General features: G+C 45.9%; 3 protein-coding genes and 1 pseudogene across 4 annotated transcripts; 3 read left to right on the top strand and 1 right to left on the bottom strand.

Annotated features, from left to right (window-relative positions):
• Positions 1–22,559: 22,559 nt before the first annotated feature.
• On the top strand, positions 22,560–28,121 carry LOC109765985 (transcription factor HBP-1b(c1)). The gene is made up of 12 exons (XM_020324756.4): positions 22,560–22,782; positions 22,892–23,102; positions 24,090–24,193; positions 24,381–24,454; positions 24,542–24,763; positions 25,354–25,428; positions 25,506–25,565; positions 25,886–25,963; positions 26,055–26,106; positions 26,555–26,826; positions 26,996–27,244; positions 27,728–28,121. The coding sequence occupies exons 2-12, from the start codon at positions 23,002–23,004 to the stop codon at positions 27,872–27,874; spliced, it is 1,434 nt and encodes a 477-aa protein (XP_020180345.1). The 5' UTR covers positions 22,560–22,782; positions 22,892–23,001; the 3' UTR covers positions 27,875–28,121.
• Positions 28,122–28,486: 365 nt separating this feature from the next.
• LOC109765984 (dihydropyrimidinase) lies at positions 28,487–36,701 on the bottom strand. 2 transcript variants are annotated; one of them, XM_073510820.1, is made up of 16 exons: positions 36,446–36,701; positions 32,927–33,130; positions 32,675–32,833; positions 32,025–32,591; positions 31,762–31,932; positions 31,310–31,364; positions 30,950–31,219; positions 30,665–30,876; positions 30,401–30,521; positions 30,033–30,120; positions 29,882–29,960; positions 29,566–29,653; positions 29,433–29,473; positions 29,283–29,335; positions 29,020–29,176; positions 28,487–28,936 (listed from the first exon to the last, which is right to left on the bottom strand). In XM_073510820.1, the coding sequence occupies exons 4-16, from the start codon at positions 32,103–32,105 to the stop codon at positions 28,742–28,744; spliced, it is 1,611 nt and encodes a 536-aa protein (XP_073366921.1). In that variant the 5' UTR covers positions 32,106–32,591; positions 32,675–32,833; positions 32,927–33,130; positions 36,446–36,701; the 3' UTR covers positions 28,487–28,741. The 2 variants fall into 2 exon arrangements, with proteins under 2 accessions (XP_073366921.1, XP_073366920.1); XM_073510819.1 differs by having other exon boundaries at positions 32,025–33,130.
• Positions 34,108–37,724, top strand: LOC109765982 (putative disease resistance protein RGA3; annotated as a pseudogene).
• An 830-nt stretch (positions 37,725–38,554) lies between these two features.
• Positions 38,555–43,028, top strand: LOC109765983 (uncharacterized). Its single transcript, XM_020324753.2, has 8 exons — positions 38,555–38,832; positions 38,911–39,002; positions 39,097–39,171; positions 40,392–40,498; positions 40,586–40,641; positions 40,805–40,955; positions 41,491–41,805; positions 42,013–43,028. The coding sequence occupies exons 1-8, from the start codon at positions 38,686–38,688 to the stop codon at positions 42,873–42,875; spliced, it is 1,806 nt and encodes a 601-aa protein (XP_020180342.1). The 5' UTR covers positions 38,555–38,685; the 3' UTR covers positions 42,876–43,028.
• The last annotated feature ends 28,397 nt before the right edge of the window (positions 43,029–71,425 follow it).

Below are 71,425 nucleotides of genomic sequence, written 5' to 3'. Positions count from 1 at the left end.
GCCTCAGCGTCATCAACCCGCCTACGAAGGGAACGCAGCTCGGCGCGGGCGGAGGCCAAGTCCGCCTGCGCCGTGACCAGGGCAGCGGCCGTGGCCTCCGCGTGTCTCTCAGCCTCATCCAACCTGGGCCTGAGGGCAGCAGCCCTGCCCGCATCCTCCGTACCCGCGAGCTTCAGCTTCAGGTCGTACCTACCCTCCAGGTCCGCCCGAACCGCGGCCACCCGGCGATTCACCTCCTCCTCAACTCCGGCCTCGCGAGCCCTGACGGCATCTTTCGCTTGAGCAACTTGACGTTCCCTCGTCTCCAGTCGCTCGAGCTCGAGGCTGCGCTCCACGGCTTCCAGGGCTAGCCTCTCACCGTGCTTCCGGACCTCCTCATCCTCCGCGGGTGTCCCCCTCAGCGATGCAAGAGCGGCCCTGCGCGCCAACACCTTCTGCTCAAGGGATGCGTTCCAGGCCTGGAGCTCCCACGCGCGTTCCTCCGCAGCCTCGCGAGCATCTTCCAAGGCTCGCAAGCGGGCTTCATGTGCGATCTTGAGGGACGCCTCGGCCTTCGTGTTCTCAAGGTCACGCTGATAGCGACCGAGGTTGATGGCCACCCTCAGCTTGCGCCGCTCCTCCACCAGCCGGAGACCTTCGGCCTCAAGGCGCGAGTCAACACCCGCGAGCTCTTCACCAAGTCGGCTCATCGCGCCCATCGCCTCCTGGAAGAGCTCGTGACGAACCACGCTCTGCCCGCGCTCGAGCTCGAACGCTAGACCCTCCTTGTCCTCCGCCTCGGGGGCTGCGGGCGGGGCGCCAGGCGCGCCACCCCCGGCAGGGGGCTGGGGGCTGACGCCGCACCTGACGCCAGCTCGTCCTCGCGAGAAGCCCAAGCCGGCTAAGGCTCGCTGCTTGAAGAGGAACCAAAGATCGAAGCCAGCCAGCCGCTGCCCATGAGCGAAGGACGAGCCTTGGGTACGCCCGCCAAGCTCCACGCCAGACCGTGGGAGAGGGATGGCCAAGCTGCGGGCTCAGCGTGCCGTGAAGGCAGAGATGCTCCCCGACCGACCCAGCTCCAAGGGCGGTAGGAAGACCAAGAACGCTCAAGGCGGATGGGGGAGTTGATGAAGGAGGAGGCCGCTTCTCGGGAGACGCAACAGCTTCAACGGAAGGAGCCCTGGAGAGCTGACGTCAGGATAAGGAGGCAACACGCAGAAAGCCGTGACAACAAGGTACTTACGCGTCAATGGCGATGTACTTTCGCCCCTTCAACGGCCCGAAGATGTTGCTGCCGCTAGGGGATCCTATCCTCTTGCGGAGCTCCTCGAAGTCCACACAAAGACGACCGAAACACTGGACGTGACGGCCGGTGCGCTGCGGGGCCGAAGAAGAGCCCGGAAGGATATCTTCAGGGGTGCCCGGTTGCAGCAAACAGCCGGGCACCGTTTCACCACAACCTCCCGAGGCTCCTGGAGCCTTGGCCTCGGGAGCCGCATGCTGCACCTCCTCAATAACCGGCGCCTCAGGAGGGGGGTCCCAGGCCCCCGAAGACGACGCCCCAGGATCACCATTCGGCGTGTGTTCCTCAGGACTCGAGCCACCGGCCCCCATCGGAGCTCGCTCTCCCGCACCTTCACCTGGGGCGAGCTCGGCACTGGCGGCGAAGAAGGGAACCATGACGACGGGGTTCCCGCGGGGCCCCACCAGTCTGATCGGCTGCAGCCCCCATTCGTCGAAGGAAGGCATGCTCGCTGCAAACTCGTCCTTGTTCTTGCAGCGATACAGCAGGCAATTCTTCCCAGGCATTTCGGCCGGCAAAGGGACACCCATCAAGACCTTGAGCACTGTTTGCCGCGTCCCAAGAGGGAGCCCAGACTCCTGGAACCTCATGTGATCCTGACTGTTGAGCAAGGTCCACATTGGGCGAGAGTGGCGCTGAAGCGGAGCAACCCGGTGTTTGACGAACTCCTTCAGCACCATCGGCGCGGTCACCCCGCGGTCCTTCAGCAGCCTCAGCCTGGCCCAGAAGAGGGCAAGGCGGGGGCTCAAGAGCTTCCGGTACTCCGAAGAAGACATCCGAAGACTGGCCTTCGGAGTGGTTTTATATGGAGGACGTCCCCCTTCTGGACCCTGTTCGGATGGGCCTTGTCGGCGTTCTGGGAACGGGGGTCCCCAGACTTGCCTGCCTGCAGCCCACGGCGTGGCTAAGCAAGCAGGTCGTACGACCCATCTTCATCAACAAGGCATCCAAGACCCTCGCGAGGGTCCAAGCCTCGCGAGGCGGACGACGCAAGACCTCCTCTGGAGTAGCCTAGCCAGGCAGGCTCACAAGGAGCAGAGATATCAAGGCAGGGCAAAACCTCACGAGGCCCTCGTGACGTGAGCCGTGACGAACGACACCAGGCGGGCGCCAGCGCGCACAGCGTCCTTATTTCCTCTTTGGTGCTAAGGAGGCCAGCACCGGCGAAGAGTACCGAGGCATCAGGCAAAGGTTGCTATATTGGTGCAACGAGACCAAGACCAGGAGGATGGCGAGACGGAGGTCATCGTGGAGCCCAAGACGGCGTCACCACCAGAGCTTTTCGTAGGCGAAGACTACTTTTGTCAGGATAGCTTGTACTAGCTGTCCCCCTTCAAATTTGCTCGCCGTTGTTGGCTCCCTTCCCGATCGATATTTGGGAAGAGGACCAGGGCCTATATGAGTAGAGCTAGCCACCAAAGTAGAGGCATCTCATCTTAGCTTGATCCAACCCGATCGAGAGCCTACCCTAGCCACAAGAACACCTCAACCTCAGGAGGCTGTTCTTCCCTTGTACTGTTCATCATCAGCCCTAGAGGCAATCCACCACCACCACACTAGAGTAGGGTATTACACCACAACGGTGGCCTGAACCAGTATAAACCTCGTGTCTTTCTATGTTGCGAGTTCGTCGAGTTCGTCTGCGAGATCTTAGCGAGTTAGGGCGTAGATCGGTAGGAGGGAAAGACTTCACGCGCACCCCAGTGTTCGAACCTTAAGGGTTTGTCGAAACCCCACATCCGACAGGCCTTCCTGAGTTCAATAACGCCCCTTTGAAGAAACGCCGCAGCTGGCACCCTCGGAGCCCCCAGGAGGAAGATAACAGAGAGGTCCTTTACCTGATGGGCCAGATACAAACGCTGGCCAAATCGGGATTGACAATAATCGAGGTTATGTCAATATGTATAATGTGGGGGGGTGCAGCCACTTCAATATCGGGGACAACCCATGTGGCACTTCAATGGAGAAGACGATGCCACCCGCTGCGGTCGTAAAGGTCCAGACTCCGTCACTGCTCTAGCGAAAATACTGTCTGATTTATATAAAGGAGAGGAAGAGGAGTTCCTCCGTATCAAGCCACGGGATGGATTCTCCATGTACAACCCCCCAAACTGGGTGAGATGCTACTTTTTACTTCAGACCTTCCCGCATTCTTTGTCATAAATATTTACCTTGCTATTTCATAGCAGGAACTGCGAAAAGCTGTGAGGGAGGTCCACAGCCCACCTCCACAACCAGAGGGCCCTGACCGGGCCCTCGACCCCGGACTCGAAGAAGATCCAGACACATTTCTGGAGCTTATTGACAGGACGTTCTATCAATTGAGCTGCGACGATGCCATGGTGGCCATCATAGCCGATTATCCTGGACTGCTCCCTGCATCGCATGTAAGTAAAACCGTAGTCCCAACTTCCGAGAAGGATCCCTTTTTCTGCACTTCACCTACCGCACACATATGGTGTCTTACAAGGAAGGCCGTCAGGACGCCATGCCGAACCCGCAGTGACTCACCAACAAGGGGCACCGAAGCCGGGTAGGCTTAAAAGGAAGGCGGTCAGGACTGAGACGCCGTCACAGAGGTATGAAAAATAACCCCGCTCCGTGGTTGTCGTCTTTTAAAATATAATAACGTCCATGTTTCCTAGTAGGAACTCGCCGGACTATATCCGGAGAGGTTGCCGGCCACGCCTCCACCAGCCGGGCTCCAGAGCCGGACTTAGAGGCGGATGCTAACATGGGGCCAACGTCGGATGTTCCTCCTACAGAGGATGCGGATAGGCTGTCCGCTACGAATTCCGAAGTGGAGAGTGCCATGAATCACAGGCGTCGCCGGGCCATACTCCGCGATGCTTGTTTCTCCCAAGAGGCATTCGATGCCTTTAACTCAGGAGACGCGTACATCCGAGCTGCTCAAAATGGTCTTGCCAGAGCCACAGACCGGTATGTAAAGGATATACGGGTAAGAAAATATAATAATTATGTATATCAGTAGCCCCTGAGACTTGAAACAGTTGGCACAACTGATTTAAGGATCATTGTTTGCATAGGTTCTTACGGAGAAGAATACCCGGTTGTCTCAAGAGCTAGAGGAGTGCAAAGCCCAGCTTCAGGCCGCAGTTTCCGCGGTGAAGGAGTCCGAGAAGGCCCCATCTGGTAACACTTATTTCTATTGCAAAGAATGACATGTACCAGGTAGTATGCGGCATGCATGCAAATCTAACAATAGATTCTGCAGATGACTCCGGAGTGAATCCGGAGGTCGTGCAAGGGGATGAGCAACATGCTCAACGACAGCTAAAGGCTGGCGAGCGCGTGCTTACACGGGTTAGGCGGGAGAAAAATGATCTCCAAGACGCCAATACCCGGCTGGGCGTTGAACTGAAAGATGTTCGAGCCGAGCTTGCTGACTCCATAAAGGATAATAAGAGGCTTCAACGCGGCATTTTCAGTAAGTGCTTGAACGAACTTTTAAAGAGTTCGGCGAAGAAACCGGCTAACAGAGTTATGTCTGCAGGTATGCCGACGGGTCGTCCCACGGAGGAGATGCCCGGGTCTGCGGGTGATCTTCTGCCAGAGCTCTCACAACTGCACGAACAAGTTCGGCAGGTGATGCAGGGCATTGCCCAAGCCTTGTGGCCATCCACCTCCCTGCCAGGAGGCATGGGGGAGCTTGTAGAGAAGCTCAAGGGAGCGCGATGGCGCTTCCGATTATGGAAGATATCAGCCTGCTGACAAGGTGCAAGGGAAGCCTGGGCCATGGTGAAGACGCGATATACCGAGGCTGACCCGAACCACATGGCCGAGGTCGGACCTGTGGGGTCCGATGGGAAAGCGATCCCCATCAGTTTGGTGTATGACCAAGTAGAATTAGCTGCAAAGTATTCCCAACAGGATTGTAGGCTAGACAGCCTGTTGGATGGTATAGAAGAAGAATTTAGTCAGTCTAAGTGACTGTGTACTTCAAGTGACATGTATTGTCCCTAGCCGGATTGTAAATCATTTTTCATGGCGGACCTTTTCGCTTCGACCTCTGGACCCGACAGTCCGGAGTGTATCCGAATACCTGCTCAATTATGTAAAAACCGGGGTACGCGTAGAAACCAGGTGTAGGGGTCATAAGTGATTGAACAGACAAGTACCCAACTAGCTATGTTATATTACATGGATAGTAAGAAACATCTTCCAGGGAGAATAGTTCCGTTAAGGGTTCCTTTCCCTGGGTACGCATGCATTAATGTGCATGTCTGAACTGCGAAAAGAGACGCGGGATATAAACATTTGGGGGCATGTGGTACAATAGATAAAAATCGTCTTTTGTTCACCGACCGAATATTCCCTTAAGAACGCTAGCTTTCGGATTCACCCAGTCTGAGGTACACATCCGGCTGACACGGCAGTAACAATCGCAGAGGTGCTCCCCTTATGCCCTAGCCAAATTAACGGGAGCGTAGGGCATAAACACAAGAGCCAGGCAACCCATCTTGGCCAAAACTTAAGTCATATCGATGCATATAATGGCGAAAAAGGTACATGTGCAAAGTAACACATGTGTGGGACCTAGAGCCCGGAACGTAGCTATATTAAGCTTCTGTGTAAGAAGCCCCCAGGTATCATGAGCGTCGCTAGCGCGTCAAGATTGTGTAGCCAAGACACATTTTAGCCTTTTAAGGCCTTGAAGAAAAAAGGGAAGAAAGAAAGAAAAGACAAATAATGAATATATAAAAAATTGATAGAGGTAAGGAGACGAACATAGAGTCCGGCACTAGGCGTAGAACCTTCGGAGTCTGGCTGCGTTCCATGGATTTGGCTCGAGTCGATTGTCCGATGCATCCCGCAGACGGTACGCTCCACCGGTCAGAACTTGGTCAATAACGAAGGGACCTTCCCATTTGGGCTTGAGCTTGTTCTTTTTCTTCTCCGATAGGCGTAGAACGAGTTCGCCAACGTTATAAGTTTTGGCCCGTACTTCTCTGCTTTGATACCTTCGAGCCTGTTGCTGATAAAATGCGGAACAGGCTTTTGCCACGTCACGCTCCTCCTCCAGGGCGTCCAAACTGTCCTGCCGATCAAGCTCGACTTCTTTCTCTTCATACATGCGCATTCTAGGTGAGTCATGAATTATGTCGCAGGGCAGCACCGCCTCTGCGCCGTACACCATAAAAAATGGTGTGTATCCGGTAGTGCGATTCGGCGTGGTCCGCAGCCCCCATAGTACGGAGTCGAGCTCCTCTACCCAGTGCGTATCGGATTCCTTCAAGGATCGCACTAATCTGGGTTTAATGCCGCTCATGATAAGACCATTTGCTCGCTCGACTTGACCGTTAGTTTGCGGGTGATAGACAGAAGCGTAATCGAGCTTGATGCCCATTTTGCTGCACCAAAGTTTTACCTCATCGGCTGTAAAGTTCGAGCCATTATCGGTGATGATGCTGTGGGGAATGCCATAACGGTGTACAACCTCGGATATGAAGTCTATCACTGGTCCGGATTCGGCCGTTTTAACTGGTTTAGCTTCTATCCATTTGGTGAATTTGTCCACCATGACCAATAGGTATTTTTTCTTATGGCTTCCCCCTTTAAGGGGTCCGACCATATCAAGCCCCCAGACCGCAAAGGGCCAAGTGATGGTGATTGTTTGGAGAGTGGTAGGTGGCATATGGCTTTGGTTTGTGAAAAGCTGGCAACCGACGCAACGTTGAACGAGGTCCTGTGCGTCTGCCCGGGTTGTCGGCCAATAAAAACCTGTACGGAAGGCCTTGCTTACAAGGGCCCGAGCTGCAGCGTGGTGGCCGCCAAGTCCAGCATGAATTTCTTCCAAAAGTTGTCGTCCTTCCTCTTCGGAGATGCACCTTTGAAGGACTCCGGTAGCGCTTTTCTTATAAAGCTCGCCCTCGTGGACCTTGTAGGCTTTAGACCGTCGCACAATGCAACGTGCCTCGTTTGGGTCCTCAGGTAGTTCCTGCCTAGTTAGGTAAGCCAAGAAGGGTTCTGTCCACGGGCCGATGACGGCCATAATCACGTGGGCCGAAGGTGTTATTTCGGTGGCAGAGCCTCCGATCACGTCAGAGTGTTCGGTGTTTAGCGTTGTGGCCGGGTCCGGACTATTGTTACCGGTCTCTCCTTCCCCACGTATGGCTTAAACAGCCTTTCCAAGAAGATATTAGGTGGGACAGGGTCGCACTTAGCGCCGATGCGGGCGAGGATATCCGCTGCCTAATTGGTTTCCCGGACCACATGGTGGAATTCAAGCCCCTTGAACCGAGCTGACATTTTGAGGACGGCGTTGCGATAAGCCGCCATTTTTGGATCCTTGGCATCGAAGTCTCCATTTATTTGAGATATTGCGAGGTTTGAGTCCCCACGCACCTCCAGGCGTTGAATGCCCATGGAGACTGCCATCCGGAGACCATGTAACAGGGCCTCATATTCTGCTGTGTTGTTGGAGTCTGTGTATAATATTTGGAGTACGTATTGGACTGTAACTCCGGTGGGGGATGTCAGGACAACGCCAGCCCCCAGACCAGCCAGCATTTTAGAGCCGTCAATGTGCATGATCCAATTGGAGTACGCGCCGTACTCTTTAGGGAGTTTGGCTTCTGTCCATTCGGCGACAAAATTAGCCAGTACTTGTGACTTAATGGCTCGCCGTGGTTTGTATATTATGTCGAACGGGAGGAGCTCAATAGCTCATTTAGCAATCTGGCCCGTGGCCTCTCGGTTGTTTATTATGTCGTTGAGTGGTACTTCAGAGGCCACCATAATTGAACACTCTTGAAAGTAGTGTCGTAGTTTCTGGGATTCCATGAAGACCGCGTATGCTATCTTTTGATAATGTGGGTACCGTGATTTGCATGGAGTGAGGATAGTGGATACATAGTATACCGGCTTTTGAAGCGGGAACTTATGTCTGTCCGCCTCTCGTTCGACGACGAGCACTGCGCTTACAACTTGGTGTGTTGCCGCTATTTATAACAGCATTGGTTCGCCGACATTTGGCGCGGCCAAGATTGGGTTTGTGGCCAAAACGGCTTTTATTTCTTCTAATCCGGTCATGGCTGCATCCGTCCACTCGAAGTGTTCGGTGCGTCGAAGAAGGCGATAAAGAGGCAGTGCCTTTTGTCCTAATCAGGAGATAAAGCGGCTTAAAGCAGCCACGCATCCAGTTAATTTCTGGATCTGCTTGAGGTCTGTTGGGATGGCCAACTGTGACAGAGCTCGGATTTTAGCCGGATTCACTTCGATTCCTCTGTTGGATACGATGAAGCCTAAGAGCTTTCCGGCGGGCACGCCGAAGACGCATTTTTCCGGATTGAGCTTAATGCCGTATGTTCGAAGATTGTTGAACGTGAGCCTCAAGTCGTCTATTAAGGATTCGACGTGTCTGGTTTTAATGACCACATCGTCTACGTATGCCTCCACTGTTTTGCCGATCTGTGTCTCCAAGCATGTATGAATCATGCGTTGATAGGTTGCACTGGCGTTTTTGAGCCCGAAAGGCATGGTGTTAAAACAGAAGGGGCCGTATGGAGTGATAAATGCCGTTGCGGCTTGATGGACTCCGCAATCTTAATTTGATGGTATCCGGAGTATGCATCGAGGAAACACAATGAGTCGTGTCCTGAAGTAGCGTCGATAATTTGATCGATGCGAGGGAGGGGGAAGGGATCCTTGGGGCAAGCCTTGTTAAGGTCCTTGAAGTCGACACATAGGCGCTAGGATTTGTCCTTCTTTGGTACCATCACCAGGTTTGCTAGACAGTCCGGATGTTTTATTTCTTGAATGAATCCGGCCTCCAGTAACTTGGCTAGCTCCTCTCCCATGGCTTGTCGCTTAGGCTCAGAGAAGCGCCGAAGAGTTTGCTTGACCGGCTTGAATCCCTTTAGAATGTTAAGGCTATGCTCGGCCAGCCTGCGTGGGATTCCTGGCATGTCTGAAGGATGCCAGGCGAAGATGTCCCAATTCTTGCGCAAGAACTCCCGTAGTGCAGCGTCTACTGTGGGGTTTAATTGTGCCCCGATGGATGTTGTTTTTGTAGGGTCTGTTGGGTGGACTTGGAATTTGACTATTTCATCCGCTGGTTTAAAAAAGGTGGATTTGGATCTTTTGTCAAGTATCACGTCGTCCCTGTCCACTGTGGAGCGCAGCGCCGTCAGTTCTTCGGCCGCGAGGGCTTCTGATAACGCCTCGAGGGCTAGTGCGGCGGTTTTATTTTCGGCATGGAGTGCTATGTTCGGATCACTAGCTAGAGTGATGATTCCATTGGGCCCAGGCATTTTGAGCTTCATGTACCCGTAATGGGGTATAGCTTGGAAGATCGTGAATGCCTCCCGCCCTAAAAGGGTGTGGTATCCGCTACTGAACGGGGCCACTTGGAATGTGATTTCTTCGGACCTATAATTCTCCGGCGTGCCGAATACCACATCTAGTGTGATTTTCCCAGCACATCGTGCCTCCCGACTAGGGATGATTCCTCTGAAGGTCGTGCTGCTTTGCTCAATGCAGCTTTTGTCTATTTCCATTTTTCGAAGAGTCTCCTCATAGATGAGGTTTAATCCGCTGCCGCCGTCCATGAGCACTTTAGTAAGCCGGAAGCTGTCCACAATTGGACTAAGGACCAAGGCGGCTGGTGCTCGGGCTGTTCGGAATTTAGGTTCATCACTGGCGTTGAAGGTGATTGCCGTATCGCTCCATGGATTTATTGCTGCCATGTGGCAGACTTCGGCAAGGCTGCGGAGTGCTCGCTTACGCCTATTATTTGAGGTGAAGGTCTCGAAGTCTGTCAATACTGTATTTTTGTTTTCCACGGGATGGTGCTCTGCGGTATTGTTGATGAGGAGATCCTCACCGCTCTTGGCCACCTACCGGAGTACCCAACATGCTCTAAGGCTGTGTGTTGGCATGGTATCCGCTGTGCTATGAATTTTGCATGGCCCATTAAGCCATCCCTCCAATACGGTTCCATGCCCTGTAGTGGGCTTTTGTTTCTTTGTAATTGGATCGGGTGACTTACGAGAGTACACCCTTTTAGTTCGGACGGGGGGTTTAGTGAGAGCCGGAGGATCCCAAAATTTTGTTTGGGTTTTCCAGGCGCTTTCCATCGCACAGTACTTCCGTACTATGGCCGCCAAGTCAGCGAAGTGTGCTATGTCACAGCGACTTATGGCGTTGAGGATTCCCCTGTCCGTGTAATTTTTGCAAAAGAATGAAATTGCGTCTTCCTCGCGACAGTCCTTAACCTTGCTCATTACAAGGAGGAATCTGGCCCAATAGTGGTGTACTGTCTCTTGGGGTTCTTGTCTAATGTGGGAAAGATCACTTATATCTGGGTGGGTGGGTAGATTTAGGTCCGAACCCTGACCCGATCTGAGACCCAGGGGCGGAGGAGTTTCCGAGCTTGGCAGTTCGGGCTCCGGGATGTTGCCCAATAGGTTTGGCCCGCTGCCTGATTCTAGGTTCAAGGCTTGGGCCATGTCCTCCCGTAGACGGGTATCCGGCTCGGAGAGCTCGGGAATCTGGACATAGTTTGTCCTCAAGATAGAGGAAGAATCGCTGCTTTGCTCCTCCACCACCGCTATCTGATGGGTGACCAGCGGAGAGTTAATCTCCCTTTGGTTGGGTTTAAGCCCGATCTGATTATAGTCCGTAGCGACTCCCAAGGCAGCAATGCAATCCAAGAGCTCGTTCAAGGAAGAGAGCTCCATTGGATCTAGTTGCTCGGTGAATTCTGAGCCGACGTGGAGGCTATTTTCGATGACTCGAGAAGTCATCGTCGGTGCAACGGCCGAACGGGCGGTCATGACGAAACCGCCTAGTCGGAGAGTTTGGCCTACAGCCAGGGCTCCCCCAGAGGTGATGTTGTCCTTGACAACGAGACGAGCCATCCAACCTTATGATGACGGCACAGTGGAACTCTCAATGAAAGCACCAATGTCGGTGTCAAAACCGACGGATCTCGGGTAGGGGGTCCCGAACTGTGCGTCTAAGGTGGATGGTAACAGGAAGCGGGGGACACGATGTTTACCCAGGTCCGGGCCCTCTCGATGGAGGTAATACCCTACTTCCTGCTTGATTGATCTTGATGATATGAGTATTACAAGAGTTGATCTACCACGAGATCGTAGAGGCTAAACCCTAGAAGCTAGCCTATGGTATGATTGTTGTTGTCCTACAGACTAAAACCCTCCGATTTATATAGACAACGGAGGGGGCTAGGGTTACACAGAGTCGGTTACAAAGGAGGAGATCTACATATCCGTATTGCCAAGCTTGCCTTCCATGCCAAGAAGAGTCCCATCCGGACACGGGATGGAGTCTTCAATCTTGTATCTTCATAGTCCAACAGTCCGGCCAAAGGATATAGTCCGGCTGTCCGAGGACCCCCTAATCCAGGACTCCCTCAGTACACATGAATACTTGTCAACCTCGCAATCCCATGAGTTGACAAAACGAGCTCTAGAGAGCAATGATGACTTGGGATCCCATGGATTGCCTTTCACAACGCTCTCTTCGCGCAAAGACTTCGCGCATTTCTTCTACATGGCATTCACTTGGCTATGGGTTATCGTCCATTACATATTATATGCCCATCTTGCCATGTTCACTTTGCATGATATGCTCATACCTATGCCTTTGCCATGCATTTGTGACCCATGCTTTGCATTACACATGATGATTGATTCTACTACTTGTATGTGTATTTGCAAACTTGGTGGAGATAGTTCTTTTTCATGCCATGTTTCCTTTGCGATCCATTCCTATGATGATATCTTGCTTTATAATCGTGCTTGTGATATGCCATGTGCATTGCCTATGCCTATTATTTGCTCACATGACTTGATTGCCTCACACATGATGAACAATTGCTCTTTCCATTGTGTTGAGTGCCACACTTTCTTCACCACACCATATGCACATTATGCTTGGATTGTCTTGCACTTGCCCCATGTGTTTAGACATTTCATTTCATTTGGTGTTGTGAATGACTCTTATGCCTACCATAAACCGTTCATTGAGAGTCTTATGCATGCTTGCTATGAACTTGAGGTACATGCTTATTCTCTTGTCACACATATTTGCATCTCTACCTCACATTTACATGCTTGTTTCCATGATGTCCTTGATTTTGCTCCATTTATGTGCTTACATGCCATGCCACACTCCCTTGTCACACCATACGCTATGCTTGATGACGGCACTTGTTTGGTGAATCACCTCTTGAATGATTGGTTTTGCTCTAACGCTAACCGCATTTGTTTTCCCAAGTGTTTGTTCTACTTGTTCCTTTTGAAGGAATCACTATACGGTGCGACATTGGAGAGTGCCCATTTCAAGCTTGACGATGATGAGTACTTGGTGGTTGTCCACTTCTACACGGCAACGCCTTCTCTTTCCCATGGTGATGAAGATCACGATCCGTGGACGGATCTCTCCCAAGGGGGGAGATGATGCGGAGCATCCCTCGACCATCCCCATGGACGTCACACCGCCACCGCAAGCACGGAGAGGACCTACGATGAGAGATTGCGCACGCACCATCGAAACCGAGGCGAACTCTTTCCTCTTCGAGTTTCATTCGAAATCACCCATGAATAGTGTCCTACCTCAAGCGGGAATGTTGTGCATCCTTAGGTACCGAGAAGAAGCACATGAGGAAGCAAGGATGGAGGCACTAGCACCTAAAGAGAAGAAGGAAGGACAAGGAAACGAACAAGAGGAACCCCCGGGTGCCCGGCCTCCCCTTGCCCCGGGTGCCCGGCCGGCCAGCTGGGAGCCACCCCTGAGCATCCCGGGTGCCCGGACCCTCCTGGCGCTGGCTGTGGCCGCCCGGGTGCCCGGCCAAATGGCCCCGGGTGCCCGGCCCAACCGCCCCAACCCCGCCCGGGTGCCCGGGCCACCAACCCCGGGTGCCCGGCCCAGCTCCAGCCGGCCTCGGCCTAGCCCGGGTGCCCGGCCCCGCCTGGGCGCGCGCCTCTGACTAGTCCGGGTGCCTGGGCCACTTTACCCCGGGTGCCCGGACCCCTCCGCGTGCCTGCGTGTACTTTTTGGGTTTTGACCCTTGTATCCCCCTCTCCCTCACAATTCGTCCCTAGACTATAAGTACCCCCCACCTAGCTCATTAGAGGGGATAGCAAAGTATATGATAGACATATGTGAGCTTCGCTCCATGGATCCACTCCACTAGGTGATCAAGACCTCCTCTTGGAGTGACCAACCTCAAGACCCCCTCATGGGTGGCCCCCTTCAAGACCTCATTCCTCATAGTTGGGATGAACTAGTACCTTGTATCTTTCCTTTGTTTTCTTTGAATCATTGTATCTCTCTTTGTGTGATTGGATCTAGCATATGTGTGATTGGATCTAGCCAATTTGAGTGTTTTCCCTCTCTTGTGTTCTTCGTGTTCTTCGTGTTCTTGGGGATTTCCCCTCCAATTCGTGAAAGATCTCCATCTAGGGTTCCATCCTACAACAAATGGGCTTTTGGAATCACTTGATTATGAATCATTTGATACTTGCGAACCATGCCTCATGGGCAAGATGACTAAAACTCCGTTCTCCGGAACAATGGAGCGAACTAATGACTTTTGGAAATAATACATACCAATGTATGCGGTTCGATGAGTGCTGAGGCTCGCGGCGGGTATCGTTATTTTTTGACCTTCACAGATAATTTGAGCAGATATGGGTATATCTACTTAATGAAACACAAGTCTAAAACATTTGAAAAATTCAAAGAATTTCAGAGTGAAGTGGAGAATCATCGTAACAAGAAAATAAAGTTTCTACGATCTGATCGTGGAGGCAAATATTTGAGTTACGAGTTTGGCCTTCATTTGAAACAATGTGGAATAGTTTCGCAACTCAGGCCACCTGGAACACCACAGCGTAATGGTGTGTCCGAACGTCGTAACTGTACTTTTTTTGATGTGGTGCGATCTATGATATCTCTTACCGATATACCGCTATCATTTTGGGGTTATGCATTAGAGACAACCGCATTCACGTTAAATAGGGCACCATCTAAATCCGTTGAGACGACACCGTATGAACTGTGGTTTGGCAAGAAACCTAAGCTGTCGTTTCTTAAAGTTTGGGTTTGCGATGCTTATGTGAAAAACTTCAGCCTGATAAGCTTGAACCCAAATCGGAGAAGTGCGTCTTCATAGGATACCCAAAAGAAATTGTTGGTACACCTTCTATCACAAATCTGAAGGAAAGATCTTTGTTACTAAGAATGGATCCTTTCTAGAGAAAGAATTTCTCTCAAAAGAAGTGAGTGGGAGGAAAGTAGAACTTGATGAGGTAATTGTACCTTCTCTTGAATTGGAAAGTAGCTCATCACAGAAACCATTCCCGTGATGCCTACACAACCTAGAGAGGAAGCTAATGATAATGATCATGAAACTTCAGATCAAGTTACTACCGAACCTCGTAGGTCAACCAGAGCACATTCCGCACTAGAGTGGTATGGAAATCCTGTTCTGGAAGTCATGTTACTAGACCATTACGAACCTACGAACTATGAGGAAGCGATGATGAGCCCAGATTCCACAAAATGGCTTGAGGCCATGAAATTTGAGATAGGATCCATGTATGAGAACAAAGTATGGACTTTGGTTGACTTGCCCGATGATCGGCAAGCCAAAAATGGATCTTCAAGAATAAGACTGACGCTGATGGTAATGTTACTGTCTACAAAGCTCGACTTGTCGCAAAAGGTTTTTGACAAGTTCAAGGAGTTGACTACGATGAGACTTTCTCACCCACAGCGATGCTTAAGTCTGTCCAAATCATGTTAGGAATTGCCGCATTTTATGATTACGAAATCTGGCAAATGGACGTCAAAACTGCATTCCTTAATGGATTTCTTAAAGAAGAGTTGTATATGATGCAACCAGAAGGTTTTGTCAATCCTAAAGGTGCTAACAAAGTGTGAAAGCTCCAGCAATCCATCTATGGACTGGTGCAAACATCTCGGAGTTGGAATATACACTTTGATGAGTTGATCAAAGCATATAGTTTTATACAGACTTGCGATGAAGCCTGTATTTACAAGAAAGTGAGTGGGAGCACTACAGCCTTTCTGATAAGTATATGTGAATGACATATTATTGATCGGAAATGATGTAGAATTTTCTGGAAAGCATAAAGGAGTGTTTGAAAGGAGTTTTTCAAAGAAAGACCTCGGTAAAGCTGCTTACATATTGGGCATCAAGATCTATAGAGATAGATCAACACGCTTGATAAAACTTTCAATGAGTACATACCTTGATAAGATTTTGAAGGAGTTCAAAATGGATCAGTCAAAGAAGGAGTTCTTGCCTGAGTGTAAGGTATGAAGTTGAGTAAGACCCAAAACCCGACCAAGGCAGAAGACAGAGAGAGAATGAAAGTCATTCCCTATGCCTCAGCCATAGGTTCTATAAAGTATGCCATGCTGTGTGCCAGACCTATTGTATACCTTGACACAAGTTTGGCAAGGAGGTACAATAGTGATCTAGGAGTAGATCACTAGACAGCGGTCAAAATTATCCTTAGAGGACTAGGAAATATTTCTCAGTTATGGAGGTGATAAAGAGTTCGTCGTAAAGAATTACGTCGATGCAAGCTTTTACACCAATCCTGATGACTCTAAGTCTCAGTCTGGATACATATTGAAAGTGGGAGCAATTAGCTAGAGTAGCTCCATGCAGAAGATTGTGGACATAGAAATTTGCAAAATACATACGGATCTGAATGTGACAGACCCATTGACTAAACTTCTCTCACAAGCAAAACAAGATCGCACCTTAGAACTCTTTGGGTGTTAATCACATGGCGACGTGAACTAGATTATTGAATCTAGTAAACCCTTTTGGTGTTGGTCACATGGCGATGTGAACTATGGGTGTTAATCACATGACGATGTGAACTATTGGTGTTAAATCACATGGCGATGTGAACTAGATTATTGACTCTAGTGCAAGTGGGAGACTGAAGGAAATATGCCCTAGAGGCAATAATAAAGTGGTTATTTTATATTTCCTTATATCATGATAAATGTTTATTATTCATGCTAGAATTGTATTAACCGGAAACTTGATACATGTGTGGATACATAGACAAACCACCCTGTCCCTAGTAAGCCTCTACTAGACTAGCTCATTAATCAAAGATGGTTAAGTTTCCTAACCATGGACATGTGTTGTCATTTGATGCACAAGATCACATCATTAGGGTAATGATGTGATGGAAAAGACCCATCCGTTAGCTTAGCATAATGATCGTTAAGTTTTATTGCTATTGCTTTCTTCATGTCATATACATATTCCTTTGACTATGAGATTATGCAACTCCCGGATACCGGAGGAATATCTTGTGTGCTATCAAACGTCACAACGTAACTGGGCGATTATAAAGATGCTCTACAGGTATCTCCGTAGGTGTTTGTTGGGTTGGCATAGATCGAGATTAGGATTTCTCACTCCGAGTATCGGAGAGGTATCTCTAGGCCCTCTCGGTAATGCACATCATAATAAGCCTTGCAAGCAATGTGACTAATGAGTTAGTTGCGGGATGATGTATTATGGAACGAGTAAAGAGACTTTCCGGTCACGAGATTGAACTAGGTATGAAGATACCGACGATCGAATCTCGGGCAAGTAACATACCGATGACAAAGGGAATAACATATGTTGTCATTACGGTACGACCGATAAAGATCTTCGTAGAATATGTGGGAGCCAATATGAGCATCCAGGTTCCGCTGTTGGTTATTGACCGGAGAGGTGTCTCGGTCATGTCTACATACTTCTCGAACCCGTAGGGTCCGCACGTTTAACGTTCGATGACGATTTTGTATTATATGAGTTATGTGATTTGGTGACCAAATGTTGTTTGGAGTCCCGGATGAGATCACGGACATAACGAGGAATCTTGAAATGGTCGAGAGGTAAAGATTCATATATAGGACGATGATATTCGGACATCGGAAGTTTTCCAGGGGTACCGGATACATATCGGGTCACCGGAAGGGGTTCCGGGCATCCCCCCAGCAACTACATGGGCCTAATGGGCCAAGAAGGGGACAGACCAACCCCTAAGGGGCTGGTGCGCCCCATGTAGGACGAAATAGGAGGGGAAGGAAAGAGGAGAAGAAAGAATGGAAGGGGAGGGATTCGGCCTCCCCCTTCCTTCTCTCCCCCCTCCTCCTTCCTTCCCACTCCGGAAGTTATGGTAAGGGGGGAGCCGAATAGGATTAGGGCCCCAAGTAGGATTCCTCCTACTTGGGCGCCCTCTTGATTCCTAGCCATGTGCGGTGTCCCCCCTCCACAGTTTACGCCTGCGGTCATATTCACGTAGTGCTTAGGCGAAGCCCAGCGCGGATCACTTCACCATCACCGTCACCACGCCGTCGTGCTGACGGAACTCTCCCTCGACACTTTGCCGGATCAAGAGTTCGAGGGACGTCATCGAGCTGAACGTGTGCAGAACTCGGAGGTGTCGTACGTTCGGTGCTTGATCGGTCGGAACGAGAAGAAGTTCGACTACATCAACCGCATTGTCAAATGCTTCCGCTTTCGGTCTACGAGGGTACGTGGACACACTCTCCCCCTCTCATTTCTATGCATCTCCTAGATAGATCATGCGCGAGCGTAGGATTTTTTTTTTGAAATTGCATGCTACGTTTCCCAACACCATTCTTATCTACGCAAAGCCACAACAATGATATACAATTTGCCTTCGAACCTTCTACAAGGACCGTCGTTGTCAAATCAGATTCAACTAAAGTGGGAGAGACAGACACCCACCCGTCACTTTATGCAATAGAAGTTGCATGTCAGTCGCGGAACTGGTCTCTTATGCGTGGACAAGTAAAGTTGGTCCAGACCACGTCATCCCATAGTACCGCCAAATCAAAAATAACAAATGAGGTAAGCAATCTGAACATCAACGCCCACAATCAATTTTGTGTTCTACTCGTGCATAACATCTACGCAGAGACCTAGCTCATGATGCCATTGGTGGGGAACGTTGCGTGGAAAACAAAACAAACTCCTACAGTTTCACCCAAGATCTAATCTAGGAGATATAAGCCATGAGAGGGAGAGGCTACATACCCTTGTAGACCAAAACCGTTAACACTCTAATGAAAGTGGTTGACGTAGTCATACTCTCTTCACGATCCAAACCGATCCAGCGCCGCACGAACGACACTTCCGAGATGTGCACACCTACGGCTTGATGAAGTCTCCTCCTCCTTGATCCAGCAAGCTAGGGTGGAGAGGTAGATGGGATCTAGGCCAGTATGACGGCGTGGTGGTGGTGTGGCAGTGGAACTCCGGCAGGGCTTCGCCAAGCGCAACTAGAGGAGGAGATGGGAGAGGGAGAGAGGGGGCGGCGGCCAGCAAAGGGATGGGTTGCCCCCCACACCTCCCCTCTTTATATAGGGTTGGGGGGTTACGACAGCCCTAGACCCCCCCCTCCAAGGCTAGGGGACGACGACCAAGGGGGGGATCTTGCCCCCCACCAAGGCAAGTGGAGCCCCCACTCCCTTGGGGTTCCCCCTAGCCGCATGGGCCTTAGGGGGAGTGGAGCCTGGCCCACCTGGGGCTGGTGCTCCCCCTAGGGTCCACGTGGCCCCTCCAAGGCAGGTGTGCCCACTGGTGGACCCCTGGAACCCTTCCGGAACCCCCCGTACAATGCCGGTAAATTCTTGAACTTTTTCGAAATCCCGAAAAACACTTCCCATATATAAATATTTATCTCCGGACTATTCCGAAGCTCCTCATGATGTCCCGATCCCATCCGGGACTCCGAACTACCTTCGGGCTCATCATTATGAATATCACAATACTGCCCTAGTGTTACCGAACGTTAAGTGTGTGACACTACGGGTTCAAGAACATGCAGTCCTGACCGAGACACCTCTCCGATAAATAATCAGCAGCGGGACCTAGATGCCCATGCTGACCCCCACATATTCAATCAACATATTTATCAGTTTGAACCACGATGTCGAGGATTCAAAAAATCTCGTATACAATTCCCTTTGTCTGGCGATATGTTACTTGCCCGAGATTCAATCGTTGGTATCGCCATACCTAGTTCAATCTCGTTACCAGCAAGTCTCTTTACTCGTTCCATAATACAAAATCCCCGTGGATGAACACATTATTCACATGCTTGCAAGCTACTTAGGATGTCGTATTACCGAGAGGGCCTAGAGATATCTGTCCGTCACACGGAGTGACAAATCTCAGTCTCGATCCATGCAACCCAAAAAATACTTTCTGAGATATCTATAGAGCACCTTTATGATCACCTAGTTATGATGTGACGTTTGATACCCACAAAGTATTCTTACAGTATTAGGGAGTGGCACGATCTCATGGTCTAAGGAACAAATACTTGACATGAAGAAAGTTGTAGCAGTTAAACTTAGTGATACAATCAGATGCTAAGCTTATGATTAGGTCTGTCCAACACATCATTCTCCTAATGATGTGATCTTGGTATTACATAAAAACTCATGTCCATGATTAGGAAACCTTGTACATCTTTAATCAACGAGCTAGTCTAGTAGAGGATCACTAGGGACATGGAGTCTTTTTATGTATCCACACATGTATTTGAGTTTTCGGTCAATACAATTATAGCATGGAGAATAAACATTTATCAAGAATAAGGAAATATGATAACAACAACTTTATTATTCTCTCTAGGGCATATTTCCAATAAAGGAGTGTAAAAATATCACTGCAAACGAACTCCAAGGGGCGAAAAGAAAAGAACGAAGCAAAAGCTTATTCTACTTTTGATTTTTTGGGTTTTTGAAAACTAACTTGCAAACGAAAAATCACAACGGCAAAAAGAAAAATGAAAGCAAATAAAAAGCAAAGTGTTGGAATAGACCAACACGGGTATTTTGAAGCTCAATGAGCTGAAGTACAACCTCATTACAATTTATTCAAATAATACCGCCACATCTTGATGTATACGTGGTAGTGACCTCCCGCAAGTTTAAGCTTTTGCAAGCCCAAACCGGCGGGATCATTGTGGCGGTTGGCAGGAGCTCATCCTTGGCTCCAGTTGGAGAAGCTGGTATTCATGTAGACAGATGTGTCTCGAAGGAACTCGGCGAGGCTGAGGCCGGTTTACCTGCAAACTTAGCTAGGATCAATGTTTGGCTCTCTGCAAATTTAGCCACTTGTGCTTCCATATTCTTGGACTTCCATCTAGCATATGCACATCATTTGTTAGTCCAACAATCTTACCTATCAACTGACCAAGCAAGTTATCATGGTTCTTCAAAATATTTTTGAAGTTTTCATTCTGCTCAGTTTGACTGGCAATAAAAAATTTCAGAGTATCTTCAAGAGTATTTCTATTGCTATTGGTAGCTCCATTAAAATCGTTTGATGCTCCACTATTATTACGATAAGAAAGTCTAGGAGCATACCCATTATTTTTCCAGTTGGGATTGTAGTTATTGCGAGCAACGAAATTCACATCATTAACTTCTTCGTTAGCGATTGCATTCACGTTTACCTCCTCTTTACCTTTCATGACAGAGATGAGTTCATCAAGTTTGACTTCAAATCCGCATTGTTTTCCTCAGTGGCATTCACCCTTTTGGTGGTACTTCTTTCAACATGCCATTGGGTATGGCTCTCTTGCATGTCATCAAGTAGCTTCTTGACATCATCTATGGGCTTTCCATGATTGCCTCCTGCAGCTGTATCTAGCATAGTTTTTGACATAGGATTTAAACCATTATAAAACATATGAAGGAGTAACCATTCCTCCATTCCATGATTAGGACAATTCCTTATGGCTTCTTTCATTCGATCCCACACAAGTGCTAGTGGCTCACGTTCTTCCTGCTTGAAACCTGTAATCTGAGAACAAAGTTGCATAATTTTTGTAGGTGGACAAAACTTAGATAAAAATTTGCTGCAGCAATCATCCCAAAAAGTTATACTGCCTCTAGGTAAAGCTAGAACCCATTCTTTTGCTTTTTCTCTCAGAGAGAAAGGAAATAGACGCAACTTCAAAGCGCCAGGGTCATAATCTGTAATGCGTGTGATATTGCGCACCTGCCTGATTTGGGCGGACGAGGCCGGGTGCCGCACCTCAAGCCGACACAAACGGACAAAAACGGATCAAATCCGCGTCCGTTTGCGTCAGCCGGTTAGAGTCGGCCTAAGCATCGTCTTAGTCCATAGTACTTTTCATCATCATGCTAGACCTACACCGCTTCATCCCGCTCATGGTTGCATTTTGTCGGAACCTAATGTGAGAAGCAAACATAACTCATGTTGCACTTAGTGTTTTATCTTGTCTTGAAGAATTGTTCTTCTAAATGTTTTAGATGTGGAAGGAATAACCATGCTACCACCAGTTTCACCAAGTGCTCCCTCTATCCCATATTAGTTGGGACAGAGGGAGTGCAATACATTTGAGTTAAATTGGTGATTTTACAAACTTGCCTTGTAAACCTTTTCACCTTCTATCTATCAATGGAATGATACACAACTTGCGTATCCGTGATATTTTTTTTGGTGATTTTATCTGAATTAGAAGTTGGACTGGTGAGCTAAAAGTTTGCATTTCTACCATTCGAAATTAATCAATCTAGAAGTGATCACCGTAGATACGTTAATGAAGTTACAATTTGACCACTCACCCATATTATGATGCCAAGTTGGTGATGGTTCATGCCTTTGCGGTGTATACATACTCCATCCGTTTCAAAATACTTAGTTATTCGGTTCCATTAGGACACACGTTTGACCAAAAGTTACTCTAGTAACATGAGGCATAAAATTGATGTTATCAGTTTCATATTTAAGGTACTTGTTTACGGTTATGCTTTTGTATCAACAACTTGTCGTAAATACACTTGGTATTTTGAAGTAGAAGGAGCATTTCAAACTTTTGGTTAAACCTGCCTTCTTTTTACCTATCATTATCTTCATATATTCTTCAATAGTATGTCAGCCCTGACGACTTGCACATAAAACAGAGGGAGTATTTAAAAAAAAGGTAAAAAACACCTTTTTTGCGGGGTAAAACCATCTTCTTTTTACCTCTCATCATCCTCAAATGATTCAACAGTATCTCAAATAGTTGCCCTGAAGCGACCATGCAAATTTTACATACATTTGGAAATTCTTAAGCAGGCAGGCAGGCATAGTGAGTGATGAGGCTTGACTGCCTCACAGTAGCCCACTGTGGTGCAGAGGCAGAGGATGACTCCCGCCTAGAGATTGCTATGGTCCAAACGTCACTCCTCCTCTAGCGGGACTCGCAAAACCAAGAAGCCATCATAAAAATATTGGCCGGAATTCGAGGCGCTGCATCGCTAAGCTAAGCTCTCCCCCCTCCCTCCCTCCCTTGTGCCACTGTCGCCGGTGGAGGACTCTCCCAGCTTCCACCGTCCCTCCTCTCATTTCCTCCTCCCCCTTCACGGCTTCACCCACACGAGGCCACTACCACCACCTCGCAGCCCCGTCCCGTCAGGTTACTGCTGCTACTTGCTCAACTGATCAGAGTGTCAGGACATTCAGAGATCCTAGCAAGCTTGTTCTTCTTCCTCTGCCCGTTCTTGATTCGCTTCTGTTGGTGACAGCGGCGGCTTCGGAGAAAGAATCCCTTGCTTCTTCCTCTTCCGCAGGTTGGTGAGGCGGGGTGATGCGCCAGGAAGCAGCACCGGGGGTGCACGGCGGTTGATGGTGGCGGATGGAGAGTAGGCGAGGAGGAGGAGGAGGACCGGCGGCGGCGGCACCAGCGGGAGACCCGCGCGGGCCGATGCCGGGCTTCGGGGCTCCTCAGCACACCATGTAAGTCCCCGCGCCGCCACCCGCGACCAACCCCATCTCCAGTTCTTCCTTGTCCCATTTGCTTGCTCGCTCATTTCTGCATGCTCCGTCTCCGTGTTGTCTCACTCGCTTTCCTGCGCTCCACTGCGATTACGAGCCCTGATTGCCGACTACTTAATTGATCATGGCGCCGGGGCGCCGCTGATTGCTCCTCCTTTCCAGGACGGGAAGGAAAAGCGGGCCGCTTTTCCCCTCTGATTAGCTCTTGTCGATGTGGAGTGTCAAGTGTGGCGACCTTTAGCTCGAGTGCCGTGATGATTAGAGGGGCGGAGCAGCTTTGCTAGCACTAGTAGTAGTAGTAACAGGGATTTGGTTGCTGCTGCTCGTGTGTCTCGGGAGGGAGAAGAAGGAGCAATGATTGCCGCGAGGCCTCGCTCTCTCTCGCTGCTGCTGCTGCTGCCTGGGGAGGTATCATTGATTCGTTTGGGCGTGCATCATTAACTCTCCAGGGGGCTCATCACTGATCTCTGGGAATCAGTGGTGCTCTGGTAGGTCCAGATCTTCAGAAAAAGGCAGAACACATGCTGGTTGGGCATGCACGTTTGGGGTTAAACCCATGGGGTAATAATTTGAACAAAGTAGTACTACGTGTTAGGAGTGTAATACATTGTGTGTGTAGGGGGCGGGGTGGGGTGGGGTGGGGGTCTGTCATGATCTTCAGATTTTTTTTTGAAGAAACTATGCTACGCGTTTGTGGACCAGAACCAAATATATTTATCACACGTTCCAGTGGTCCCTCTTGATGGTTGGTGCAGATACATAAGTCTGCGACCGATGCAATTGAATTGCAGGGTGATTCTTCCAAAGGAAAAAATAAAATAAACATATAGAATGCATCATGGCAATTACTGAATGGACAGTATGGGATGGGCATAGGATGTAGTATGTGATATGGAAGACAAGAATAAGAAATGAGCTTTGTTTAACTGTGGTGAAAATTTCTTGCAGCCCAACGGATGTGAACATCATGCAGCCTTCCCGAGTCGCTGATTTCGGGGCGCTCGCGCACTCTGCGGGATTCAGAATAGAAGATCTTGCTAATTTCAGCACAAGTATGTCGCCCTTTTCTCAGTCAGTCGTCCTAGAAACTTACCCTCCTCCACTCATTTCAATCATGGATCCCTGCGTGCTTTTCTGCTTCTGAAGATTTTACAAATTCATGTAGATTTCAGTGAGTAGCACATCGATATTCATGATTACTAAAGCTTACTGGTTTCTCCTTTGTTTGCTGATGTTCAGATAATTTGTTCAATCTGAAGCCAAATACACATGCATATACCAGTGAACCCCTTCAGTTTGGAAATTACGGAAAGGTACCAGTGACAAGTCAGAGCCCCAATTATTAAGTGTTATTCCATCTACATTAGGAATTGATGCAGTTTTTGCACCCCAAATTGCAGTCCATTTCTCCGACTGATCTAGCTACTACAGCGGCGGCAGCAGCAGCAGTAACAGCAGTTGATCCTCAGGCACTACTACAGCAAAAGGGAGTGCAACCAAATCTAGTAGCTTTAAGAACTCATAACAATGATAACTGGGGAGAGTCAAGTATGGCTGATACAAGTCCTAGGACTGATACATCAACGGATCTGGATATAGACATTGATGAGCGGAACCAAATGGTACCTACTATTCTCAGCTCAATTTTTTGTCAGACCGTCTCATTGTGATTGCACACTCGATATTGAACTTTTCATACTCTCAGGTTTTGGAGATCAAAATTTTGTTTCCAAAATGTTTGTTTCCTTGCAATTAAAGAGCCGTATGAATTTCCTAAAAGTCTTTCAAATTTCAGTATTATGTACGTGTACACATGGTTTAAGATCTTGAATGATTTGTTAGTGTTAAGGTCCTTTGGTGGCGTTAGTTAGATACCTTGTTCCTGTTTTTGGTTTCCTATCCTTTTGTTTGAGTCTGTTTGGACATTTGTGTTATTTCCACATACTTCTTAATAATATGTGTCAGAGAGAGGAAAAAGGTCCTATGTGTATCCAGGATGGTATCATATCTTAATGCCATTTCAAGTAGTAGCACCATTATCTTCACACATGACAGTCTAGTTGCCTATAACTAATTGAATTTAATTCTCATTGACACAGTTGCTGACAAATACTTTAGCGGGTTTTTCCTAATTCTATTTATGTTTATAGTTTTAGTATGAGCGATCATCTTATACCAAAGCATATTGGTTTAATGATTATCTGCTTAACAGTTTGAACAAGGACAGCTTGCTGCCCCCACTGCTTCTGATTCTAGTGACAAATCAAGGGACAAATTGGATCATAAGGTACAGTTAACACTACATATCTGATGCTTTGGTCAAATGATGATCCACTGTTTAAAGACAAGTTTCGTTACCAACAGTCACTTCGCCGTCTCGCCCAAAACCGTGAAGCTGCTAGGAAAAGCCGTTTAAGAAAGAAGGTGAGCTTGTATATTCTTGAAATGTGCACTCATACTAGATTCCATTTGTGATGTGCTCGCACTCTGTGGTAGCATGGTAGTTTGTTTAAACAGTGTATGCTGTATCATTTCACCCTAAAGCTTTAGAACTACTGTAGCATGGATTTGTGCTAGGCAATCTTTGTGGGCCTAACACATGATTTTGCTTCAGTGGTAGATTTGGTTGGCAAACTTTATTGTTATCATCTTAACCCTACCTATTTCCCCGTTTTCTTCTATGTATGTTCCACTGAGCCACTTGGGAGAACTATTTGCATTATTTCACCATTTGGCTTTGTCAGGCATATATCCAAAACCTGGAGAGTAGCAGATTGAAACTTACTCAACTAGAGCAAGAGCTTCAGCGTGCTCGTCAACAGGTATATGCTCTACAGTTCCATACAGGATTCATCGGAAGTTTCTTGGGTTAAACATCCATCCCTTTTGTTTGACCAATGTATACTTCTCCAGGGCATCTTCATTTCATCTTCAGGGGATCAGTCTCAGTCAGCGGGTGGAAATGGTAATACTCTAAGTATTACTCCCTCCGTTCGGAATTACTTGTCACAAAAATAGATAAAAATGGATGTATCTACAACTAAAATACATCTAGATACATTCATTTCTTGGACGAGTAATTCCGAACGGAGGGAGTAGATTGGTATCAGCAGTATTAAACTGTGTACTGTATTTTTTATGGGGCTTTTGTTTGTCCTTTGCTTGGGTGCTCCTTAGAATGTGGTAGATAAAATAAGCTAGATACAACCACAAGATGCAATTATCAACTGATTTGTTGGCCTTTGGTGAGTAAAGATTTCTAGTTTAGGTGGCTTCAGATCATCTTACACAATGACAGTAACAAGTATTGTATCTTGTAAAGATTACTTACATTATCCTTGGCCTTTGTTGAAGCCTGATTTTTGTGCCATAATTTTGTCAGTGCCTTTTATGTTAATGTTCTGATTTTGTAGGAGCTGTGGCATTTGACATGGAGTATGCACGATGGTTGGAGGAACATAACAAGCATATAAATGAGTTGAGGGCTGCAGCCAATGCACATGCTGGTGATGATGATCTTCGGAAAATTGTTGATAGCATCATGTCGCAGTATGATGAATTTTTCAGGCTCAAGGGTGTAGCAGCCAAAGCAGATGTTTTCCATGTGCTGTCGGGAATGTGGAAGACCCCTGCTGAGAGGTGCTTCATGTGGTTAGGTGGCTTCAGATCATCCGAGCTCCTTAAGGTACCAATTTGATATGATTTATGTTACAGACAATTAAATTCCTTAACTGGGGCCCAACTTAGTGAGTGTTTTTTTTCCACAGCCCTTAATGTCAAGATGACTAACTAGTGGTCAATATATAGTTACCATATTTCCCTGTAGTTCTATAATACCGACATTTCTGTTGCAGTTACTGGCAGGTCAACTAGAACCTCTTACTGAGCAGCAACTTACTGGCATATGCAACCTGCAACAGTCTTCTCAACAAGCTGAAGATGCTCTTTCTCAAGGGATGGAAGCACTACAACAGTCGCTTGCAGAAACCCTGGCATCTGGATCCCTGGGCCCTGCAGGATCTTCCGGTAATGTTGCAAGCTACATGGGGCAGATGGCAATGGCCATGGGAAAACTTGGCACCCTAGAAAACTTCCTCCGACAGGTAACTTACGCAAACCATGCAGTTGCTATTTCCTCTGCTTAATTAGTTGCCATATTGCATGAGGTGTTTTGGGCAGACTATTTGGATATTGTAATATTGTACAGTAATATGCTCTGATCCTTGTTTTGGAGAATATAATCTGAGCCTAGGGTGTGGGGGGTGCGTGTTCTCACCACTCAGATCAAGTCCAGCTCGAATTGCCCCTTTTCTACTTCATTACTAAATGACTTCCTTCACCGCGCGTTCCATTTCTGTTGCATCTTTTTTTTTTTCATCTTGGAGAATGAATTTAGGAGCTTCCCAATGTTACCGACAGATAATAGAAGTCCCAAAAGAAAGTAAATATATCGGGCTTTCAGCTGCACATTTTTCACCTGAACTGATGCATCATCAAATAAGGGGGAATAGCAAGAAAACATAGAAAATGTATATTTAATTTGTATTCAACTGGTGATGAACTGTTCTACAATGTCTTATCTGCAGGCTGATAATCTTCGTCTGCAAACCCTTCAGCAGATGCAACGCATATTAACCACTCGCCAATCTGCACGAGCTCTGCTTGCAATAAGCGACTACTTCTCTCGGCTACGCGCTTTGAGTTCACTTTGGCTGGCCCGTCCACGGGAATAAATTGAATCCATTCATAAATAGGATAATTAATAATATTAGGTGCTGTATCTTGAGTGTTGTACTAGCCAGCCCCATAGGAATTCAGGTATTCCCTACTCCCTAGATTCTTCATAATGTTCTTGTATCGGCGAGCAGTTTGGATCAGAATCATGTCAGGAACATTTACGGTGAATGTTCAGTGGATATTGCTGCCTGTAGATGACATCAAATTACCAACTATTGAACAAGTTCGTAGCATTTTTGAAAACATGGGGATGTAAATACTTGCAGAATAATTTGAGATCCTATGATGTGATGTTCTTGTGGTGTATAATCGCCTAAATAAATCATACCGCCTGACGAGGTGACATGTTTTCAGATTCATAAACATCTCTACACCAGTTCTGTTCTTTTGAAGAAAAGCCAAGTTCATGGATCACGCTTCATACACTAATACTGTATGTGATAAACTGTTTCACAAAAAGAAGTGTGATCATCCTCATTCCCTTTTTAGCGGGCATGCATCATCCGAATTATAACTGTGCCTGTTATAACGTGTGCTTCTGGTATAACTATGATCCTGGAAGTTGTGCCAGACTCCCAAACTTATTTGACATCAGGACACAGCGAAACTCGAGCGAATTTGCAATTTCCCCAATCAGAAATGTGATTTGTATGTTCGCAAGAAAATAAAATGAAGTGCCTTGTATGCATAATTAACTTTACAGTTTCACCTATATTCGAATTTGGATATAAACGAGGCAGATTGTATGTACAAGGAAGCTACACATGGAGCAGACGGCGTTCACCTTTAGGTGCAATTTGTTCTTGAACCAGATAGGATAGTGGTACAGTCATGGATGCCATGAGACCAGCCGTGGAACACAGTTAAGCAGCAGCAGCCTCACCACGCCGTACAGGTGCTCGGAGGGAAGCCCTGTAGACGGCATCCGACTTGTCAAGGCCGTCGAAGAAGTAGCCGAAAGGCGGTGTCCTGACGTATCTTCCTGCACCGGGCACGGCGTTCAGATTGCCATCCTCCCACACCACTCGCCCTCTTGAGATGGTCACCTCTACCATTCCCTACACCAATCAGACAGAAACATCCACAGGTTGGATATCGAGTATTATGTCGGATTAACAGTTGTGAGTTGTGGGGAGCCAACCTTTCCTTTTCTGCCCTCGTACACGTTCGTGTCGGACCTCGAATGGTGTGTGCGCGTGCCCATCGCGAAGCTCCTCTTGGGGTTCAGGATGATGATGTCTGCATCAGATCCCTTGAGGATTGCTCCTTTGCGAGGGTATATGTTGAAGATCTTGGCACTGAGAAGATTAGAGAGTAGTATGCATCATTATACTTTAAAACTGTTTGCTTCTTGTTTTGTTTTTCTGATTTTGTTTTGATGTAGCTATAGAATTTCTGCACTACCATTCTGTGCTTGTCACTCTCACATAATCGGTGACTGTGATCTTGCCGGTCTCCTGTACATATATTGAATGAAGTCAGAAAACAGAAATACCGGCAATGGAACCAACTTAGTACCCATCACGAAAAACAACATTTGAAATCAAAACTTACCACCATGCTATCCCAAATTATATGCATCCTTTCTTCAATACCTGGGATCAAGTAATGAAAAGAGAGATGCCTTAGCCAGCTTCCATTTGCAATGACACAACACAGTTTCCTTTGTTCAAGCCCTATGGCTTACCATTTACGCCATTGGGAATCTTCCTGAAATCATCAGAACCGAAAGCTTTCTGAGTGGAATTGAAGGTGCAATGATCAGTTCCCACAAGCTGCATAGGAACAAAGAACAGTTTGGTGCTTATTCAAGGGATGTTTCCGTCTCCATAGTAGACAATGTACAAACAATATTTTCAGAAAATAATATTCCTTTTATAATTTACCGCCTCGAACAATCTTCAAGCAGAGGCTAAACACCAGCTTGAAGCGCTTTATTTTAAGGACTCCACAACTTCACACTTCAGGAAATTAAGGTGGGATTCTGGATTCAAGCGTGTCACCTGTAATATTCCTGATGAAAGAGCAGCTTGAAGTGCTTTATTATGCCCTGCTTCCCGGATTGGAGGACTCATCACATACCTAGAAGCAAGATATGAAATAAGAGGAACCACAGCTACATAAACATATACTGATTGTGTGTGTTCTATTTACTTTGAAGCAGTTGCAAAGTCAGGATCCCAAAGCCAAGAATCATCAAGGACTAGCCCAGATACCACAGGTTCCCCGATGACTCTCTGACCTGCAAAGTTTGAGCTGACATCAACTTACAGTTTGTTTCACAATTTGACACGCGTTGAAAATTTAAATCAACTTAGTACTTAGATTTGGGGTATTATCAATCCCGTGGGACCACTTAGTTCTGAAGCCCCAACAAGTTATTCTGGGACCGACCCAGTCCTGATTTTTTTTGTACAAAGCCGAAACTAGCCAATGTTCTGAAAGTAAATGTTCATAAAATAACTCTGTCTTAATTTGCATTGATGAGGAACTTGTTTGAACCAAATGGCCAGGCACCATACCTTCTCTTTTAGCCTTGGCAATCTCTTCCATTGCATCAGTACTCATCACATGAACAACATACAACGGTGTATTGACGAATTTTGCTAATCGAATTGCCCGTGAAGTTGCCTCGCCTTCCAACTGCAGAAAAGAAGAGAAACTTAATTGACTCATCACTACCTTCCTGTGAGAGGAAAGCACAAATTTCATGTTAAAGCTATCTCATCAAGGACTTGAATTTTGTCAACAAAAAAAACATGAACCCGTCAAGACAAAGGAATTACAACTGGAGGTCTTGAGAGAGCATGCCCTTCTGGACCAGTTATCCCAAGGTCAATCATCCGCTGCTGTCCCTCAGCAACAGCATCCCCGTTCTCTGCATGAACCATAGCCAGTGCACCAAGAGACTTGCATTTCTGTAAGCCTTGAAGGAGGAGGTCGTCCGTCACCATCAAGGAACCTTTATATGCCATGAAGAACTTGAAAGAATTGATCCCTGAAAATTTGGCACAGAGGATCTTCGTCATGAACCGAATAGTCCAAGAATGCAGAAGAGAGTATGCACCCACCATGTTCCTTGACCATCACTTCCATTTCCCTCGAAACCTCATCATTCCACTTGGTAATGGCCATGTGAAATCCATAGTCCATAGCAGCCTTTTCTGCTTTGTGTTTGTAGGATTCCAAGCCCGCAGTCAAGTTCCCGTTCACTGGAATGACAAAGTCGATGTGCATTGTCGTCCCACCAGCCAGTGCTGCGGCATGACCACTATAGAAGTCATCTATGGTTACAGTTCCCATGAACTCCATCTCCAGGTGGGTGTGCGGGTCAATTCCACCTGTGATATTTCGCAGAAGCCTGATGAACTGATGATAGACTAGTACCGACTGAATTATCAGTAGTATTCAGAACTATTGCAAGAAATCACCTGGCATGACATATTTTCCAGTTGCATCAATCACTCTGACATTATCGTCACCAACCTAAATGTAACATGAAAACAGAAGATAATTAATTGGCTAGGTTGGACAGCAAGGAAGGACATGATTTCATCAGAGCATTTCACTTCATGCCAAAGGAAATATAGCAAAAAAGAAAGAAAAATAAGGTGAACAGTCTAAATCTACCGTTTACTGTCCCCGCAGATTCCCATCGGTACTTTTCAAGTTTACCGTGAGATTTTGTGGCGAGCTAGCAGTGTCAGTTCGCCTTAAAATAAGCAGCGGCAGCAATCCCAAAGCACCCAAACTGGTATCGTACTCGTAGCTCGTACAGGTGTGCGCAGCAGAGTGGCTCCTTGGTCTCAGAGGTCAAACCTCTGCCTCCCCGATCCCAAGATTCTGAAAGAACGAATCTCCCAAACGCAGAGCGAGAACTCACCGGGATGTTCGGCCGGACGGCGACGACGACGCCGTCCTCGATGTAGACGTCTGCCTCCTCCGCCCGGTGCGCGTTCACCACCGTCCCGCCCTTGATCAGGATCCTCGTGCCGTCCCCTCCTCCTCCGCAGCCGCCGGCGCCTCCTCCTCCTCCTCCCGCGGCCGCGCAGAACTTCACGCGCGCACAACCAAAATCCAACCGCGTAAGAAGAAAACCAACCAGCGTAATCAAACAAGAAACGTGAGAAGAAGCGGGGCGCCCACCTCGTGTGCCGGGTGAGACGCCGCGACGGCGACGGCGGCGAGCAGGACGAGCAGGAGGCGGAGGCGGCAGGGCGTCGCCATGGCTTGGGCCGCCACTTTCCAACTCCTGCTAGCCGCGATTCGCTCGTCGCAAATCGCAGCAGAGTAGTAGTGGTACTAGTTTGTTGGTTTGTTTCACGGCTTCTCTCTCTGTTAGCAGAGTATCTGTCCAACAGAAAAGCTCCGGATTGGTTGGTGCGCCCCGATCTATCCGGATAATCTCCTCCACCCCACGGGCTGTTGACTTGCAGAGGCCAGGCACCAATGGCAGATTCATCAGGGTCATTTTCACGGTGTGCCGTAAGAGAGTCGAGGATTCTGTGGATTGATTCTCCACATGCTAGAACAAAGTCCTGCATGTGCTTTAGACCAAGTTCACTTCTGAAAATAATGTTTATCAGGGAGTATCCATCGGGTGGCTAGTGGGCAGACAGGACACATGCAGCACAGGAGATGCTGCGTGCTGCAAGGCCAGCTAAACCAGCAAAATCATATACAGGCCAGCAAGTAAGATGGATCATGGCGCTTCTGCATATCTCATAAAATCAGTCAATCAGCAGCATGAAGCCAACAAGGGGGCAGCAAAATGCCTGGAGACGCGGACACTGAACCTGCTACACCCGTTGAAGAACTTTCTCAGTCGCCTCGACGCGGCCGCCTTGATCCGGAAAGGTGCCAGACAAGATCCTTCTTCTGGTAGTAGCACCATACCTTGGCGTAACCTCAAAAAACGCCGCAATAGCAGCTCTTCTTGGCATTTGCAGAACCGTCTGTCAAAAAGATTCCAAACATGCCAATGATCATCCCTGATGTTGCCAAGTCAGGAGTGGTCCCATCCCAAAGCACACTTGATCGATCCCTACCATAGGCCAAGCAGAAGCCAGTCATCACTTCATCAAATAACTGTAAGAGGTCTTTCTTTGTCAGCTCAGCTCATGGAGTGTGTTTTGCATACACTCCAGCAATCTCCCCTTCGTTGGTAGCTTCACAGGCATCACATTCTTCAGACTGGAGAACCAAAGGTGGTTACGACTATCTTCAGAGTTCAAATAAAGGCAGAAATTCACCTGAATCAAACAAGAAAGTTACTAATATAGTGATGATATCTTGGAAATACCAAATAGTCTTCAACTCTGATATAATTATGTATGAAAATTATTTAAGCCAAGTTTCAGCTGAATCAAACAGCAAAGTTCTGGTATAATGAATCATATCTTGGGCAAGCCAAGTTTTGGTGACGTAAACTTGGGCTTGAACCAAACACACCCTAACACCTCCTGGCATCATATCCTGAAGCCTAGAGGAAACATTGATTTCCCTCAACAGAGAGAGAGAGAGAGAGAGAAATATTGATCAGCAGAATGTTTAATTTTTCGCAGAAAGTGCCAAAAGTAAAACAACAGCAGCATCCCCATGAAAAGTTTTATGTATATCCATGGCAGTCATTCCATTAAACAAATCGCATCTGCAACTAAGATATTGAAGGAACACATTTTTGCACAAGGCATAAAGAAGGCTATATATGTTTTATATTTGCATAAATTGAGAAATGTGGCACGCACCTAATCATTTAGAAAAGATCATGCGTTTCCTATGGCACAGCCAAATAATTTTTATTACATATTCCCGTGTTTTCAGTTCATATAGGATTTATTTAACATGCCATGACACCAAATTTCTGTATTTTCTATTCTTGTGTTGCATTTTTGAAATCTCGCAAACCAAAAGAGGCCCTTAGAATTATAGAACTGCCCACTTATTTTTCATTTTTGTTCAGTGTCACTTCGAAAGGAACCACAATGATTAGGTCCTGTCACTCAGCGATAGTGAGGTGTGAAAACCAGAAGTTAGGTACACCGTATACCATCCACCATCCACCACGAAAGGCTCTCTGTCCAAAGGAGCAGTTAAATATCTCCAAGCCAGGGGATGGTTCTTCTCCTGCTTAAATAATCGTTTGTGTTGAAGATGAGTCTCATGAACTGTACTGCACGACCATAAGCAGAACCTTCACCTAACATGACTAGGCATAGTTAACCAGAGACACACGCTTGCAAAGTTCAAACTGAAATTTTCAGAAGACCTTTCTGGCTTGGTTTCACATGGAAGAGAATTCACCACTTGCTAGTTGCTACTGATGCCCAGGATAAGGAAAATGCATGGAAATGGCCAAGCACCATCCAAGTCAACACGTCCCCAAAAGCACATGGTCCTCAGTCCTCACCAGTGTCTACTCCTTTCAGCCTTTCTTCCCCTTCTGCCTTCTCACACAGTCAAACAACTGAAAAACAAGGAAACAAAGCTCCCATGGCAGCAGAGGCAATCTTAGGAGCCTTCATGCAAACCCTGTTCCAGAAATTGTCTGAAGCACTTCTCGACCACTTCAAGTCTTGCAGGGGCATCCATGGCAAGCTGGAGAGCCTCTCCCAGATTCTCTCTCAGCTACAGGCCTTCCTCGACGACGCCGAGGCGAAGCAGCTGGCAGACGCGTCCGTGCGGGGCTGGCTAGCGAAGCTCAAGGACGTCGCATACGACCTAGATGATCTGCTCGACAGGTATACAGCCAAGATTATGTATCTGAAGAAGAGGAAGGTGAAACTCTCCACCAAGGCAAGTGTCGGTTCCCCTTCTTCCTTCCTGCGTAGGAATCTGTACCAGTACAGGATAAAGCGTAAGATTAGCGGGATATTGGAGAGGTTGGATAAAATTGCAAGAGAACGCGACACGATTGGGCTCCAGATGTTGGGTGAAATGAGCAGGCGTGAGACGCCGGAGAGGCCACAGTCGAGCTCTCTTGTGGATAGTTCAGCTCTGTTTGGCAGGGAGGGAGACAGAGAGGAAATGGTGAGGCTCATGCTATCTGATAATAGGCACAGTTCCTGCAATGTTTGTGTTATTCCAGTTGTTGGCATGGGGGGGCTTGGTAAGACAACTCTCATGCAGATGGTGTACAATGATGAAAGGGTGAAAGAACACTTTGAATTGAGGATCTGGATCTATGTGTCTGAATGCTTTGACGGGAGAAAACTGACACAAGAAACTCTCGAGGCTGCTGCCTATGACCAATCCTTTCCTAGCACCAACATGAACATGCTGCAGGAAACACTCTCTAGAGTGTTGCGGGGCAAGAGGTACTTGCTTGTCTTGGACGATGTCTGGAATGAAGACTATGATAAATGGCTCAGCTACAGAGCAGCCCTAATTTCAGGAGGGCTTGGAAGCAAGATAGTGGTTACAACGCGCAATGAGAATGTTGGCAGAATCATGGGAGGGCTAGAGCCCTACAAGTTACAGCAACTATCGGATGACGACAGCTGGTCTGTATTCAAGAGCCATGCATTCAGGGATGGTGACTGCAGCACATACCCGCAGCTGGAGGTGATAGGAAGGCAAATTGTGAAGAAGCTGAAGGGATTGCCTCTCGCATCGAAAGCATTAGGGAGCCTCCTCTTCTGCAAAGCAGATGAAGGGGAGTGGAAGGGGATACTAAGAAGTGATATATGGGAGCTACCAGCAGACAAAAATAACATATTGCCAGCTCTGCGGCTAAGCTATAACCATTTACCACCACATCTGAAGCAGTGCTTTGCATTCTGTTCCGTGTATCCAAAAGATTATATATTCAGTAAAGAGAAGCTGGTTAAGATTTGGCTAGCACTTGGTTTCATCAGGCAATCTAGAAAGAAGATACTGGAGGATTCTGGTAATGCATATTTTAATGAGCTAGTAAGCAGGTCTTTTTTCCAGCCCTACAAGGAGAACTATGTGATGCATGATGCAATGCATGACCTTGCTATATCAGTTTCCATGGAACACTGTGAACGATTTGAGGATGGGACAAGATACGACAATGCCATAAAGACCCGTCATCTTTCATTTCCATGCACCGGTGCCGGGACCAAGCATTTTGATCCACTGTATGGGTTTAGGAAGTTAAGAACACTAATTCTCATGCATGGATACAATTCTAAAATGTCTCGGTTTCCTGATGGTGTCTTTATGAAACTTCAATTCCTTAGAGTTCTTGATATGCATGGAAGAGGTCTTAAGGAATTACCAGAGTCTATAGGGAATCTGAAACAACTTCGCTTCCTAGATCTCAGCAGCACTGAAATAAAAACATTACCAGCATCTATTGTCAAGCTCTATAACTTGCAAATACTGAAGCTGAACAACTGCAGCTCACTAAGGGAAGTGCCACATGGCATCACTAAGCTCACTAATCTGCGCCACTTAGAGGGAAGCACAAGGCTACTGTTAAGGATACCAGGAATTGGAAATTTGATCTGCCTACAGGAATTAGAAGAATTTGTTGTCTTGAAACGCCCCAGACACAACATCACAGAGTTAAGAAACATGGATCAGCTGCAAGGAAAACTTACCATTCGTGGCCTCAACAATGTGGCTGATGAACAAGATGCAATTTGTGCGAAGTTGAAAACCAAAGAACATCTTCGAGCTCTACACTTTATATGGGATGAGGACTGCAAACTTACTCCTTCAGATCAGCAAGACGAAGTTCTGGAAGGCCTTCAACCACATATCGATCTCAAGGAATTGATGATTAAAGGTTTTCCAGGGGTGAGGTTCCCGAGCTGGCTCGCTTCTTCATTTCTTCCTAATCTGCAAACCACCCATATATGCAACTGCAGATGCACAGTTCTCCCGCCATTAGGCCAACTTCCTTTCCTTAAAAATCTCAATATAGCAGGAGCAACTGAGGTGACACAAATTGGACACGAGTTCACAGGACTTGGGCAAATAAAATGTTTTCCAGCTTTAGAAGAGCTTCTGTTGGAAGATATGCCGAAGCTGGGAGAGTGGATTTTTGATGATGCTGATCAGTTGTTCCCTCAATTAACTGAACTTGGTCTCATCAGTTGCCCCAAGCTGAAGAAGTTACCCCCTGTTCCACCAACACTTACAACACTGAGGATAGATGAAGCTGGACTTGAGTCACTTCCAGATCTTCAAAAAGAAGCTTGTCCGTCTTCTCTAACATTTCTATACATCAATGGTTGCCCGAATCTAACATCTCTGCGTGTAGGCTTGCTTTCACATAATCTGACAGCCCTCAAGAGTCTAACAGTAGCCCACTGTGAAGAGCTTGTTTCGCTACCAGAAGAGTGTTTCCGTCCACTTACATCACTTCAGTTCCTGCACATCTACGAGTGCCCTTGCCTGGTACCTTGGACAGCCCTGGAGCGAGGCTTGCTTCCCGCTTCAGTTGAGGAAATCCGTCTAGTATCTTGCTCTCTGTTAGCACATGTACTTCTAGATGGCCTACAATACTGTCCTCTTCTCAAGCATTTTCAAATTTCTGACTACCAAATTGCTGACTACCCTGACATCAGTAACTTTCCACTGGAGCTTTTACCTCACACACTTCAGTTCTTAGACATATCACGCTGTGATGACCTCCAGTGTTTGCCTCCTGGTCTGCATGAAGTCTCCTCACTTGAAACACTACATATCTCCAACTGTCGTGAGCTTGAAAGCTTGCCAGAAGAAGGTCTGCCAAGGGGGCTCAAGGAGCTTTACATCAATCAATGCCCAAAAATTAAGCAACGATGCCAAGAAGGTGGGCAGGACCGAGTCAAGATAGCTCACATCAGAGACATCGAGATTGATGGGGATGTTATTGTGCTTGAGCAGATATAGAAGGTGACACATTTTCTCATAATGACATTGATACTGCAATCATATATATATATTTCCAATATTAGTCTCAATAAAGAGTTAAATTTCTGTTGCAAGCTGCAACTGTGATTAAATATCTAAACTGATGTGACGATGATTTTTTCATGAGCAAGCAGTTCGAGTTTATATAACTACTAGAAAGTGATTAATGGCCATGGGTGTAATAGTGTACTAGAAAGTGCAAACCATGAAAAGAAGTAGTGTTATGAAGTCGTAGATATCTTGTTTACAGATCTGTAATATGTGTAATATGTGTTTATCAGCTTGGATCATTGCTTGGGTCAATTGAGGTTGCATGTGAGGCCCATGCGCGATACACTATAGTAGAAGGTTTCCAGACCACGCTACCAGAATTTATCCCCCAATTGCCCCTAAAAAGAAGAATTTATCCCAAAATTACAGCAACAATTTGGTTAAAATTAATCCTCTTTGTGACCATTTCTCTCCAGTTGTGCAATCTAGCATTCTTAATGTCGATTTGACAGCATGCGCACGAATTGAAACTGCAATTTTGGTTGGCACGCAATGGGGGTTAGGCCAGGGTACTCACATGTTGGTGTCGTGCAGGTTGGAGCGGACAATGTGAGCGGCGGCAGGATGAGAGAGCGACGGCGCGGGCGTCCTGGCTGCGGTTGCCTTTAGGCCTCTCCTCCGACGAGGGGCGCCGGCGAGGCCATGTACCGGACGGAGGTTGGCCACGGCCGCGTCCGCACGGTGGGCGGCGGGGTGGGGACAGACCTCAACAACTGTCGTGGAAAATTGCCGAAAACACCCTGCTCGGCGCTCGCAACCATTGAACCATACACACACCCTTGGCCCACCTTGGCAGCGAGTCGTCGTCTTTTCCCCCGAGCGAAACGGCGCGACCCCACCGGTGGGTTTAGTAGGGTTTGGACTCGCCGCTCGCCTCGGCTCGGCTCCCATGGAGGCGGCGGAAGATGCAGGCGACGCCGGCGGCGGCCGCTCCACCGCCCGGAAGCTGGTGCCGTGGTCGAGCTGGGAGGAGTGGCGCTTCGTCCGCGACGCCATATTCTCCCCATACCCCGACCCTGGCGCCGCTCTTCGCAGGGTAGGTATCCTCTTCCTCGAGGCCCCCAAAAATTATCAGGTGAGTGGTGAGCAATCTCTGACTGTTTCGTTGGTGCAGATCGCGGCGTGGCGGAGCAGGGGCTGCCTCCCGATCCCCGTGGAGGTCACTGCGGCCCTCTTCGAGATAAGGCTGCGGGATCCCTTCTTCCGGTATGCTGTTTTGATGCATAGTTCCAACCTTTTTCTCTTGCGTGTGGATGGATTTGGGACGAAGTTATATATGTGATAGAAAATTTTCCTCTAGGAATGGAGTGCCTTCGGATGATAAGCTGGAGTCGGACGAGATGCTCGCCTTGCTGTACAGTATGGCAATCATCAGGTGAGGAAATTCCTGGTGCTATTTTCGCCTTATGTGTGGAAATTGAATAGTACTATTGATTTACTTGAGGGAAAATGGGCCAGCGGTGTTATCGCAGTGCCAAGGGCAAAGCACCGCCTTTTATCAGGTGGGTTCGAATGCTTGACACATCTTGTTGTGCAAAGAGGTGGGCTGTGCAAGTAGTTTAGGGGGGGAAATTAGTAGTTGTGAGTCGATGTTCTTAAAGCTGTTTTCATATTTTCGTGTTATCCAGTGATTCTTCTTGAATATGAGATTTTGATGGAAGGACATAGTTTATTTCTGCAGATCATTAGGAGCTTAATCACAGTCGTGCTGATGCAATTGAACTAGAGGCTGCTAGAAGTCTAGAACATACTTTGGTGTCAATATGTTGTTGTCCCTTTTTCTAGTTTCTCTGCTTGTTTTTCCCTGGAACATGCTTCAAAACACCGATCTTTTGTATTAGATGAACCCCAAAACGACACAAAATCTACCCAACCATCATGGTGGCAACCAAAGTTTTAGTTTTCTATTTGATTTTAAAACTATCATATGTTGTTAACTTCCATCGTATTCTTCGGCTCAGTTTGCGGATGCTGCCTGAACTTCACTTACCCATTAAGCTGCTGTGAAAGAGAAGTTGTGAAAAATATGTTGCTTTAGCATATCATACAAGTTAGATAAATTTTGTAAGCCGGCAGTTTCACTTTCCTCACATATGTTTGGAGCCATCTGTTTGCAACTTGATTGTACACAGCTATCCAAATACACAAGTATCTAGAAGCGTCTCAGCAAGATAATATTATCATAAATTCATAATCCAAAACAATGTCAAACGGAGTCTTCGTGTTAGTTATGCATTATGCATTGCTATGGTCAGTACCAGCCTCATGTCTCAGAGGAAAGAGTGCCCAACTTAGGACCAAGTTGCCAACAATTAGTTACTAACACTGCAATCTAGATGCACATACCAACATTACTGAGAATTCTTGCTTTCATTAATTTTTTCTTCTGTACTGTAGAGCTCTAATAAGATTAAGAACTGAATGTGCCTGGTCAGGGAAAGAGTTCAACAGCGATGACTATGTACAAGGCTTGTTTTTTTAGGATGTACCTATCATAGGCTCCTAGTGTATTGTCTATTGTTGCTGCTTAAGTTTAAAAGTTTTATGCAATATGCTTAACACTTATTTTCTACTTCTCTTTAATCTTATTCCCAGGCTTGTAAATGGTTTTATGGAGAGTCCGCACAAGGAAACTGGTCGTTCAATATCTGATTTAGCTGAGACTGTTGGAGTACCACGAATTCTCGTTGACATTCGTCATGGTTAATAAATTTTGTCTATTGCAACTAGATTAGTTTGCACTATTGTAATTTTCAGTCCTAATGAAGATATGTATCACATGCATGCAGAGAGTTCACATCGCGGCATCCCCTCTCTGCGACTGCTACATTTGGCAGCCATTAAGGTACACTGAGTTGATTGCTAAGCATTTCTAGGACATCTAGCTAATTATTTTAGTTCTCTCTGGATGTTGGCTTTGGTATTAAATCAAATAATATAATTTTAATAGTTGCTGGTATGTTTTGTCAGCGATTCTGCATCTTTAACAAATTGAGATTTACTTTCAGGCATTTGATTGGTTGAAGTGTAACTACTGGGATTCCCAGACTAGTGCAATTCCTGATGTTCGACTAGAACTAAGCTCAGTATTGCATGACACCGCTCAATTCCTGAAGGGAAAAGATTCTGAAAATGCAAAATCAGGTTCCAAAAGGAAACGTGAGTATCGTCATCCTGTAGCATGAACTCTGATTAAGATTGGCACTCGGGCATGTTCTGTTTCTCAGGGATATTGGTTGTCAGAGATAGGTTTTCTCTACTCTGGTTTGCCGTCAGATTTTTCGGTGTTCAGTAAGAGACTAAGAGAGAGAGAGAGAGAGAGAGAGAGAGAGAGAAAGTCCAACCAAACACCCCCTAATGCTTTCTTGATTACTAAATCTGCATTGAGTTACTGATATCTTCCATTAATCTGAACTGCCAAGAAGTATTACATATATTAATGCTGGAATAACTGTTCTTGTCGTCATCTGTTTGCTGCCATCTATTGATCTGCTTTGTGAATATACTCGAGTTCATTTCTTTTCCACCACCTGATAGTTACATGAATATCAACTATTTGTAATATTTATGACAAAACTGTGGGTAGTGCTTCAAGCTATGGCAGAATTATTTATAGTTATAACTGTCTGTCAGCACAATGTATCTCATGATCAGGATAGCCCAGTATTAATTGAGTTTTTTTCCTAAATTGCAGGTTCCCAAAAACATATTTTGAATGCCATAAGATATGTACGTCGACTTTACTATACATGTCCCTCTGAGGCTGTCTCTGTTCTTTTGGAGTTTTTTCAGCTCGATGCCCCAGAAATCTCTGAAAACAGCGATGTACATCAAGCTGGTAGTTTGGATGCAAATCACTCATCTGATGTTCAAATTCAGAATCAAATATCAAATGGTGATATGAAAACCATCATAACAAAACTATCAGAAAAAGAACCAAGAGTGCTTCTTGGCTTACTAAAGTCAGTAATTGAAATGATTGAGGCCAGGAACGACCTTGAACACAAAGGTACTACCTGATAGTTGGGTGTCCTAATTTCGCGTTTCTACCATCTCTGCAACCTTATGATTTGCTTCACATCACAATCCTGGACTTGATGGCTTGCTATGTTTTATTTCATTGTTCAAACTTGATGCTAGTATTTCCATTTCAGGGCTCCTGTAGACTTTTGTTTGTACAGATATACTGGTCTTATTAGTTTCGTTATATGTATAGGTGGATCATATGCATGCCTGCCAGCTGAGTCGTCAACAATGAAAAACTTGTGCTCCCTGGTTCTATGGATTGTCACAAGCATAAAAGAGTTAAGGGATTCCGGCCATATTGGACTTGTCCAAGAGATAGGAGTACTCTCTTCGGACAAGAACGCGGTCCCTCGTTTCTGTCTTGCAAAACTTCTGCAGAAGTTCTTGAGTTTGCCCGTTATAGGTGAAAGATGCATTGCAGATGCAGCACTATTGCTGATTGAGATGGCCGGCAATAATAGCGTGAAGGAGAAACTGAGGAAGCTTACTTTGTTGTCCCTGCGAAGGTCACCCAAAGATTGTACCCTCCTTGAATCCAGAATCTTGTCCAATGGACAAGAATCGGTTGAAAGTGCAACGCAGAAGCTGGAAGCGTTCAAGTTGCAGTTGAGAAAACCAGATAATGTGAATTTAGCTGAAAATGGAACTCAGGGGACGCTCAACACAAGCATGCCAGAGAAACGTAATGGGTGGTCTATAGCGAAGTCCTGGACCCCCTGTCCGCTAGGAATGATACCTTGTTCATATAGTTCAACTGCTGTTCTTCCTGTCCTTGATGTCATTGATGATGAACTGAAGCATGATACAGCAGAACATGGAGATTTTGAACCTGATGGTGAGATCGAAATTTTTGACTGTTATGCTCACCCCGAACAGCATTTGGATGGTGAAGGTATCCTAGAAATGCCAAGATCGCCACCTGAACATGGGATTTCTGATATGCCAGAACTGACCTCTGGTCTCAGGGGTACATTACTAGTTGGTGGCGTGTGGAAAAAGGTGACCGAAGAAGAGTTGCTCTCCATAAAGTCAAGCATGAAAATTTTGTTGTAATATTCGCTAGTTATTCTCCCCTCATTAGTAAAATATTTTTCTTCTGTGAACGATCAAATGTTAGCTTTTTACTGGGCATGACAAAACCCTCTAATCAGTTTTGCTCAGTTTCTTCATTATTTGGGATAATAGAGATTTTATTCGTTACTAGTATGTCGTGAGTAAAAAAATTCCATGTCTACACTCCACGAACAGCAGTTAAAAAGCACGGCGGATACAGGTAATAGGTGAAGCATCTAACACAGTCTTCTCCAGGAGAACATCGACCTTCTTTGTGTCTAGGACCATCAGTTTCAGCCTATGTGACGCATATAAGACGTGCTAGCCACTCAGCTCCTCGTGCTGTGGGCTAGTGTGTGCTCCGCCGAGAAAAGTTAAACGTCTATAGCACCTTTTGTTCTTTCTTCGTCAGTCTCTACTGTTGCGGTGTTTGTGGTGCCCAGTACTTAAAATAGCAATCTCTATTGGGTCTGTATTGTCCAAAACTGTGATGAAACTTCCCCGTAAAAAATGAGCAAACTGGGCAAAACTGATTAAAGAGGGCTTTGTAAGTCATGCCCGAGTAAAACCTACCATTTGATCGATTACAGAAGAAAATCATTTTACTACTGAGGGGAGAATAACTAACCAATAATATTAAAATCGCATGATTGACTTCATGGAGAACAACTCTTCTTCGGCCACCTTTTCCCACACTCAACCAACCAGTAAGTAATGTCAAGAAGCTTCTTGACTCTCGGGATGAATTTCGTGCGTGTTGGGCTAGGCGTTCCGCGAATCGCGCGGCACATAATCTAGCTAGGGATGGCTGCCTTAATAAATTGTGCAAGACCTGGTTTTCGATTCCTCCTCCTTGTATTCATAACATTGTTGTGGCTCAGGCCACTTGGTTAATAAATTGGCAGCGACGTTCCCCTAAAAAAAGCAGTAAGTAATGTACCCTTGAGACCAGTGATCAGTTCTGGCATATCATAAATCTCATGTTCAGGTGGCGATCTTGATAGTTATAGAGTGCCTTCATCATCCAAGTGCTTCTCGGGGTGAGAATAACGGTCAATTTTTTTATCTTGTTAGGCTCAAAATTTCCTTATTCTATTGTGTTATACTTCAGTTCATCTTCAATGACATCAAGGATGGGAAGAACAACAGTTGAACTATATGAACAAGGTATCATTCTAGCGGGCAGGGGGTCCAGGACTTCGCTATAGACTACCTATTACATTTCTCTGGCATGTTTGTGTTGAACGTTCCCCCTGTGCCATTTTCAACTAGTCGCATTATCTGGTTTGCTCAACTACAACTTGAATGCTTTCAGCTTATATGTTGCGCTTTCAACTGATTCTTGTCCACTGGACATGATTTTGTATTGAAGGAGGGTACAATCTTTGGGTGACCTTCGCAGTACAATAGGCGAAGCTTCTTTATTTTCTTATTCATGTTATTATTGTCGAACATCTCAATTAGCACTAGTGTTGCGTCTGCAATGCATCTTTCACATGTAATGGAGAAATCCAAGAACTTTCATAGATGTTTTGCAAGATAGAAACGAGGGACCGCACTCCTATCTGAAGAGATTAATCCTATCTTATGGAAAAGTCCAATACGGCTGAAATCCTCTAACTCTTTTATGCTTGCGACAATCCAAAATAGTAGGGAGCACAAGTTTATCATTGTTGATGACTCAGGCAGGCATGCACATGAGCCACCTATAAATATGAAGAAAATAATAAGAACAATATATTTGTACAAACAAAACTCTATAAGAGCCCTAAAATGGAAATACTAGAATCAATCTAAACAAGGAAAAAAATTACCACTTGCTCGGTTAGAGAATAATGTTTTTAAAGGCCAAAAGCCAGATATTAAGTAGTATAAACCCTTACAAAAATTAAAAATTAACCCAAATTTTGGGGGTGTGGAAGTCTTCTTCCTCCTACATCCCTCGGAGGCGCATTGTGAGCAAAGCTCATTGCCACCTCTAGGTTTCTTTCATGCTTGAATTTGTGGACAACAACTCTTCTTCGATCACTTCTTTCCACACTCCACCAACTAGTAATGTGCCCCAAAGAACATAGCTCAGTTCAAGCAATATCAGAAATATCACATTCGGGTGGCTGAGGAGCACAAGTGAGACCGAGTGTAGATTCCTAATATCTCCATTTCTTAAATGTACTCAGTTGATGGAACAAGTTTGTAGCCTGGAGGCTAGCTGGTGTAGGAGATATGCCCTAGAGGCAATAATAAATGATATTATTTATCTCCGAGTTCACAATTATGTTTATGTTCCATGCTATAACTGCAATGATTCTCGAGTCTGCAATATCCACGAGGCTCGGAGGAAGACTCATATGCACGTGTGGAATAATAAACGGTAAGAAGTATTCCTAGTCTGGCCTCTAAGACTAGCTCAAGTGTTGCATGGTGGTTCTGTTTTCCTGATCATGGGCATGTTTATGCCAGCAACTTTGAGGGCACAATGTTAAGAGAACATTTGTGTTGAATCGACCCGGATTGATGTTATGCTATGAGATTCATTCGTCACAAGTTAATGGTACATAACACAGAGATGGTTAACGTTTGCATGATTCCTTAGACCATGAGAGTATCGAGTTTCTTCATGCTTGCTTCATGAACTTTGGGGTTTGTTAAACGTCATCCGTAAATGGGTGGCTATTACGGTGGCTTACGGGTTCATGGAAAAGTATGTCAAGTAACTTGATAGCTCAAGATTGGGATTTGCTCCTCCGACTATGGAGAGATATTCTCGGGCCCTCTCGGTGTTACGGTATCCATCATCGTGTGGCCAGACACAGTGTGATTTGGTCACAGGGATGCCGGAACATGGAAACGAGAAAAGAGAACAAAACCAGTAATGAGGTAACTAGCATAGTGGACAAGTTGTTGATCCACGGGGATGCAAGTAAATCTTACCTCGGGTCTTTGTAACATATCGCGAAGCAACCGGAATAGCACACGGCAACTGGAGGTTCACTCGAATATTCATTCGTGTGGGTATAGGGGTCAATATGGGTGTCCACGGCTCCGATGTTGATCATTGATCGGAAAGTGTTCCGGTCATGTCTATGCTTCACCGAACCTATAGGGTCACACGCTTAAGGGTCATCTATCTGCTGAATACTAGACAGGGAGTCTGAGAGAAATTTGCCGAAAAAGTTTCAGAGACAATGGAAGAGTTTCGGAGAGAGAATACCGAAATAGTTTCGTAACACCGAAAAGTTGTTTCGGGATATACCATTAAGTCAAATTGGTTTCGGGACACGCCTGATAATTCTTGGAGGGTGCCAGAATTATTCTGGAAACTTCTAGGAATTTTTGGGGATAAAAACCGAAAATGTTTCGGAGCTGTCGGTACCGCTTTGGTTGTTTTTTGCAGATGAAATTCACTAATCTGAAATTGTTTCAGAACGAATCCAAAATCATTTTAGTGGGTATAGGAATTATTCTAAGACCCACAGAAATATTTCCGGATTTAATGGACGCGAAAAATTGTCTTCATGAATAGTGAAAACGCATTCTCGTTTGCTTTTCGCAGATGAAAATCACTAAACCGAAATTGTTTCGGAACGCGTTGAAAATTATTTTAGTGGGTACTGGAAATGTTCTAAGCCCACATAAATATTTTCAGTTCGAACGGACGCTGAAAAATGTCGTCGTGAATAGTGAAAGTGCTTTTTGCTTGGCTTCTTGGAGAAGCCACCTTGAGGGCCTTTTGGTATTATCCCCTTGGCTTCTTGGAGAAGCCACCCTTGGGCTTGGCCTATAAATAGGGGTGGAGGGGGCTGCCTAAAGACACACTCTTCCTCACATACAAGTGCCATGCATGATCTGGCTTCTCTCTCCCTCCTAGCGAAATAGTTTCGTAGAGCCGAAAGGCTGTCTGGGTTCCGGTGGGAACTAGTTCTGGACGGTGAAGCTGTGCCGGATAGATGACACCGTATGTGTGCAACCCCGTAGAGAGGTCGTAGTTTCGATCCTTTTGCCCGAGGGGCTGTTTTGAGAGTGCCTCCCGAAGGGCTGTCCAAGTGACGGTCCGAGTTCTGTGAGTCTTCCCGAAGGGTTGTCCGAGTGACCGTCCGAGTTTTGAGGGTCCTCCTGAAGGGTTGTCCGCGACACAGTCCGAGGGACTGTCCGACCGCCTCCCGGAGGGCTGTCCGTGGGGCGGATGAGGGTATACATCCTCGCGGTTGGGAGGTTATAAATCCTAGCTGCGGGGATCTGCACCGCCGTTTGTCATCGACTCTACTTCTGCTGCGCTACGAGTCGGTAACGAAAAAGATCAAACCATGTATGTAGTCTCCATAGTGGTCTTGGGCTGGTGCGTAGGTCGGAAATTTTTTGTTTTCTGCTGCGTTACCCTACAGTGGCATCAAGAGCCGTGTTATGCGTAGATGCAGGTTACGATCTAGACTACATGGAGATGTATGGGTATTGCATAATATAATTTTGGAGTAGATGAGATCTATTGCTGAAAATTATTTATGCGGGTGACAGATGAAATATGTTACCCGATGTTCCTGTTGCTTCCCTAGAATTTGCGTTTGCTCAATCTCGAGACAGCATGGTGGAATTTGACAAAGTTCTGGCAATCCATGATCCTGATTGATCATGGAAGTGCTATCAGTTCTTTGGGTTCTGCCGTAGTCAGAAGAAAGATGAAATTCGCAGATAAAAGGGCATTGCAGATATGATCTGCACGGGGGTCATGCGTATGACGGAGTTTAGTATGGGGCTCGAGATTTAATTATCTCGTGTTTCATACACCCCGAGATGTTAATCTAGGAACTTGAATAATCATACTTGATGATAAAACGTTGGTAGCTGCGGTTTAAGTCGAAACCTTAGAAGCCACGAAAAACAAGTTTTTGCATGAACCGATTAGAAACGTCTAACTTGGTTTTGCATGTGCATGTGATGTGGTATAGCAATGCTCATATTCAATTTGATTATGTATGAGATGACTATATGATGTAATTAACATGACCTGCCTGTCATGATTCGGCATGATGGCTGGAGCCATATGATTGCACTTTAATGACCTGCGTGTCAACCTTAAGTAATGCATTTATTTTATCAGCTATGCAGATAGAGATATTATCTGGTGCATCGACAAGGTGGTGGCAATCTTCGTGAAGGTGAACACTGACGCGAATGCCGAAGACGAAGGAATGAAAGACTTCTCCGTCATAAAGGGCTATACCATATCATGCTATTACGAATTGCCTGAGATGTTTATCCCTTTGATGCACCCTTTTTGATTGCGCGGTAGTCGCTTTTTTTAGGGTGATCCTTCACTAAAATATCAAGTAGTTAGTGTTCTCCCAAGTGTAGCACCGTCATGGCACCTATCTTTTCGGGGTGCGTCATGGATGCATGGGTACGAACATTTTAGAGAAGTGTGAGGCGGGTGAGGTCAGACCTCGCAGCAAGATCACTTGGTTGTCTTGACGTTCATGGCAGGATCATCCTGAGCTCGGGACACACGCATCGAAAGATGAGCAAGAGTCACATAGAGATGTGATCGGCAAGTTGGCCTACCGATTAAAATTCCCGTTATGAGATGATGATTCTATGGCGATGAATTGAAGTCTGGATCTTGTATCACTCAAAATTAATTATGAGAGATATAGATTTGAGTGGGAGCGCACTGTTGAATTAACATGTTTAATTCTCAGTGCAATTAATTATGAACACTGTCTAAGTGTTTCTTGCAAAATAGTTGTAGAACAATGGCTCGCGTTTCCACCTTCCCTGATAAAATTGAATAGCTGTTAAATATCTGGTTAAAACTTTACGGTTGGTAACGTAATGTGAGGATTGTCCTCAAAAGTGCCGAGAAGGACTTTGTCCTATCGCATGCTTTCCGTATACTCCCGCTAAATGCAATGGATGATGAGACTCTCGTCCTTCGTCCAAAAGCTAGAATTCCGTTGCGGTCAAGTGCAATATGTTTGCTTCCATGAAACTCGAACTTCAAAAGTTTGGGATAGTTATGTGATATTCATGGAACTGATTTTTTTTTTCAGATACAAACAAAGCAATGTTTGTTTGCAAAGGATTAGTAAAGTGTTACTGGGCATTTGACTGATAAGAGAGGGATCCAAAAGAACGCATGTCATATGATGAAAGATGAATAAAACAACAACTTAAAGAGAAAGGAAGTGTCCAAAGGGTGTTAGTATGACTTACACGCCTAGGAAGTCCGGGGCTAACACCACTCTTAAGTTGGGTGCTTCTTTTGCGAGTAGGAGAAATACTAAAAATTAAACTGTTAGAAGTATAAAGGCAGAAAGAAAGATGACTGGAATATCCAGCTCATGTATGAATGTCATACAAGTTTTTGATGTATAGAAGGCTGGTCAAAGAAATAGTTCTTGGGAATTATGGTTAAACATGTTAATAACTAATTCTTGGGTATTGTGAGTTAATCACAAAGATACCCGCTCGATTGCATTCTGTTGCGAATCAATGTAAGAGCTACTATGGCCTAAAAAGACTAGCCAGGAATGAGGTTTTAATACGTGCTGGGAACATAGTAAAAGTTACTATACCTTCCATCGGTGTATTACCTATGTATTTTCTTTCATAATTCATTTTAGAGTTTCGCACTCTCTAGCCCTTTGCATAAGGTATCTTGCAAGAAGGTTGTTCATAAGAGAACTTTTGATGTTCAGTATTATGAATAAACATTAAGGGCCATACTTTCATTATGAATGAGATGTATGTTATGAATAAGGATATTGATATATTACCTCTGTGTTTACTTTCATAATTCATTTTAGAGTTTCTTACACTCTACCCCATTGCACAATGTTTATTGCAAAAGGGTTGTTCATAAAAGAACAATTGTTGTTCAGTATTATGAATAACATGAAGGGCCATGCTTCCATCCAAGATGGGATGTATGTTATGAATATTGATGGTAAAATGATACATCCATAACACTGACGCTAAATGTTGCAAGACTATGAGAATACCACACATGTGTGGCACTGCGTTTGGTCACATTGGAGAAACCCGCATGGAAAAATTCCATTATGATGGATTTTGAAGTCGTTTGATTTTGAATCATCTGACACTTGCAACTTTCCTCCGAAAAGTGAAGTGACTGAAATACCGTTCACAGGCCATAAGGAACGAGCGACAAACTTATTGGTGATCATACATTTTGATGTATGTAGTTCAATAAATGTTGTTTCAAGTAGTGGATTTATATATCTTCAGAAATGACTCAAGTAGATATATGGATATTTGCTTGATGAGACATAAGTCTGGATCTTTTGAAATCATTCGAAAGGTTTTCAAAAATGAAGTAGAAGTTATTGTAACAAGGAAATTATGTTTCTACAATTTGATTGCAGAAAGGAATATATGAGTTACAAGTTTAGCGAATGCCTGATGAGTTGTGAAAAGAGTTTCATAACTTACACCTCCCGGAACACCACTATGAGTGGAATGTCTGTGAAGATGTAATCAAACTATTTATGACATGGTAAGATCAAAGATGACATAAATAAATTTGCCATTATCACTTTTAAAGAGTAATGCTTTAGAGACTGCGGCTTTTACACTGAAAAGAGCTCCATCAGGTCTGTTGAAATGACGCATGGTATGGTACGCCCAACCATGTTATATCTTTTCTTAACATTTGGAATATGGGGCTTGTGTAAAAGGTTACAAACCTATTCCAAATCAGACAGGTGCTACTTTGTAAGTTATGCCAAGTCATTGGGTATTCCCCCACCACTATACCGAGGCAAAGGATTTTTGCCACAAAATGGTATGCTTTTAAAGAGAATAGTTCTTGCAAAAGGGTAAGTGGGAGGACAGTGCAACTCGACGAGATAACAAGTATCTTCGTCATTAGGTCAAAGAAAAGGAACCTTGGAAGTGATTCCAGAGTTTCCTACTGCGACTGATACGGAAGCCTCTACATTAGATGTATGGACTTCGGTCGAACTTGCAGCTGAACAACATAGGCAAAGCTCGTGCAAACCTCTCAGGTGTGCAAACGAGATATTGTTGTTAGACAACAGTATACCTATGATACACAAGGAAGCGTTGATGGGCCCTGACTCCGGAATTGGCTAAATGCCAATATAATCCGAGATAGTTTCCATAAATGATTCAAGATTTAAATCTTGATAAACCCTCCGAAAGACTTGGAGTCTAACGGATTGTAATGGGACTATAAACTGATATGGATAAAATGTTTTATCCATTAAGCTCGACTTGTTGCAATAACAAGTTCAAGGAGTTGACTACAATGAGATTGTCTCACCATAGCAATGCTTAAAGTCGGTTTATTTCAAAACGTGAGATATGAAACATGGATGACAAAAGAATTTCCATGAAATGGAAATACAACCTAGGACTTGTATGAGATACAATCCAAAGTATTTTGTCGGTCCAGAGGATGCTAGTAAGTATGCAAACTTCAGAGTTCCAGCAATGGACAGAAGAGAGCAAAATGGAGTTGGAATCTTCGGTTTTGATGAATGGTCAAAGGGGTTTTACTTCATCAATGGATAACAAAGATGCTTGTGGATTCAAGAAAGTAAGTGGGAGCATAATAATATTTCTGAAAACCTTGTGTGCTTGACACATTGTTAATTGGAAATAAATTTCTTGACACGAATTAGGACTTCATTTGAAAATAGTTTTCCGATGAAGCTCTTGGGCTAAATAGCCTTGATATTAGGCATAATGATCTATGTAGATAGATTTACCTAATAGGGCTGAGCAAAAATACATACTGACAAGATGCTAAACTGTTTAGCACTAAGAACGACAAGGAGTGATTCTTGCCGAAGTCACATGGAAAGAGTTTTTGCAAGAATCAGTGTCCCAAAACACTGATGAGCAAAATACATGATGGAGATTCCACACACTCATGTGTTTGGATTAATCATGTATTCCATGGTATGTAAAACAACCAGATATGTCCAATACTCCCAAGTTGTTGCGAGTATAGATACCAAAGTGATCAAAAGTACTGATCATGGGACAAAAGTGAAAAAGGATCATTGAGTACTAAAGTAGCACTGATGACATGTTTTCTCGCAAGTGGAGATCATGAAGAGTTCGTTGTAAAAGGTTACATCAATACATCTTCATCATTTCTCCATGCGATTTTCGAGTTAAATTGAGGTTTTTGTGTAACACACAATATGGTGGTGCAGTTAGTTGGAAATTGTTCCAAACAAGTTACTGTGGCGAATTCTATAACAGAGGCGAAGTATGTTGCCGCTTTAGAAGCAACAAAGACAAAGATGTTGAATCATATAGTTCATTCATGAACTTAGTATGGTTCCAAGAAGGCTTTGGTCAATGGGACACTATTGCAGATAGTTGCTCCATAACTCAGTCTGCGGAATCAGGTTTCGACCAATGATTCACATATATACAAAGCCAAGTCCACACAAAATATGAATTTTGTCAAAGCGTGAAAATGCGAGGATATGCAGAGATACACACGGAGCTGAAGTTATCAGATCCGATGGACATCAGGCTATACCACATGCGAAGCATTTTTTACACCAGTATGCCATAGGTGTAAAGTGCATTAGCATTAACTAGATTATTGACTCTAGTGCAAGTGGGAGTCTGTAGGAGATATGCCCTAGAGGCAATAATAAATGATATTATTAATCTCCGAGTTCACAATTATGTTTATGTTCCATGCTATAACTGCAATGATTCTCGAGTCTGCAATATCCACGATGCTCGGAGGAAGACTCATATGCACGTGTGGAATAATAAACGGTAAGAAGTATTCCTAGTCTGGCCTCTAAGACTAGCTCAAGTGTTGCATGATGGTTCTGTTTTCCTGATCATGGGCATGTCTATGCCAGCAACTTTGAGGGCACAATGTTAAGAGAACATTTGTGTTGAATCGACCCGGATTATTGTTATGCTATGAGATTCATTCGTCACAAGTTAATGGTACATAACACAGAGATGGTTAACGTTTGCATGATTCCTTAGACCATGAGAGTATCGAGTTTCTTCATGCTTGCTTCATGAACTTTGGGGTTTGTTAAACGTCATCCGTAAATGGGTGGCTATTACGGCGGCTTACGGGTTCATGGAAAAGTATGTCAAGTAACTTGATAGCTCAAGATTGGGATTTGCTCCTCCGACTAGGGAGAGATATTCTCGGGCCCTCTCGGTGTTACGGTATCCATCATCGTCTGGCCAGACACAGTGTGATTTGATCACAGAGATGCCGGAACACGGAAACGAGAAAAGAGAACAAAACCAGTAACGAGGTAACTAGCATAGTGGACAAGTTGTTGATCCACGGGGATGCAAGTAAATCTTACCTCGGGTCTTTGTAACATATCGCGAAGCAACCGGAATAGCACACGGCAACTGGAGGTTCACTTGAATATTCATTCGTGTGGGTATAGGGGTCAATATGGGTGTCCACGGCTCCGATGTTGATCATTGATCGGAAAGTGTTCCGGTCATGTCTATGCTTCACCGAACCTATAGGGTCACACGCTTAAGGGTCATCTAGCTGCTGAATACTAGACAGGGAGTCTGAGAGAAATTTGCCAAAAAAGTTTTTGGGGAGCGTCTCCTATGCGACTGCTCGCCGCCGCGTCTACTCGCCTAGAAAAGATAGCATTGCTTCAAATGTTCTTATTGAAGATCGGAGTACCACAGACATGCTTCGAGATAGCATTGACAGGGTCTTCAAGCAAAGGTCAGACCTTGGATACACAAAGGATCCATCAGGAACAACTTATAGAATAAGTCTTACAATTTCCTCATGGAAGAATGGTTAACCTTGTTAAAAAGGAAACTATAACACTAGGTGCTCCGGCCAGGTGTGCTAGGCATGACATCACCTTACCCGGTCACGTAAAGATGTTATAACTCCTGGAAATGTGTTCCAACCATCATATCTGACCGAGGTTCAGATTCGATTGGCGTCAGGATACCTCAGACTTAGGATGCCTGAGAAGAAAAAGGCGCAACTTAATTTGATGAGATGGTATTGCAAGATTCTCGGGAAATGAACTATGGAAGAAAGTTCCGAATTAAGAGACCAAGGAGAAGACGAGGATGTGGATGATGGACTCAGTGACAATTTATCGGGAATTCCAACAAGATGGATTTCCACAATTATGTGAACAAGGAGATAATATTTGTCAGATCAAATGGTATAATGAGGTATGCTCGAGGAAAACATACGCAATTAAACATTGGTTGAAAGGTGCACACAAAATATGGGCTTAGGTAGCATGATCAATGTTAGAATGGTGATTCGATAACCAATGGTCTAAGAATGAAATATCAACCATTAACTTCAAAGCAATAGGGTTGCTAGAAGTTTTGAAGTCGCACAGCATAGTTCAATTTTCGGTTAGGTTAGAAACAACACGGGGACCAAGGAATGAACGGATGTGGCAAGAAGGATCACCTATATCAAGAATTCTTAAGAGGTGGTGAAATTCTCACGACATTCTTGACATAAAAGATGGTAATACTCCAAGGTAAAGAAGAACAAATGCTGGATAGCAAGGAACTCAAGGTACATCTCAGAAGAAGTTAAAATGTTGACGATGATCACGACACATTTATCTAGAGGTTTCAAGAAGATGTAATCGATCGGCGACGACATCACACCAAGGGAATGGTGAAGCAAAAGGTTACTGGAACCATTGGTACGACACAAACTCGAAATCAAGTTAGCTATTCAAGGAGAAAAGATATGACAAGGGAGATTGACGTAAGATTAGCTCACCGTCAAAATTTGTGCTCCGGGAAGAAGGACCAAGTAGCACAATTAAAATTATCACGGTAATGATGTAGCCGAACAGGCTAGGAATGATGTGATCGAGTACAAACTCGTAGGTAAAGAAGATTACTAAAAGTTGTTGAACCGTAGTGCGGACTCGGTTCAGTTATCAGTGTCTTTGGGAGTTTAATAACTCAGAGCCCGTGAAAAATTGGAATTAGTGAGAATGTAGTACTTGATGAAGAAATCATAAGAAGTTATGCAGTTCCATGATAATCTCGAGATACCAGGGGGCAATACTCGACGACAGATCAAAGTAGAGGTTGGAATAGGGTATTGCTTTGTAGAAGACAAGTGCTTAAACTTGTCCGAGAAATGGGATCAAAGAAGAACACTATGGTCGAAAACCACGATTGCAAAAGACCAAATCCCAGATATAAGATGAAATTATATCAAGGGGATAATTATTGTTACGAGAAGCTTCCATGACAAGATCTACATCGTGTCCATGGGCATGAACACAAAGTTCAAGGTCGACTCCCACTTCTTCAATGTATAACCTTCCATTCACCTCTTTTTTTTGAAAATGACATTAGTTGTTGAAAGTTTTACCTGGTGCAATACCAGATAAGTATGACCCGTGAAATCTTTCGGGTTCACACAGAATAGTGAAGGCATTGGTTCAACACATCGGGGCATCTTAGGAACATATGCCACAAGCTTCAATAATAAATATTACCAGCTCGGAAGTAGAGCATGGTTGGACAAAATCAAAGAATAGGATTTACCAATAGCATTATGTATAAGGGAAGGAACTCCATGTTATGAGAATATGCAAGAACAGTCGGATAATAATCCACCAAAGGATCTGATGGTCCTCAAGGGATCTGATGTAAACATCGGTACTCAACCAGAGAAAAAAACAATGCAAGGATATCAGACTATAGAAACAACTAACTAATTCAAAGCTCAAATGCAAAAGAATTATGATTTCCGATCAAGGGATCAGAAGCAAACGCTCTGATTAGGGGTGGATAAGTTGCGTAGACTTAGGGGTACAATCGATGGCAATCCGATTGGTCGAGAACCAGCTCATGTTTAAAACGATGTCTGAGCCGGAAGGATAAATCCTGAGGATTGCAAGCATCCGCAGCATATTGAATCGACGGACTCAAGATGATAGTGACAAAGGATGCTAATAAGATTACTAGACTTATGGGATTAACCATAATGTAAGCAAACAAGAATTTCAAGAGCAATAGGCTACTGAGGATTTTCGGAAGTTCGAATGGTATTTCGAAGATTGGTGACATACATGAATCAACTAGGGATGAGTAGATACTCGGTAAGTGCGAGAAATTATCCGTAGGGGTATTCATGTGGCAAAGAACAACAAGGCAGTAGGCACCAAGTATTCTCAGAACATTAGAGAGAATTTCGGGTTATCTTATAATAACAAGATCAATGGGGAATGATTCTAAGAATGGCAAGTGTACTTGGTTATCCATTGGGGTTTATCGATGGAATGGAATTGCAAAAGCGATGGCACAAAGTATCGAGGAAACATGGGAGGGTAACTTCAGAATCTTCTAGTGTAGCCGGCAATCATCTAGAGTGAGGGGCTCTCCGGAAAGAAGTAATTACGAGAACCTAGAGTTAGAGTTAGCAAAATCATTTAACCCGAATAGAAGAGAGATCAGAGTCCCAGAGTATAGATCGAGGAGTAAAAGATCCTAATACCACCCAATGGCGACATGGGCCCGTAAGCCACACAGCAATGTTAGTAAAAGTTTTGCAATGTCTAGACTCGACTTCGGCCAAGGAGTGTGGAAGGGGGATTCCTACAGGCAGTCGGCTCTGATACCAACTTGTGACGCCCCCGATTCAATCGTACACTAAACATGCACGCAAACGTGTACGATCAAGATTAGGGACTCACGGGAAGATATCACAACACAACTCTAAAAACATAAATAAGTCATACAAGCATCATAATACAAGCCAGGGGCCTCGAGGGCTCGAATACAATTGCTCGATCATAGATGAGTCAGCGGAAGCAACAATATCTGAGTACAGACATACGTTAAACAAGTTTGCCTTAAGAAGGCTAGCACAAACTGGATACAGATCGAAAGAGGCGCAGGCCTCTTGCCTGGGATCCTCGTAAACTACTCCTGGTCGTCGTCAGCGGCCTCCACATAGTAGTAGGCACCTCCGGTGTAGTAGGAGTCGTCGTCGATGGTACCGTCTGGCTCCTGGGCTCCAGCATCTGGTTGCAACAACCAGGTAGAATGGAAAGGGGGAAAAGAGGGAGAGAAGCAACCGTGAGTACTCATCCAAAGTACTCGCAAGCAAGGAGCTACACTACATATGCATGGGTATATGTGTAAAGGGCCATATCGGTGGACTGAACTGCAGAATGCCAGAATAAGAGGGGGATAGCTAATCCTGTCGAAGACTACACTTCTGGCCACCTCCATCTTGCAGCATGTAGAAGAGAGTAGATGGTAAGTTCACCAAGTAGCATCGCATAGCATAATCCTACCCGGCGATCCCCTCCTTGTCACCCTGTTAGAGAGCAATCACCGGGTTATATCTGGCACTTGGAAGGGTGTGTTTTATTAAGTATCCGGTTCTAGTTGTCATAAGGTCAAGGTACAACTCCGGGTCGTCCTTTTACCGAGGGACACGGCTATTCGAATAGATAAACTTCCCTTCAGGGGTGCACCACATAACCCAACACGCTCGATCCCATTCGGCCGGGCACACTTTCCTGGGTTGTGCCCGGCCTCGGAAGATCAACACGTCGCAGCCCCACCTAGGCACAATAGAGAGGTCAGCACCCCGGTCTAAATCCTATGGCGCAGGGGTCTGGGCCCATCGCCCATTGCACACCTGCATGTTGCGTGGGCGGCCGGAAGCAGACCTAACCTAGCAGGCGTTCAAGTCCAATCCGGCGCGCGCCGCTCAGTCGCTGACATCACGAAGGCTTCGGCTGATACCACGACGTCGAGTGCCCATAACTGTTCCCGCGTAGTTGGTTAGTGCGTATAGACCAAATGGCCAGACTCAGATCAAATACCAAGAACTCGTTAAGGTGTTATTTTGAAGTAACCGCGGACGCCGACCAGGGCCAGGCCCACCTCTCTCCTAGGTGGTCTCAACCTGCCCTGTCGCTCCGCCTCAAAGTAACAGTCGGGGGCCGTCGGGAACCCAGGCCCACCTCTACCGGGATGGAGCCACCTGCCCCTTCAGCCCCCATCTTCGAACAGTATCATAAGTAATGTAATAGTATAAAGTATATAGCATATGCCCGTGATCACCTCCCGAGTGATCACGGCCCAGTAGTATAGCATGGCAGACGGACAAGAGTGTAGGGCCACTGATGGAACACTAGCATCCTATACTAAGCATTTAGGATTGCAGGTAAGGGTAACAACTGTAGCAACAATGACATGCTATGCAGCAGAATAGGATTAACCGATAGCAGTAACATGCTACACTAATCTAATGCAAGTAGTAGAGAGAAGAATAGGCGATATCTGGTGATCAAGGGGGGGCTTGCCTAGTTGTTCTGGCAAGTAGGCCGGGTCGTCAACACCGTAGTCGTACTGGGTAGCAGCGGCGTCGGTCTCAGGGTCTACCGGAGAAGAAGAGGGGGAAGAAACAGTAAATACGGAGCAAACAAAGCATCACACAAAATATAACAAGGCAATACGCGGTGCCAGGGGTAATCTAACGCGGGGATAGGTGATACCGGCGAAGGGGGGAAACATCCGGGAAAGTATCCCCAGTGTCTCGCGTTTTCGGACAGATGAAACGGAGGGGGAAAGTTGCGTGTTCAATATGCTAGGGGTGTGTGGCGGACGAACGAGCTGTGTAATCGGATTCGCCTCGTCGTTCTGAGCAACTTTCATGTACAAAGTTTTTCCATCCGAGCTACGGTTTATCTTATATTAATTTTAAAAGATTTAATCATTTTTAGAATTTACTTAATTATTTTAAATCAACATTATGCAGAATAGTGCATGCTGACGTCATCATGACATCAGCACGACGTCAGCAGTCAACAGAGGTGTTGACTGGGTCGCTGACGTGTGGGTCCCGCATATCATAGGTACAATAATCTAATTAACCTATTAATCAGTTTAATTAGTTAATTAGGTAACTAATGTTTTTAGTTTAGTTAAACAAGATTAATTAATTTAGTTAATTGATTACTTAATTAGTTAACATTTTTATTTACTTATTTATTTATTTATTTTTAAAATTCTTTTTTATTAAACGTTCCAGGGGCTGGGCCCCATGTGTCATTGGCACTGGGCCAAAGCGGGTGCAGGGTGGCGGTTACGGGCGTGGCCCGATTGGGCGCACGGCGGCTGTGGCCGTGGCCAAAGCAGCGGCGCGGCGAGGCTAGGCGGGCAGCGCGGTGGAGCACGCGCGTGGGACGAGCTCCAGCGCCCAGCGGCGTCGCGCGCGAGCACGGAGTGGCTGCTGGTGGAAGCGGGCGCAGTCGCGGGCGGCGGCGAGCATCGTCGGGCCATGCGGGGAGGAGGCCAGGGTGTGCGGGGCACGGACGGAGCGCAGCCGTGGATGGGGTGACCGCGGCCGCAAGCGGGGGCTCAACGACGGGAGAGAGAGGGAGTGAGGAGGGGAGGCGGCGGCTCACAGGGGTGCTGCAGGGGTTCGGGCAGCGGGGGTCGAGGAGGTGGACGGGGACGACCGGGCGATGGGGAGGAGATCCGGCGACGGGGCGGTGGTCGGCGACGAGCGTTGGTGGAGCGGCTCCGGGCGGCAGGGGGCATGCGGCAGGGTTGGCGCCGGTGATGAAGCTGCAGCCAACATGGGGCCGTTGGCGGCGGCGGCGCGGGGCGGCGGCCTGCTGGCGGTCGCCGGTGACGGAGGGAGGCGGGGCACCGATGCACGCGAGGGGATCGGGCGCGGGGAGCTCCTCTCCCCGGCACGATGCGTGCGTGTGTGTGTGTATGAGTGTTGTGTGGTGGCGGCGGGTGAGGGAGACGAGGGGGGTCGGATCATGAGGGGAGTGGGGCGTTCGGGGGTTAGGTCACGAGGGAGGGGCCATATAGGCCAGGAGAGGTGCGGCGGGGCCGGCCCGATTGGCCCCGAGGCCATCTGGGCCGTGGCCCAGCGAGGGGGGTGTTCTCTTTTTTTTGTATTTTGTTTTTCTTAATTTTTCTTTTACCGTTTTACTTTTAGTTTCTCTTTATTTTAGTTTTTTTATAATTATGATCTTAGTTCCTAAAAATAGTATTACTACTTATTCTACTGCCACTATATCTTGGGCACCAAACTTAATTAGTTTAATATGTTATATTTTATAAAGGGCATCTAATTATTGGTTTTGGCTTCTATTCTATTTAATTCGGAGTATTCAAACATTTCACAACAATGTGGTTTCACCACCATAATCATCTATGATTTATTTGCTACAATTTGAACATTTTCTATTTGACAATTGAAAACTTTAATTCTTTGACTTTTTTTTAATTTGGATTTTGAATCGGTTTTGAACTAACGCGAGATTAGCAACAGTAACTGAAGTGACGTGGCATCATTAGTAGAGGTTCACTGTAGCTTAATTATCCGGGCGTCACAATTCTCCTCCACTACAAGAAATCTCGTCCCGAGATTTAAGAGGTGGAAAACGGGGGAAAAGGTCTGGTTACGAAATTCTAACGAATCTTATCGGTCTTGGTTGCTCTTCTTGAAGAGGTCGATCCATAGCATTGATGTCTCCATTCCTATGCATCAATGCATCAAGATGAAGTTATCGTTCTTCCTTCGGGATCTTCATCGTACTTACGAAAGGATAAGAGGGGAAAACTCTATAAGGACGAATTCTAACAAAATTGAGCATCGGACGGTTAACTCAGGGGAAGAAGCATAGGTATCTCTCGAATTGAAACTTAAGAAGATATCAAGAGCAAAGTAAGAAGGTACCATGAGAAGTTTCAAACGGATAGGCAATAGTTCCATGTCTGAAACAAAGTGCGATAGGGGTCCAGAGCAACGAGATTAAGTATTGCGTCTGTTACCAGAATAGATCACTAGGAAGGTGGCCCGTGAATTACATACGAGGCCACACGCGAGGAATAACTTGGGAAACCGGGGTGTGTGCAGGAGAGTCAGGTTTCGATCCTGTGGAACTGTGGGTTATGGGCCCACCATGTGGTTTAAAGTAGAAAGGGGGCTGACATCTTGCACGGTCACGATAGCAAGGCATGCCAGAGGGTAGCCTGTTAGTTATGTCGGCAACAACATCGATACCAAGGGCGAGGGACGAAGAGAACCATTTTCCTGCTCGTTGAACGAGGCGGACCAATAGGCAAAGTTCTCGTCCACCGGTGGTTACCGGAATGCTATCGACAAATGCAACAGGGTCTTACTGACACGGTTGTACACCAAGGTGTTTAGATAAGCAGAAGAATATTACTGCTTAGATCCTATAGATCACAAGGAAGGTTAAACAAATCAATGGAAAGGAAAATATGATCATCAGACCAAACAGAACAATGGAAAGGAAAATGTGTTTGACACATATACCAGGGGTATACCCTTCCCAAGGACAAGCAGAGCAAGATATACACAACATGATAGAAACTAGAAACCATTTAGGTAAGGGAAGAGGAATTTGATGACAATACCCATACAACGGTGTTTTGGATAATTGATAAAGAAAAGATAGCATTGCTTCAAATGTTCTTATTGAAGATCGGAGTACCACAGACATGCTTCGAGATAGCATTGACAGGGTCTTCAAGCAAAGGTCAGACCTTAGATACACAAAGGATCCATCAGGAACAACTTATAGAATAAGTCTTACAATTTCCTCATCGAAGAATGGTTAACCTTGTTAAAAAGGAAACTATAACACTAGGTGCTCCGGCCAGGTGTGCTAGGCATGACATCACCTTACCCGGTCACGTAAAGATGTTATAACTCCTGGAAATGTGTTCCAACCATCATATCTGACCGAGGTTCAGATTCGATTGGCGTCAGGATACCTCAGACTTAGGATGCATGAGAAGAAAAAGGCGCAACTTAATTTGATGAGATGGTATTGCAAGATTCTCAGGAAATGGACTATGGAAGCAAGTTCCGAATTAAGAGACCAAGGAGAAGACGAGGATGTGGCTGATGGACTCAGCGACAATTTATCGGGAATTCCAACAAGATGGATTTCCACAATTATGTGAACAAGGAGATAATATTTGTCAGATCAAATGGTATAATGAGGTATGCTCAAGGAAAACATACGCAGTTAAACATTGGTTGAAAGGTGCACACAAAATATGGGCTTAGGTAGCATGATCAATGTTAGAATGGTGATTCGATAACCAATGGTCTAACAATGAAATATCGACCATTAACTTCAAAGCAATAGGGTTGCTAGAAGTTTTGAAGTCGCACAGCATAGTTCAATTTTCGGTTAGGTTAGAAACAACACGGGGACCAAGGAATGAACGGATGTGGCAAGAAGGATCACCTATATCAAGAATTCTTAAGAGGTGGTGAAATTCTCACGACATTCTTGACATAAAAGATGGTAATACTCCAAGGTAAAGAAGAACAAATGCTGGATAGCAAGGAACTCAAGGTACATCTCAGAAGAAGTTAAAATGTTGACGATGATCACGACACATTTATCTAGAGGTTTCAAGAAGATGTAATCGATCGGCGACGACATCACACCAAGGGAATGGTGAAGCAAAAGGTTACTGGAACCATGGGTACGACACAAACTCGAAATCAAGTTAGCTATTCAAGGAGAAAAGATATGACAAGGGAGATTGACGTAAGATTAGCTCACCGTCAAAATTTGTGCTCCGGGAAGAAGGACCAAGTAGCATAATTAAAATTAGCACGGTAATGATGTAGCCGAACAGGCTAGGAATGACGTGATCGAGTACAAACTCGTAGGTAAAGAAGATTACTAACAGTTGTTGAACCATAGTGCGGACTCGGTTCAGTTATCAGTGTCTTTGGGAGTTTAATAACTCAGAGCCCGTGAAAAATTGGAATCAGTGAGAATGTAGTACTTGATGAAGAAATCATAAGAAGTTATGCAGTTCCATGATAATCTCGAGATAACAGGGGGTAATACTTGACGACAGATCAAAGTAGAGGTTGGAATAGGGTATTGCTTTGTAGAAGACAAGTGCTTAAACTTGTCCGAGAAATGGGATCAAAGAAGAACACTATGGTCGAAAACCACGATTGCAAAAGACCAAATCCCAGATATAAGATGAAATTATATCAAGGGGATAATTATTGTTACGAGAAGCTTCCATGACAAGATCTACATCGTGTCCATGGGCATGAACACAAAGTTCAAGCTCGACTCCCACTTCTTCAGTGTATAACCTTCCATTCACCTCTCTCTTTTTTTGAAAATGACATTAGTTGTTGAAAGTTTTACCTGGTGCAATACCAGATAAGTATGACCCGTGAAATCTTTCGGGTTCACTCAGAATAGTGAAGGCATTGGTTCAACCCATTGGGGCATCTTAGGAACATATGCCACAAGCTTCAATAATAAATATTACCAGCTCAAAAGTAGAGCATGGTTGGACAAAATCAAAGAATAGGATTTACCAATAGCATTATGCATCAGGGAAGGAACTCCATGTTATGAGAATATGCAAGAACAGTCGGATAATAATCCACCAAAGGATCTGATGGTCCTCAAGGGATCTGATGTAAACATCGGTACTCAACCAGAGAAAAACAAATGCAAGGATATCAGACTATAGAAACAACTAACTAATTCAAAGCTCAAATGCAAAAGAATTATGATTTCCGATCAAGGGATCAGAAGCAAACGCTCTGATTAGGGATGGATAAGTTGCGTAGACTTAGGGGTACAATCGATGGCAATCCGATTGGTCGAGAACCAGCTCATGTTTAAAACGATGTCTGAGCCAGAAGGATAAATCCTGAGGATTGCAAGCATCCGCAGCATATTGAATCCACGGACTCAAGATGATAGTGACAAAGGATGCTAATAAGATTACTAGACTTATGGGATTAACCATAATGTAAGCAAACAAGAATTTCAAGAGCAATAGGCTGCTGAGGATTTTCGGAAGATCGAATGGTATTTCGAAGATTGGTGACATACATGAATCAACTAGGGATGAGTAGATACTCGGTAAGTGCGAGAAATTATCCGTAGGGGTATTCATGTGGCAAAGAACAGCAAGGCAGTAGGCACCAAGTATTCTCAGAACATTAGAGAGAATTTCGGGTTATCTTGTAATAACAAGATCAACGGGGAATGATTGTAAGAATGGCAAGTGTACTTGGTTATCCATTGGGGTTTATCATTGGAATGGAATTGCAAAAGCGATGGCACAAAGTATGGAGGAAACATCGGAGAGTAACTTCGGAATCTTCTAGTGCAGCCATCAATCATCTAGAGTGAGGGGCTCTCCGGAAATAAATAATTACGAGAACCTAGAGTTAGAGTTAGCAAAATCATTTAACTCGAATAGAAGAGAGATCAGAGTCCCAGAGTATAGACCGATGAGTAAAAGATCCTAATACCACCCAATGGCGACGTGGGCCCGTAAGCCACACAACCATGTTAGTAAAAGTTTTGCAATGTCTAGACTCGACTTCGGCCAAGGAGTGTGGAAGGGGGATTCCTACAGGCAGTCGGCTCTGATACCAACTTGTGACGCCCCTGATTCAATCGTACACTAATCATGCACGCAAACGTGTACGATCAAGATCAGGGACTCACGGGAAGATATCACAACACAACTCCAAAAACATAAATAAGTCATACAAGCATCATAATACAAGCCAGGGGCCTTGAGGGCTCGAATACAATTGCTTGATCATAGACGAATCAGCGGAAGCAACAATATCTGAGTACAGACATACGTTAAACAAGTTTGCCTTAAGAAGGCAAGCACAAACTAGGATACAGATCGAAAGAGGCGCAGGCTTCCTGCCTGGGATCCTCCTAAACTACTCCTGGTTGTCGTCAGCGGCCTCCACGTAGTAGTAGGCACCTCCGGTGTAGTAGGAGTCGTCGTCGACGGTACCGTCTGGCTCCTGGGCTCCAACATCTGGTTGCGAGAACCAGGTAGAATGGAAAGGGGGAAAGAGGGAGAAAAGCAACCGTGAGCACTCATCCAAAGTACTCGCAAGCAAGGAGCTACACTACATATGCATGGGTATATGTGTAAAGGGCCATATCGGTGGACCGAACTGCAGAATGCCAGAATAAGAGGGGGATAGCTAATCCTGTCGAAGACTACGCTTCTGGCCACCTCCATCTTGCAGCATGTAGAAGAGAGTAGATGGTAAGTTCACCAAGTAGCATCGCATAGCATAATCCTACCCGGCGATCCCCTCCTCGTCGCCCTGTTAGAGAGCGATCACTGGGTTATATCTGGCACTTGGAAGGGTGTGTTTTATTAAGTATCCGGTTCTAGTTGTCATAAGGTCAAGGTACAACTCCGGGTCGTCCTTTTACCGAGGGACACGGCTATTCGAATAGATAAACTTCCCTGCAGGGGTGCACCACATAACCCAACACGCTCGATCCCATTTGGCCGGACACACTTTCCTGGGTCATGCCCGGCCTTGGAAGATCAACACGTCGCAACCCTACCTAGGCACAACAGAGAGGTCAGCACGCCGGTCTAAATCCTATGGCGCAGGAGTCTGGGCCCATCGCCCATTGCACACCTGCACGTTGCGTGGGCGGCCAGAAGCAGACCTAGCCTAGCAGGCGTTCTAGTCCAATCCGGCGCGCATCGCTCAGTCGCTGACGCCACGAAGGCTTCGGCTGATACCACGACGTCGAGTGCCCATAACTGTTCCCGCGTAGTTGGTTAGTGCGTATAGACCAAATGGCCAGACTCAGATCAAATACCAAGAACTCGTTAAGCATGTTATTTTGAAGTAACCGCGGACGCCGACCAGGGCCAGGCCCACCTCTGTCCTAGGTGGTCTCAACCTGCCCTGTCGCTCCGCCTCAAAGTAACAGTCGAGGGCCGTCGGGAACCCAGGCCCACCTCTACCGGGATGGAGCCACCTGCCCCTTCAGCCCCCATCTCCGAACAGTATCATAAGTAATGTAACAATATAAAGTATATAGCATATGCCCATGATCACCTCCCGAGTGATCACGGCCCAGTAGTATAGCATGGCAGACGGATAAGAGTGTAGGGCCACTGATGGAACACTAGCATCCTATACTAAGCATTTAGGATTGCAGGTAAGGGTAACAACTGTAGCAACAATGACAGGCTATGCAGCAGAATAGGATTAACCGATAGCAGTAACATGCTACACTACTCTAATGCAAGCAGTAGAGAGAAGAATAGGCGATATATGGTGATCAAGGGGGGGGGCTTGCCTGGTTGTTCTGGCAAGTAGGAGGGGTCGTCAACACCGTAGTCGTACTGGGTAGCAGCGGCGTCGGTCTCGGGGTCTACCGGAGAAGAAGAGGGGGAAGAAACAGTAAATACGGAGCAAACAAAGCATCACACAAAATATAACAAGGCAATACGCGGTGCCAGGGGTAATCTAACGCAGGGATAGGTTGAAAGATCGTGGATGTCGCCTAGAGGGGGGTGAATAGGCGCTTTAAAATAATTACGGTTTAGGCTTGAACAAATGCGGAATAAACCTAGCGGTTAATTTGACAAGCACAAAACCTACAACAACTAGGCTCACCTATGTGCACCAACAACTTATGCTAAGCAAGATAAATAACTAAGTGATAGCAAGATATATGACAAGAAACAATATGGCTATCACAAAGTAAAGTGCATAAGTAAAGGGTTTGGGTAAGAGATAACCGAGGCACGCGGAGACGACGATGTATCCCGAAGTTCACACCCTTGCGGATGCTAATCTCCGTTTGGAGCGGTGTGGAGGCACAATGCTCCCCAAGAAGCCACTAGGGCCACCGTAATCTCCTCACGCCCTCGCACAATGCAAGATGCCGTGATTCCACTAAGGGACCCTTGAGGGCAGTCACCGAACCCGTACAAATGGCAACCCTTGGGGGCGGTCACCGAACCCGTACACTTTGGCAACCCTTGAGGGCGGTCACCGGAACCCGTCAAATTGCTCGGGGCGATCTCCACAACCTAATTGGAGACCCTGACGCTTGCCCGGAGCTTTACACCACAATGATTGAGCTCCGAACACCACCAACCGTCTAGGGCGCCCAAGCACCCAAGAGGAACAAGCTCAAGGGCACCAAGCACCCAAGAGTAATAAGCTTCTCAACTTGTAACTTCCACGTATCACCGTGGAGAACTCAAACCGATGCACCAAATGCAATGGCAAGGGCACACGGAGTGCCCAAGTCCTTCTCTCTCAAATCCCACCGAAGCAACTAATGCTAGGGAGGAAAATGAGAGGAAGAACAAGAAGGAGAACACCAAGAACTCCAAGATCTAGATCCAAGGGGTTCCCCTCACAAAGAGGAGAAAGTGATTGGTGGAAATGTGGATCTAGATCTCCTCTCTCTTTTCCCTCAAAAACTAGCAAGAATCCATGGAGGGATTGAGAGTTAGCAAGCTCGAAGGAGGTCAACAATGGGGGAACAACACGAGCTCAAAGGATAAGGTTCATTGGGGAAGAAGACCCCCTTTTATAGAAAGGAAAAAATCCAACCGTTATGTGCTCAGCCCGCACACGAGCGGTACTACCGCTCCACGAGCGGTACTACTGCTCTGGCGGAAGAAGCAGGGAAAAGGAGCAACCAAACATGAACCTTGGGGCGGTAGTACCGCTTATAAGCGGTACTACCGCGCACCCCAGCGGTACTACCGCTGGAGGAGCAGAACACGGGACCAAAAATGCAGTAGCGGTACTACCGCCCGACCGGAGCGGTACTACCGCTTATAGGCGGTACTACCGCTTATAGGTGGAACTGTCGTGCCTTACTGCCGTGCAACTACTACAAAACTCGACACGAAAAATGCAAGACCCAAAATCGAGGCGGTACCAGCGCGGAACCGTAGCCGTACTACCGCTTATGGCCATAGGCGGTACTACCGCTTTGGACAGCGGTACTACCGCTTGGGGCGATAAGCGGTACTGCCGCTCTGGCCGCGGTACTACCGCTAGGAAACCAAAACTGCCATAACTTCTGCATATGAGCTCCGAATTGAGCAAACTCAAGCTTGTTGGATTGAGAAAGACGAGTAGCATCAAAACAGCAAATAGAGGAGTGAAACCTCCAACCGAGAAGAACCGGCATAACCTCCAACATCGAAAACATCATAGAAGATGCGAGTGAACTCCGTTTTCGATGAACTCGAGCTTGTCATCAAGATGACCATAAGCTCCAAAACTCACAAAGAGAAGAACCAAACAAGAACCAACAAAGATGATGCAAGGATGCAATGGTTTGAGCTCTCTATGAACGATACGATCAAGCTACTCATCGAGAGCCCCCCTTGATAGTACGGCAATCGATCCTATAACCCGGTCTCCCAACTACCATCATGAGACCGGTAAAATAGAAAACCTATCAAGAGCAAACCTTTGCCTTGCACATGGTCCACTTGAGCTAGATGATGACGATCTTGACTCCCTCAAGTTGGACCACCTTTCTTGGTTGTGTTGGCTCGATGAAGACTAGTTGATTGCTCCCCCATACTCCACTATGGGTGAGCCACTCTTCCGCACATCTTCACAAGTCCATTGTCACCACAATGGACGACAAGCTTCAAGCATTTGATCTCTTCATGATGCTTCACTTGAACTTGCACACCGCAACCTAACCCCACAAAGAACTCTCACGAAGATCATGGGTTAGTACACAAAGCGTAATCGACAATGCTTACCACACCATGGGATCGCTTGATCCCTCTCGGTGCATCTTGTGCGCTTTGTGTGTTGATCAACTTGATACACTCTTGACTTAGTCTTGATCAACCTTGACTCTTTCCAACTCTCTTCATTTGGATGATGTCTTGAAGGTAAACATGAATGATCACACAATCTTCTTCTTCAAGACATGCTTGCAATAAGCTCTACTCTCACATGACCAATCTTTGGATAATTCCTTAATAACACCTTGGTCACCACATAAACTCCTTGAAACCAACACATGGACTTCAAGAAATGCCTATGGACAAATCCTTCAAATATAACTCAAGGCAACCATTAGTCCATAGGGATTGTCATCAATTACCAAAACCAAACATGGGGGCACCGCATGTTCTTTCATAGGTGATGCCGGCGAAGGGGGGAAATATCCGGGAAAGTATCCCCGGTGTTTCGCGTTTTCGGACAGATGAAACGGAGGGGAAAAGTTGTGTGTTCGATATGCTAGGGGTGTGTGGCAGACGAACGGGCTGTGTAATCAGATTCGTCTCGTCGTTCTGAGCAACTTTCATGTACAAAGTTTTTCCATCCGAGCTACAGTTTATTTTATATTAATTTTAAAAGATTTAATCGTTTTTAGAGTTTACTTAATTATTTTAAATCAACATTATCCAGAATAGTGCATGCTGACGTCAGCATGACGTCAGGAGTCAACAGAGGTGTTGACTGGGTCACTGACGTGTGGGTCCCGCATGTCATAGGTACAATAATCTAATTAACCTACTAATCAGTTTAATTAGTTAATTAGGTAACTAATGTTTTTAGTTTAATTAAACAAGATTAATTAAGTTAATTAATTTAGTTAATTAATTACTTAATTACTTAATATTTTTATTTACTTATTATTTATTTTTAAAATTCCTTTTTTATTAAACGTTCCAGGGGCTGGGCCCCATGTGTCATTGGCACTGGGCCAAAGCGGGCGCAGGGTGGCGGTTACGGGCGTGGCCCGATTGGGCGCACGTCCAGGGGCGCACGGCGGCCGTGGGCGTGGCCAAAGCAGCGGCGCGGCGAGGCTAGGCGGGCAGCGCGGTGGAGCACGCGCGTGGGACGAGCTCCGGTGCCCAGTGGCGTCGCGCGCGAGCACGGAGTGGCTGGGGGTGGAAGCGTGCGCAGTCGCGGGCGGCGGCGAGCATCGTCGGGCCATGCGGGGAGGAGGCCAGGGTGTGCGGGGCACGGACGGAGCGCGGCCGTGGACGCGGTGACCGCGGCCGCGAGCGGGGGCTCAACGACGGGAGAGAGAGGGAGTAAGGAGGGGAGGCGGCGGCTCACAGGGGTGCTGGAGGGGTTCGGGCAGCGGGGGTCGAGGAGATGGACGGGGACGACCGGGCGATGGGGAGGAGATCCGGCGACGGGGCGGTGGTCGGCGACGAGCGTCGGCGGAGCGGCTCCGGGCGGCAGGGGGCGTGCGGCAGGGGCGGCGCCGGTGATGAAGCTGCAGCCAACATGGGGCCGTTGGCGGCGGCGGTGCGGGGCGGCGGCCTGCTGGCGGTCGCCGGTGACGGAGGGAGGCGGGGCACCGATGCACGCGAGGGGATCGGGCGCGGGGAGCTCCTCTCCCCGGCACGATGCGTGCGTGCGTGCGTGTGTGTGTGTGTGTGTGTTGTGTGGTGGCGGCGGGTGAGGGAGACGAGGGGGGAGGGGGGGATCGTGAGGGGAGTGGGGCGTTCGGGGTTAGGTCACGAGGGAGGGGCCATATAGGCCAGGAGAGGTGCGGCTGGGCCGGCCCGATTGGCCCCGAGGCCATCTGGGCCGTGGCCCAGCGAGGGGGGGTGTTCTTTTTTTTTTGTATTTTGTTTTTCTTAATTTTTCTTTTACCGTTTTACTTTTAGTTTCTCTTTATTTTAGTTTTTTTATAATTATGATCTTATTTCCTAAAATAGTATTACTACTTATTCTAATGCCACTATATCTCGGGCACCAAACTTAATTAGTTTAATATGTTATATTTTATAAAGGGCATTTAATTATTGGTTTTGGCTTCTGTTCTATTTAATTCGGAGTATTCAAACATTTCACAACAATGTGGTTTCACCACCATAATCATCTATGATTTATTTGCTATAATTTGAACATTTCTATTTGACAATTGAATACTTTAATTCTTTGACTTTTTTTTGAATTTGGATTTTGAATCGGTTTTGAACTAACGCGAGATTAGCAATAGTTACTGAAGTGACGTGGCATCATTAGCAGAGGTTCACTGTAGCTTAATTATCCGGGCGTCACAAATCGACAGCTTTATCGAGCTCTTGACAACTTCACAAGTTGACGATGATATCTTTATGATGATCTGATCTAGTATCTTTAAAGTTGTTAGGTAGTATTTTGGACAGGTTAACTACTGTATTTTGGGGAGTTAATCAGTCTTTTTTGGCCGAAGTGTACAAGTGAAATGGCCTGCTTTTGTGTACATGGATGATTACTCAATATTGGCATTTCTTGCTGTAGCATTCAATTGTTATGTGCTACAGCCTTTTAATGTCAAATGCTACTGGATTCGGTGTCAAATGGAATTGAATTGTTCAACTTTGATTGCATAATATGGTACTGTATAATCTGTTCAATTTTTTGGGTTACAATCTGTTCAAATCAAACTGAATCGAAGCACACTGTATCGTTGTTTGCTGCTAGACTGTACTGTTGTTTGCTGCTAGGCTGCAAAACTGCTAAGTCCTGTAGTTTTTGCCTGTGTCTCATGTAGACCGTTGGATGTGTTTTGGATGGAGATTAGATGGCTAAAGTTGCAGCGTGACTTCACCAAGTGTGCAGAAGCATGAAGTTGAAAGATCTCAGTCCGTCAAGCGCGGGCGAGCGCGTGGTGGCCGAGGGTGAGCGCGTGGCGGCCGGCGAGCGTGCAGAAGCATGAAGTTGAAAGTGAGCCGGCCTCAGACTG

Source organism: Aegilops tauschii, chromosome 3 (genome assembly GCF_002575655.3).
Source record: "Aegilops tauschii subsp. strangulata cultivar AL8/78 chromosome 3, Aet v6.0, whole genome shotgun sequence".
NCBI classification, from domain to species: domain Eukaryota; kingdom Viridiplantae; phylum Streptophyta; class Magnoliopsida; order Poales; family Poaceae; genus Aegilops; species Aegilops tauschii.
The sequence above is the reverse complement of the archived record's forward strand: the minus strand, read 5'-3'. Positions and strand labels throughout refer to the sequence as shown.

Coding starts and splice junctions, on each gene's coding strand:
- LOC109765985 (XM_020324756.4), top strand. CDS start 23,002: ATGGAGAGTAGGCGAGGAGGAGGAGGAGGACCGGCGGCGGCGGCACCA. Junction 24,455..24,541: donor AGTTTGGAAATTACGGAAAG/GTACCAGTGACA, acceptor CCCAAATTGCAG/TCCATTTCTCCGACTGATCT. Junction 24,764..25,353: donor TTGATGAGCGGAACCAAATG/GTACCTACTATT, acceptor TCTGCTTAACAG/TTTGAACAAGGACAGCTTGC.
- LOC109765983 (XM_020324753.2), top strand. CDS start 38,686: ATGGAGGCGGCGGAAGATGCAGGCGACGCCGGCGGCGGCCGCTCCACC. Junction 40,499..40,585: donor TCTCGTTGACATTCGTCATG/GTTAATAAATTT, acceptor ACATGCATGCAG/AGAGTTCACATCGCGGCATC. Junction 41,806..42,012: donor GAACGACCTTGAACACAAAG/GTACTACCTGAT, acceptor TTATATGTATAG/GTGGATCATATGCATGCCTG.
- LOC109765984 (XM_073510819.1), bottom strand. CDS start 32,105: ATGGCGACGCCCTGCCGCCTCCGCCTCCTGCTCGTCCTGCTCGCCGCC. Junction 31,933..32,024: donor CGTCTCACCCGGCACACGAG/GTGGGCGCCCCG, acceptor GCGCGCGTGAAG/TTCTGCGCGGCCGCGGGAGG. Junction 28,937..29,019: donor ACGAGGGCAGAAAAGGAAAG/GTTGGCTCCCCA, acceptor TGATTGGTGTAG/GGAATGGTAGAGGTGACCAT.